At 41.6% G+C, this 72,089-nt stretch overlaps 2 protein-coding genes across 2 annotated transcripts; both read right to left on the minus strand.

The window, feature by feature from the left end:
* Positions 1-10,519: 10,519 nt before the first annotated feature.
* Positions 10,520-30,887, minus strand: tspan17 (tetraspanin 17). Its single transcript, XM_063490832.1, has 8 exons — positions 30,310-30,887; positions 18,466-18,516; positions 15,727-15,873; positions 14,852-15,022; positions 14,243-14,368; positions 13,982-14,029; positions 12,301-12,417; positions 10,520-12,081 (listed from the first exon to the last, which is right to left on the minus strand). The coding sequence occupies exons 1-8, from the start codon at positions 30,394-30,396 to the stop codon at positions 12,016-12,018; spliced, it is 813 nt and encodes a 270-aa protein (XP_063346902.1). The 5' UTR covers positions 30,397-30,887; the 3' UTR covers positions 10,520-12,015.
* Positions 30,888-33,234: 2,347 nt separating this feature from the next.
* On the minus strand, positions 33,235-49,220 carry LOC134639588 (mucin-2). The gene is made up of 4 exons (XM_063490847.1): positions 49,162-49,220; positions 44,347-45,556; positions 38,228-40,293; positions 33,235-36,347 (listed from the first exon to the last, which is right to left on the minus strand). The coding sequence occupies exons 2-4, from the start codon at positions 44,513-44,515 to the stop codon at positions 35,070-35,072; spliced, it is 3,513 nt and encodes a 1,170-aa protein (XP_063346917.1). The 5' UTR covers positions 44,516-45,556; positions 49,162-49,220; the 3' UTR covers positions 33,235-35,069.
* Positions 49,221-72,089: the final 22,869 nt, after the last annotated feature.

The raw sequence follows: 72,089 nt of genomic DNA on the forward strand, positions 1-72,089 counted from the left end.
GAGCACCTTGAAGCACTATCAATATATATAGCTCAGATAAATATTCTAGCTAAAAATGGGTGACATGCAATTAGCTCTTGTGGGATTCTGCCTTTAAAGTAGAGCCACTTGGGTGACTTATGGTTGGCCTGAGAAGCTCTCTCCTTCAACTTAACCCTACGGCACATTCCTCTGACTGAGGAGGCAGCAGCTAAAGAGCAATTCTGCGATTTTGCTGCTTGGGCCATCGTAATCCCTCTTGCCGTTACTTCAACTGGCCCCTGCTTCAATCTCAGTTTGTGTGGTAATAAGAGAAACATACTCATTCAATTACAACCAATCAGATCTGTTAGATCACAACAAAGGGCAGACATCATGACATCATTTGATGTCTGTGTTTTTCTCGACTAAGTGGAGGCCATTGCTGTCTAATAATGCAGAGTTTCCGATTATAGGAAAAAAGATAAAATAATGATGTTCATTTTCCTCACACACACTAGATAAGAAAACAAATCAAAAGCAGCATGTTTCATTTAATCACAAAAGAAAAAAATAAAAGCTTTTACTTTAAAACTTCAAAGATTTTTATTTAACTGCAGTATGTGTCAATGACTCCCTTGTCCCCCCTCCATGAAGATACCACATGAAAAAGCGAGAGTGCTGTCATGTGATGTCTGTTTCTCTAAGTTAGCTTACGCACATGTGACGTCACCGGCTATTTAATGGGCGCCTTTGACAGTTTGGTGGGGAAAGCTTTTTCTATAGAGCACATCAATGAAATCAAGTTCTGTCCATGCCAGAGGCAATAACATCTCTTTCTGCAGGCTGACATGATCCCTCCCCTTGTGGAGAACCGCAAGGAGGTTTCCCACTGCCTCGTAATGATATTGTTGTTCCTCGATGCTTGTTCAGATCGATCAGAGTGGGTGCAGGGGGCTTAAACTTTTACACCTTTCACTGGAAAGTTATGCCTTTCATTCCCGTGTGAACCATAGGAAGGAAATGCTGTGCTAGGCCTAGACTGTGAAACCATGTGCTAGGAGCTTATTTGCTGCTCATGAGTTCTTGACTCATCCAATTTCAGATAGAAGAAATCCAGGCTGGGCTATAGGGTGTCACGCCTTCAGGAACAAGATGCTTTTCTTCTTGAGTGTCACATCGGGGCCATTCGGCTTCTTTAAGATGGTAAACAGAGGCCCCACCGTGCCATTTAATTAGCTAATTACTAACTGTGTGCATCCAATTTAGCTGCTTAACTGCGTATTTAGACAACCTGAACACAAATGTATGTTGTTGTTGATGTTGTTTTTTAGGGGGGCTATGGTGTGAGTCAGGCTGCAGAGCTTTTATAGTGCAATGCAGTGAGGGAAATCTCATTGCACTGCATTTTATGAAATAACTTAGCACAGGGGTAGGCAACCTTTCTGATGGCGAGTGCCATTTAAAATTTCCTCAGAAGTCAGTGTGCCATAGGATTGCATTAGCAATAAATTTAATAATGCTCTATATGAACAGTTACACACTATATAGAACCACTTTATAGAATTATATTTGTTTGCAGATGTTGGCAGCTATCAGTGAATAGTTATCAGCTATTTTGAAACAAAAAAAGACACTTTTTATCCATAACAAGAACTCCATAACAGCAAATGGACTGAACAGAAAATACAAATGCTATTTATGGTCTCCTCACAACAATGATAAGAAAAATAAACTAAGCCAATATGGCATTTTTGTCAATACAGAGACACACATGTTAATGTGATCTCTGGTCTCCCACTCACAGACACAGGTCTCCGAGTGTCCAGCATTCAGACGGCTACCTGAGGACTCATGTGAGAGAAAATCTGCTCACACAGATATGTAGAGCCAAATACTGTCAATAAGGCCTCTGTAATGTTCTGAAGACAGTTAAACTTGTCAGGTAGTGATGTCCAGCAGGTGAAAATGCAAGCTCCATGAACACAAAAGCTGTGGATTCCAGCTGCTTCAATGTTGCATTAACTGGCATTAACTCAGCCAGTTAATGCGAGACAAACCCAGCTGCTCATAAAAGATTTCTGGTTTGATCAGAAAATAAAACATTGGTCCATACACCTGAAATTCCCAAAAATGCATTGTGTCTCGAGTCTACGGATGTATCCTTGTATTTCCGTGGTGCTGATGCTGTGATGAGCGGAAAGCTCCTGAAGCTTTTGAAGTGTCGGAATGTGGAAAGCTAACAACGTCCCTCTCACCAGTAGGCTAAGTTACTTTTAGCCAATTACAAGTTGAATCTGGTAGTTGGGGTTGTTAGCTAAGATACTGTCATTAAGAAGAGGCACAACTAATGTGTCTATGCGAGCTGATTTGCGATGTGCACCGCTGGTGCGGCCATTTATTTTTTTGATGCACCTTCTCAGATTAATTCATTGCGTGTCGTGCCCAGGAATGGACTGGGACAAAAAAACAGCCCGGGAATTTTGACTAAAGACTGGCCCACCAGATATTAAAGCCACAAAGCCTTTGAATGAAAACAAATGCTGTTGTGACAGTGATGTACAATCTTGTTGGTATATGTATGATTTCTATACATTTTACATCAGATAAAAACTTTGGTTGTAAGCTTCAGATAATTATTTAATAACAGCCAGACATTTTAAATGAAAATAAGAGAGTATTTCTTTCTGCCCCCCTTTCCCTGTTAATGCCCCACCTGGCCCCCTTGGCAAAACTTTGCTAGACCCGCCCCTGCACAGTTACCAGCTGTCAGCTACCTAAAAAAAGGATCCTGGTGTTATTTGTCTCTCAGAAACAGTTCATAACTTCCCTTCAACTCATTCATGTCACCTAAAAGGTAAAGCTGGATTCTCCATCACCTGTTCAGCTCTGATGATTCAGTAAGGACATCTCCTGGTTTCATCTTCATGTTTCCCTCTCACCACATATCCAAACCGATATCATGACCAGCAGCTTTTACAGCTGTGTCTCCAGCAAACATCAGCTGATACTAGAAATTAATATTAAATAAATTCTAACAACAGCTGATCAAGCTTAAACGTGCTGCGACATCCGGCGGTTTCCTCTTTGATATACCTTTATTAGTCCCACAAGGGGAAATTTCTGGCGCAAAGTGGGCAGTAAACAAACAAGAGAGAAAAGCCGATCAGCTGATCAACAGGAGAGAGAGGGGAGAGAATGAGAGAAGGCAGCTGTGCAGCATAACGACAGAATAACTCCAGCTTTGTGTCTTTTTTCATTGTAGCTGAAGTACGGGACAAACTGCGTCCCCTCTCAGCTCAACACGAAAAGCGTAATATTTTCTCTGAATGCGGGACGATTCCATCTTTTTACGGGACGGTTGGCAGCTCTACTTATGAATAAAATAAAGTTCACTATCGGTAACATCATAGCACCACCCAGCTGTATAGAAACTCCGTCATGCTAGCTAGTACGCAGTACGAGTTATTGAAACTGACTGTAAAAACTTAGCACAACGAAAATAAACTCCACCTAAACTTGGTTTATATCTGACCCAGATAGACTGCAGGTCATAACTTCTTACCTGAAGTTCAGTTCACCTGACACTCGGACCGGTGGCCGCCTCGAGTCTCTCCTCCTCCTGCCTCCCCTCTCCCTCATCCACCTGCTGGCTTCCACCACTTGCTAATGTTACTGAATCTGTGGAAGCTCCGCAATGCCACCACCAAACAACTGAGTTATTTTTACACACCGGCCAACATCTGGCCAATCCACCACCTTTCATTGTTTACACGTTACAAAAAAAAAAATAAAAATCATCGAGCCACCGAGCAAATGCCCGGTATGCCCGATGGCCAGTCCAGCTATGGTCGTGCCATCAGATAACCCTTCGCGTGCCAACTGTGGCACGCGTGCCTAGGGTTGCCGACCCCTGACTTAGCACAACTTTTTGCAAGCCTAAACACAAACAACAAGAGTGTCTAATCAGATTTAACTGCCCTGTAGTTTTATGTAAATAAGATCCAACTGCAGTATTCAGCAACAGGTTATCATTACATATGTTTATGAATTCAGACAAAAACTTTTTTTTAGATTTCAAGCTTCTCATGGATCCGAGCAGTGACCAGCTACTAAAAGCTACAGTGTGCCACCTACAGGTAAAGCTAATAGTTTTTAAAACTATTGTGCCACCTGAAGGCAATGAGTGGTACTGCTGCTGGTTTTAATAGCTACCGCTTTTATTCTCCTACAGTTCTAAAAAAGAAAGCAACAAAAAAAGTCAAACGTATACTTAGTAATACAGACATTTTTTAACTCAGTAATTTGTCTATGGATCAGGCTTAACAATTTTATTAATAAAAAGCTAGCAGATTTATAGAGAAAACAAAAAGAAGCCAAAAACAGAATAAAGTTTCCATTTTTCCCAGTGCTCAGCAGAATAACTGTACCAGCTACTTAAAAGTTATTTTGATAGTTTAACCCCATAACTTCTGTACTACCCTTTAACCTTCCAGGGCCCACGCGTGGGCTATAATAGCTATAATGACTTTAATGACTAGAGTTATTACCCTTTTAGATGCAATACTGGCTGTGTTGAACTGACAAATCTTATATACGACCAACAAGTGGGTAACAAGTAGTAATGAAAGAAGATTAAATTCCTTGCTAGCAGCAGGGGGAAAAAATGAAGCAAGAAGTAAAGTTATCTCTGCTGAGAATCTATATCTCCCACGGAGTGCCAAAGGGTTTAGAAAGTCTCAGAAACCCAGAGAACCACTTACTCGCCATGCTCCGTGCTGAGGTCTGCGGGATCTTCTACAAATGGCGGTGCTCTTTTCCAAGAGAACTGAGGTGCTGTTAGACATGTTGAACTGCTTCTGAGCATAAGAGCACTGTTACCCATGCTGCAAACCCTAGAGGGGATGCACGCCAGTAAAAAGTGAGCCACCTTTACAATACAGAAAAACCCCAAGGTAAAAGGCAAGGCAAGGCAAGTTTATTTATGTAGCACAATTCAACAGCAAGGTGATTCAAAGTGCTTTACAGAGACATTAAAAAACAAAAACAAATAAAAAGCATGATTTAAAATGAAAAAAAGAGAAAGGAACAGTAGATAAAATCAGTAGTTAAAATGTAAGTTTTGAAACTTAAGCTTAAAAGTAAAAGAGTGTAGATTTGGTGCATTATTCAAATGCAGCTGAGAACAGGTGAGTCTTCAACCTGGATTTAAATAAACTGAGTGTTTCAGCTGATCTGAGGCTTTCTGGGAGTTTGTTCCAGATATATGGAGCATAAAAGCTGAATGCAGCTTCTCCATGTCTGGTTCTGACTCTGGGAACTGATAAAAAACCGGATCCAGATGACCCGAGGGATCTGGAAGGTTCATACTGGGTCAGGAGGTCACTGATGTATTTTGGTCCTAAACCATTCAGAGCTTTCACTCAAAAGCTGCAGTTAACCCACTAACCCAAACCCTGCTTTGTTGTACAGGCCTCTGGAGAAGCTCTGTTCATTTTATGTGGATACAGAGATGTCCTCTCACAGAAAGAGACCTCATAGGTCTGTCAGGCTGTTATTAGTTTAATGTATGTGTCTGAAGAAGTGCATGTACGATGGGTGTTGGTGCTGGCATCTTTAGATTTGGAATTGGCACTGTGCAAGAACATGAAATAGAGCTTTCTAAAAATGCTTTAGATGACCGGAAACTCCTATTATTCCTACAGCGTAACCTTCCATGCTATTCAAGTTGTTGTGGTATGCGTCGACCCGACATGTAGCTAGATTTCTCGGGAGGTGCACGTCAGGTTATGTAGGAGGTTGCGGTCCAGGGTTAAAATTGGGTTGCAGTTATGGCGTGAGTTACAATGTAGATCTGACTCAGCAGTATAATTCACATGTAGCATGAATCTCAGACCAGGATCTTTTCCAGACTCCAAGCAGGCAGCTTTCAGTGAGTTGATGTAAGACCAAAAAAAAGGGGTTCAGATTAATACTACTAGTATCATAAAGCCGGTAGTCCTGGTCACTTTTCCCACTGCATCTTCGCTTTATTTCTATTATTGAAAAATCTGATTGTCATTTATTGTTTAACCTTTATTGTTGTGTTATTTTGCCAGAGACTAAATGCTCAATATCTGTTCATTTTATCACTGGGAATTGAAGGAAAGCTTTGTTGTAGTGAGCGCTGTTATTGGACAAGGTGGATATAACAAGAGGCTTTACTTATGTAAGTTATTAAATCTATCCCTATTGTTCTGTTATCATGCCCATCCCGTACTTTTTCCATTGAACTTGGGGGGAAATAATACCAAAACAAATTTAAAAGATTACAAGCATAACACTTGTGATTAATATTATTTAAGGTGAGAAGGTCAGGCGCTCTGCTTTCCTCTCAAAGATGAAAGGCAGTAACAATAGGGGCTGCAGAAGCAGCAGAGTCTGATGTAGCCTTCCAGATGTGAGATACAATCTGGAGATTAAATCTTTAAACGTCTCTCATAAAGGAAATGGAGCATGTATCGAGCAGTGATCTCTCTGAACTGTGTCTTTTAAATGATATCAATTGGTCTGGTTTTCAGTGATGAACTACCGTATGGTATGAAAGCAAATTGTTGGTGCCTAAGATCCTTCCTGCGCCTATAAAAACACAAGGTCAGTCAAATTTATTGGACAGATGATGGTAGCAGCTGCTCTAAATCAAATCAGAAAAGGGAGAGCTGTACTGGCTGGTCTTCTGCCCATGAAGCTGCATGCTTTATTTTTTTGGTAATAAGTTACGGCTTTCGGTGTATTCGTTTTCCCCCCGTGGCCAGAAACTGTAACAAAGACAGAAAAGACCAGTGACATTTGTCTGTTAAGTCATTTGTTTACTGCCAGGGAAAGAACAGCAGTGCGTGCATAACCATGAAGTGTTTCATCTCTGAGATGCGTAAGAAAATGTCTCTGAAGTTCACGGATTAAACTAGTTGATTAATTTTTCTCTTTGATCTCGATATCGTAAGGCAGAGCTGCAACAGCAGGTCGACGGGATGGGTTTGTATAGATCTGAGCTGTTCTACAAAAGCTAATAACATCAAGAATATAATACACACAAACGCACGGCGTTTTCTCTGACTTTCAGGATTAGCAGAGGAGGTCACAGCAGCACTGTGTCAGCATCTGAGCTCTGAGTCACTATTTGTCTCCCTCTATAGGCTAAATTTATCCAAATATGATGAATTAAAAGGACTTTGTAATCATAGGAAACATTAACAACACCCCCAGAGTAAGTAAATGAGTAGGTTTAGCATTCATTTTTGCCCTTTAGGTAGGTCTGCTTCCCCTTAAATATTCTGTAATTCTGTAGACTTCATGTACAAGTAGAAATAACTTAATCTCAAATACAGGTCAGGATTGCTGAAAGACCTATTGCATAAAAAAAATGTTATTACTGCTACTTAGGCTTTATCATAAGGCCACGTATTCATGTACTGGCCATTCATTCCTTTTTCATGTGTCATTAATGATGAATAAGGATCTCGGACAAAAGAAATAAATACATAAGGCCCAGCGTTCATGATTATTTGCATAAACCACAAAGGAAAAAAGAACACTTTTATCAATAATCCTTTAATATATGAAAGAGGCATGTATTAACAGAATATACAGTGTAACAGACCAAGTCCCACAGTTTTCATTTACAACACTTCTTCACGAGGCTACCCCTCGGAGTAGGCAGATCGGAAAAATACGGCTGATTGTGGTAATATTCTGCTGTTATCCACAAAACTTTAAACACAAAAAAACAAAGAAAACAGAGGATCTTCAGAAATTTTTGTAGTGGTTTATATCCGACTGACAAACAAACAAGTGTCTTCATAAATGTCATCTCTGTAAAACCCGCCAAATCAACACAAATGCGTTTTCATACCAGTTCAAACCACAAATGTGTTCGATTTGGGAACGTCGGTACTAACACGTGTGGTATTGCTGTTCACATGCTAGCAAACGAGCCAGTCAAGCTGCATTCTGTGTGACATGAGCACGTGCACACGATGAGGTAAGACGTACAAATGTCTGATGTGCTGCTCATTTCTGTTAAACATGCTCGCAGGACATGTCATCCGACGCACTTGCCAGCCACTCGGAATTATACCTGTAAAGCAGTTTTTAAAAGGCTCATTCAGATAATTCAATCAGTACAAATGAATAATCAATAATGGTTTATTCCAACCTGAACAGACGAGTTTGTGTATTTAAAGAAAAAGATCCACATATTCAGCTACTGAAAACAGAGTAACCAGGACGATGTTAACTGGTTGTATCTGCTAATTAAAAAGGTTTTGTGATTGCATATAAATGTAGGTCTGCACACACACGCGTGCACACGCGCACAGACACACACACCTGGAGACTGAGGAAAAGGAATGCTCATCCGCTTTCATGCTCGCTACAACATATTTAAAAATGTAAAAATCTTCAAGAAAAGAACATTAAAACATCTCCACATACTCTTGATTCACATTCCTTATCTCGATTCATGTTATGCATTGCACTGCATCAAGATAAAGGGAAGTTCAAACTGAATGTGGAGCAGTAGGTCCATGCTGATAACAGACTTGTACATTCATGGTATGTATAAGGCTCCTCCTTGGGAATGATTTAAGCACCCACAGGGGGGAAGCAGAGAAAATTAAGAAGGTGTTTCTTGATGCAAGGCCATTATGATAAAGGACAAAGCGTAATTAGCATCGTTCTCTCCCTCCTGCTTTACCCTGCATTAAAGGAATACAAAAGCAGAATTAGCCAAAGCCGTTAAAAACAAACATACTCGAGCAAGTTCACCTCTGTGGAGTCTGCATATTTAAATCCTGCCAGGCGGCTACTGCGAATTATTATGGCATCATTATCCTTATTACCAAGGTGACTGTCTTGGCACATCCATTCAAGCATGATGTTGGCTGCAGAGCGGTTTTTATTTAAGAGCTGCAGCCCTGTAGTCCAGGAGAATTGACACTCATGGCCTCCGCCTGCGTTCAGCCAGATCCTCAGCATAACTCAAACGGTTGCAGCTCTGCACTCATCAAACATAACACAGGATCTCATCCTATGCATATGCACTCTTCTGTTATTTCTCTTTGGTCTTTGGAGGGAACGGTGTGTTAAAGACCCTGAGCAAAGACTTTCCAATTAAGATTTTTAGAAGAGAGAAAAAAAAAAAAAACATGAAAATGCTTCACAGATTTGTTAAACTTTCTCATTTGTTAATTAGTGACACACATTCGTTTCAACCCACAGACGTATGGAGGGAAGAGAAAAAAGAAAACAACAAAACACACACACACACAGGTTTCATCCAGATTCATCTAACAGACTGAACAGTAAGTCAAATCAAAGAAGCCCACACACAAAGCATGACAAACAACTTTCGCGGCACGTCACGAAAATATAACTCCAGGTGAGAATTAACTGCAAGTTCATCCTGTAAAACGACTCCATATTTATTCTAAATGAAATCTGTTTTTGGAGATTACTGGAAGCTGTTACTCACTGATTAGACCTAAAGTGCTGATATAAATGAGCCTCTCCTATACACACGCATCTACCTGAACCGGGGAGAAGTCATTAAGGCTCTGCCGCTCATGTGCAGATGCATTGTTCTCCGCTGGCGATATTTCTACTTGTGCATTCGCGGCGCTTAAACTCAAATGACTCCCACTGTGTCGTGTGTTCCTCTTTCGTCAAAAGAGCCCGATGTTTAAAAATACATCAGAATGGTAGAGGCTCTGAAACAGGTGCTCTATGATCAGGTAGATTTTTGATTTTTCTTTTTTTTTCTGAAGGGGGGGTGTGGGTGAAAAGCAACATGTGACATGTGCACACGACAGACGATCTTAAGGCGGCGTCGCTGAAAGAACTCTTATGTATATGTATTCTGCAGACCGACTCTGAGAGAGAAGCAGGGAAAGTTTTCCTGCACTGTTCACAGAATATTAATGCTACTCATCTTTCAGCTAGTCTGCATTGCAATTCCAAACATGTTTTCTCATTTTTGAGAGTGTGTGTGTATATCTAAAGTGTGCATATATGGACCTGTGTGTGCAGTCAAGTAAATCCGTTCCTAATCTAGCTTGTGCAATGTATCCGAATGACATTGTGACAGCCAGAAACAGCTGTTGTGGTTAAATGCTTTGAATAATATACAGAATTACTGAGTGAAGCCAGTTATAGCAGAACTGAACTCACTCCAAGAGAGTGTTTTATGAATGACTGAATAAATGGGGGGGAAAAACCCCATAATAATTAAAAAGGGGGTGACGTATAATGTGTAAACTTTAACATGAAAAACAACGTGACTATTTCCTCAGATGGAAACCGTAGCGGCCAGACCGATTTCTACAAATGCCGCCACGTGAGATAGATTGTTAGCTCGACTATTGTAATACACCATCAATAATCTAGTCAAAGTTAAAAGCAGCATTCATGTTATATTGAGACTGTCGCTAATATTAAAAAGGTACGGCGTGTATTTGCTATTCTATTTTTTAGAAAACAATCCAAAGGAAAAAAATAAAAAAGACAACACTGAATTAAAAGATAAAAGCGTCACTGTAACATTGTTTAATTGTCATTTGATTTCTAGGTTCAACTGGCACTTCCCACATGGAGGGACAATGAATTCACATTTTGGCCGTGGAAATGCCATTTGTTATCGTTTGGCATTCCTAATAACAACAGAACTGTGGCCAGACAAAACCTTGGCAGTTAGCTAATGATATTATTTGGTCTCCATTAGGACCGCTAACATTCACAATACGAAGCTAATTTGCAGCTGACTGATGAGCTGGAAGTAAAACAGGTGCCTGTAAAGCTTAACAATGAACCCGAGAACAGATTTATCTATAAATGACAGGAAATGAATGAAGAATTAAAATAACATCTTTAACAACAGACATATGTTCTTTTGCAAAGAGAAAAATATAAGACAAATATGGTATACAGAAGTCAAGTAAAAAGAAAATAAGAAGATAAAAAGGCCCCAAACTAGCAATCCCATGTGCCTGAGGGATGCTCAGAGATAAACAACAACCTCTATCATTAAACCCCCTTTCTCTGTATAGCACACACTTACAATCCTTACTATTTCATGTCATACAATACACTCAATCAACAGATGATGCAATCACCATAGGGCAAAAGGGGTAACTTTTGGTGTTTATCTAAATTCAACAGACATGGATGGAAAAATAAGATATGCTTTTAACTGGCGGCAGGAAACACATTTTTTAGCCAGGCCCTGAGGTATAAGGGAAGGGGGCGGTCAAGGTGCACAAGTTCCATGTAAAGAACAGGAAGGACACAAAACTATCACTGGAAATTAATGGCACTTTTTACATTTGAACTTGAACAGAAAACTCTTGAAGTGACTTAAATTTGCAGATATGACCGACCAGTGTTCAGTTTTTTGTCTCTCTTTTGTTTTTTTTTTAGTGGTCATAAAAAAGGTAACAAAGGAGAAAAATGACACGCAGACGAATCCATGCGGCCAGCCAGTCATCGTCCTCTGGAGGAGAAGGAAGTGTGGGGGTGGGTGCGAGCTGACTTTAAGGGAAGATCTTCAGCCCCCTTGCTGAGCAGGACAAAGGCTCTGTGACAACATCTTGCTTGAGTTTTTTTTCTTTTTTTTTTTTAGAAAAAAGGAGACGTTTTTCCTTGTTTTTTCTCGTTTTTTTGTTGTTGTCTTTTATCCAAGGCTTCTAATCTCCGAGTTTTCTGGAGTCCTTGTGCAACTGCGTCCCTTAAATAAGTTTGTCGAAAGAAAAAAAAAAAAAATAATAGAGGGAAAAAAAAGTAGGCAGGACTCTCTTCTGTATATTTGGGTTAAAATCCCAGCTGAGTGGTAAACAAAGTTCTGACTGTTTGGCTTGTGTGTGAAATATATTTACTTTTTCAAGTGTCACTCACACACATATTGGTGTGTGAGAGCGTGTGTGTGTTGCTTAGCTCAGTGGCAAAAGTTGTCGGCTGTCCACCTCAGCCGGACGGTAGTGTGCTATGCGAGTTCGGTGCTGGGGCCGCCCCACTTCAATTCTCCTGTCACCAGTTGGCTTTGACAGCTCTGATGTCACTCACGAGGTTTTGAGCAAGGCAGATACCAAAAATCTAGAAGAAAATAAAAACATTTTTTAAAAAGGCCACACAGGATTTTAAGTCACTGGATTAAGGCAAAAAAACCAAACTACAGTTACATGTTCTCAACACTAGATGGAAGCGAAGACATAAAATCAAAAAACTAGAACTATTGTTAGTTTTAATTAAAGGCCTCATTTGCGATACAGCAGGTTTCTTAGTGTGAGAAATCTCCAAACAACAGCTCATTACCTGTAAAAGTGCAATTCCAACAAAGATGCCGGCTACAATAATCAGGTTGTCTTGAAGCCACTTCTCAAACTGTCCCACGCAGCCCTTCGTATAGATATACTTCTGCCGGTCCAACTCCTTTTTCACAAACATGAGCATAATTCAAGTGCATTAAAGTTTTGAGCGAGAAAACGTGTTTAATTTACGGCATATTGAATGATCTGCTCTCTGAGAGGATGCTGGCATTGCTCATTATTTAAACAAAAACTGGTACTCTGCCCTATGACTAATGCTGGACACAAACAAACACAAGATAGTGTTTTGCCCACTGACTCCATCACAGTTGATGAGGGCGTGAAGACCTCACGATAAGCTGAGTCACAGCCTAAGATTACAACATGTCAGTGTTCTCAATTATGCTGACTATCAATGCAGTGTATTCTTTTCCACCAAGGACACTGGTGGACTGAACAGACAGACAAAAGCTGTTTCCTGTTGCCTGACAGATGGCCATTTCTGCTGTTGGATCCAGCTGATGATGTACGTGCTTTATTCAGACACGAAAATTTTACAAAAAAACCAAAAACAAAACAAAAAAGGGTGTAATTAACGCTGCAACGAAACTAAAAAGGGGCTAAGAATCAGTGCCGCTGTACAATTCATTCTTTGTTATCCTTCAGACAAGTCAACCAGGAAAATCTTTTGTTCTCTTCCAGAACTTGAAATCTAGTTTTAGACCAATGAGGTAGAGAGAGCCACTTTGTAGCCAAAAAAAAATAGCAGGAAACACAATGTTGTTATAGCTGTGGACTTCCTCTAAAGTTATTTCAGCCCTTTGCCTTTGTTGTGCTCCTGTCCTTGCCATACTTCCTGCTCTTCCTCTTTCCCACCCAGCTCCCCGCTCAGGTGCTGCACAGGAACTCTCTGCACATCCCTGATAGTTTCAGCAAAATGTCAATGGCCAGGGCGTTAGCGCACAGAAAATGAATTCATAGCAACTCAATGGCAGGTGGTTCACTGTACTGCAGCTCGCCTAGCAACAGCAATCTTTCTGACTGCAGTGCAGTGAGTTGTAACCACCACACCCACACACACACACACACACACACACACAGAGGAAAAGGGAACGGACTGGCATAACCCACTGAGTCGCCAATTACAGAGTGTAGTAAGGCTGCTCTTGAGGCTATAACTGGAGCCTAATTATCCCTGTTAGAAGAACAATCTGTTATTAAGGCAAGAAGCATACAGACTAGTCTGTGTAAGCTACTTAACCCACTATGTTCTCTATATCTAACACCAGCCATCTGGTTTTAGCTATAGTAGTTTTAAAGAGAGAATGCAGAGAATGCCATAAAATCTCACATTTAATTGGTTTTCCTTTGCATTTCAAACACAAATTCACTTTTTGATCGACTGACAATCAAGTCCAATACAAATGAACCCGACTGTCACTCTGCCTTCGACAACTTAGACCGTTTCAGTCAAACGGGTTTGCAGGCTGTCAGTCAATTCGCCCTCGGGAGTATTTCTCTCCAGCAGCATTGCATCATTTTAACCAAGATTTCTTTCTTCCGGCAGAGCTCCACATTTGCAACTGACTCTGTCGTATGAGAACTGGTTAAGCGTTGCAATTTGTTGGGACTCTAAATTACAGATTTCCTTGTCTAAAGAGATCTACGGAAATAGAAGAGATACCAACCACGTGCTGCCGAACATCATAACCACACTGCGTGTTGATGACATCCTCCTGCAAAAAAACCAAACCAAATGGAGATTAAAATGGGATCCTCTACCACATTCATCCGTTACAATTTTACCTAAGGTCAGAAGGTTTGAAATAATGACTCTTTGCATGAGAGAAACTTCTTATGTTGACACACATGATGCATGGCTACAGAGTATTACACGAAACAAAAAGCTGATTGTGGACAGTAATTTGTGCTGCTGAAACGCGACTCACTGCAGGGTCTTTGATGCAGCACGAAAAGGGAACGCCACAGCGCTCCCTACTGGGATTCCTGTCAGTGCAGTTGAAGTAGATGTTCAGGTTCCAGTCATCAGGCCCGTGTGCTCCACAGCATGACCACTGGGACAAACAACAACAACAAGCAGAGATTAAACAGCTAACTCTAGTAAGCACACAGATGTACCTTCTTTGATCTTGCCATCTGAGCCCTTAACAGGCTGGCTCAGGTCAGCCTAGGTTGTTAGCTTACTATGGCAGGTAATGACTACAAACAGTGAGATTCAAGTATGAACACAAAAGCCAATCTAATCGCCTTTAGGGTGCCTCATGACAGAACCTAGCGTTTACACACAGGGGCAAATTATCTCAACTGCTTCCTCCACATAATTGGATAGCCATTTGACCGAAATACAATCACATTAATCAGAAAAACTACTCCACATTTGCAGCAGCTGAGTCTCTTCATTCTTACCATAACAAGGCTGACTCATCATTTTCTGAGCTCACATGTACAGCCGCATTTCTAAAGAAGGGAGTAACTTCTTCCAGCGAAGACATGAACGATTTAAAGATAAGAGATACCATCGGTGGGGGTGAACTCACATATTCCTGGGCAAAGTCGATGAGATTCTGCAAGTCGATGTCATCGCGGTATGCCTTGACATTATTGTTGATGAAAAAGTTAAGCTGGTCTTTGATCCAGTCCTTAAAGACGAAGGCAAGGATCCCTGCAGTCAGCTCCAGGAAGAAGATCAAACCCAGGAACACAGAAAACTGAAAAGTACAAGTAAACACATGCAAACAGAAAACAATACACCTGTCACTTCAAGCAGGGAACAAGGAGCACCAAAGAAAATCCTGTGCCTTTCCCCGCTTCTGCTTAAAAATGAGTGTAAGAACAACTTTAATGTAATGTTCCTGTGCAGGTCGGGTTCTAGGGCCTGTCCTGATTTGCTAAGTGAGAGTGTGGCAATAAAAACTGCACTCCCACAGGTCCTATTGAATAATCCCTTTACAGTAAATGTAGGAGAAGATGCTGATGATAAATGCACAAAAGCCGCATTAGCTCCTCACACTGATGCCTGATTTACTGCTGCTAATGGACATCTGCTGGAGTTAATAGCTACTCAGAATCACAGGCAGCAACAAGGCAAGTTTGTCTCTGTCAGTCACAGGTTTTTATCAATAAAGCTGAACCCAAATAAATCCTGGTAGTGTTGTGGCTGAAGAAAGAACTGCCTAACACGCATACAAAAAAATAGGCTTCAGTGGATCAGTATACCTTTCTGATCATTAAACAGGATTTGGTTTACTGATGAGGTATGATATGCCACACCGTCATTCACAGCATTTGGCTCAGGCGAGTCAAAGTGACACCTGCTACACAGATGCCTTCAGCCCTGGTGTGAAGTGCAGATCTAAGGGGTGTGAAATAGTTAAAACAGTGTCTGTGCACATAAAGCCTAGAGGTGGCTTACAAATTTAAGCAGTAAGGTGTTCTCTCTGAGCGCTCCGATACATCCAGCAAAGCCCAGAATGAACATGACCCCTCCGACGACGATGAAGAGCCATACAGGGTCAAAGCCCCCTAAATCTGTGATGGATGACAGATTGGACAGCACGCCCTGAGGGGGAAGGAGGAAGACAAAAGAGTGGTTAAAATTCAGACCATAATACTTCCAAAATCAATCCTTACCATCCCTATGACAAGGTCTCAGTAAAAATTCTCCTTTTACAAAAACACAGTTAACCTTGAGAAGAGCCTGTGATGTCAAAGAGAAAAAGTGAGATTTAACTAATGTCACAGCCTGCTGGGCCCTGTTCACAGATGCAGACTTGTAGCAGGGAAATTTAATAAACTGAAATACTGTTATTCCATTACATTCTTATATATCAATGTGATGTTTTCAAAATAAAATAAAGAACCTCGCTGAGGTTTTGTTATCAATTTAAATGCAACATACACTCACTCTATGGCATTTTTGTGGCAAAATTATAAAACAAGTAACTTCTCACAAGAGGCAAACTTCAAAGCCTCCTGAAAACACAGAGACATTTGTCCTTCCACTCTCCTCTCTGAAAGCCACAGTGTGGCCACCATCTTATTTTGTCAGCCTCTGCGTTTTTAGAATTATTTACAACAAGATAGACTTCACGTGAAATCATTCCCATTTCTTAACTATACTGTATATTGCAACTTTGATGCAATAAATCTGATCTTGGGCTGAATTTTCCAAAATTTCAAAATAAATGATTTGTCTCCAATCTTTATGATAGTTTCATTTTAATGGAGGTAGATAGAATATTATCCAAAAATCGAGAAAAAACATATTACATAAAGTTCGCATTACATACGCATCACATGTCATTGAGTGAAACAAGTATTTCATCCCCTGCAAACCAGCCAGAATTCTGGCTCCCATGAGTGTGTGTGGGCACAGAGCCAATCAATCAATCAAGGGTAGTCCTGTTACGCTTATAAAGCACACCTGTCCACAGAAGCCATTTCTTCCATTCCAGCCTCTCCACCACCAAGGGCGAGACCAAAGAGCTGTCAAAGTCTGTCAGGGACAAAGTGTAGACCTGCACAGGGCTGGAATGGGCTACAAGACCATCACCAAGAAACTTGGTGAGAATGTAACAACTGTTGGTGCGATTATTCCGAAATGAAAGAAATAGAAAATGAACATCAATCGCCCTCAGTCTGGGGCTCAGTGCAATGAGAAAAATCTTACCGCTGTGCTTGCCAACAGAGGTTTCTCCACCAAGTACTATGTCATGTTTTGCTTGGAGATCAAATACCTATTTCACTCAAAGCCTTGCAAATCAATTTATAACTGTAAATGTGGGTTTTTTCCCCTGCATTTTTAGTTTATATTCTGGCTGTCTTTATTAAAATGAAAATTAGAGACGGTTTATTTCTTTGGAAGTGAGCAAACTTCACACAAATCCAGCAGGAAATAAAATTATTATTTCTTCCGCAGTAACAGTGGGCGTCGTTATTGTTTCTGGATAGCACACTAAAGAAGGTACTTTGCGAAAGCTCCATAAAAACGAGTTCAAGCTTGTTTTATTAACATGTTTTTGTACAACCCTGATCCCTGCTATATTTTTCAGTTATTTTGAAAGGAAACCAATATGTGTATCCACTCTCAGTCTGACATCCTGTTTGCTTGTCATATATTATAGTGAACATGCCCAACACTTGCAGCTAAAGCCGAGACAGCTCTTGTACTGAGTTAATCTCCCTCTGCATTGAGCAAGGACAAAACTATAGGATGAAGGCAATGTTGGATGCTCATGTTTTTATGGCACTGCTGCAGAATAAACTGCACGCATTTAAATTTTAGCAGGAGGCCCTGAAACAATAATGTAGTCTGGCTGTGCACAGCAGGCTTGAAACTAATCATCTTAGTCACTGAGACCCAAACTCACCATTACGACTTTCCAGCAACCACTATTCATCATTCACCCTAATCCCTTTAAATTATTCACGCTGCTCCACAAAGGTACTCCAGCGCAGGCCGATTTGCACAGAGTTCATGACCAGACGTTACTAATCAGTACATGGTTCCACGCTTGTGCAGCGATTTCTTGCTAATTAATGAACAAATTGACTGGTAAGTCCTCTGAAAGAAGTTTTGAACGTAGCCATGACTCACTGCACACGAGAGGTTAATGGCAACACCTGATCTTTGTAGCCTGTCCAGCGTGGACAATAAACAGCGAACCAGTTTCTGCGCAAATATACGATCCAATTTATCGTGCAACAGGCTTTCATACGAGACGAAGCACAAGGCATTCAAATCCTGGGAGCTGTAAGTCAAATGAGTGTGTCATTTGGACCCTATGGCTCCTTATTTGCAGCCACAGCCATTTCAAGCTCCAATCACCGGAAAAACAATTTAACCATTAGCTCGATATTGGCTCAACAAAACTTAGTTACACATCACACTGGAGCTGCAGCAGTGAGCATAATTCATATCCTGAGACGTGTTTACCAGGAACATTATGAGGTTATATGCCTTTAAGTGCTACAAAGTGTTACAGGAATGGAGCTTCTATTTTCCACACCACTCCTCTCAAAAGCTCTATTTACATCCAAACTCCATCCGATGAATTATACTTCCAGCTTATTACAGCTAGGATATCTGGAAGAATTTTAGCTATGTGGTAACCCGTAGCCAGTGTGTTTGTGTGCATGTGTTTATACATACCTTCTCCGCCCATGCCCACAAGCCTATACCCAAGAATGCAGCTCCTAGTAACTGTAAAACAAAGCACAGAGAGGCGGCTGTGAGATGGGAGGCAACTGATACAAACTGAAGCAGTTTATTACAGATGATACAGTTGTTATTGTAGCAAGATCGGGAATGGTTTGGGAGTGGTGCGGATTTCACTGGTGTCCCCCTGGCAACCTATGTAAACAGCAGAACTGCTTTAGATTCAGAGTTTTACTGTGGTAAATAAAAATCTAATTCATCTTTTGTCATCCACTGCATCCTTTCTAACAATATTCACATAAGAACAAAGGGATCTCTCATTTTTAATTATCAGTGCACTTAAAAAAAAAACTGACAGAGAATCACATAGGAAAGAGACCAATAAAAGAAAAACTGATTTTAGGAGCTTTAAAAAAAAGTGAATTCTTCGAAGATTAAGTCACAGAGGTATTACACTGAGCTGCTGTAAGGGTTAAAGAAAATCTGTCCAATATTAGTCTTTCATCCCGGTGTAGGACGAGTTTAAGGCTCACTGCTTCAACTTGACTGAAAGCCAAGTGGCTGTGTTACTAGCCCACGGTGTCAAAAGATGTAAAAATGACACAAAAACAACAGAATAGCTACAGGATGAGAAAAATCACCGGTTTCTGGTGTTTACACGTAGAAATGTTACTGTCTAATCAGCTGCTTAGCTGCTACAAAATGGCATTCATAAGAGTTTTAGGATGTCGATGGAGAGAGCTGGGGGCAAACTCTAATGGTAATGCCTGAAATATAATAGCTCCATTGAAATTGTGTTAAATCATTTGTTGGGAAGCTGATTAAATCGCGAGAAGCAGGTAAACTAATGGCAGCCCATTAGCACACACCTAACAAGATCAACGTGACAGTCTTGCAAACAACAACAGCAGTCAGCAGTTGGGGTGGGGGGGACTGCCTTGGCCTGGTAGTTATATAAGCGTCTGTAGCGAAGGGTGTGGTAGATTCAACTGGAAAGTGACAAGCAGGAAGAGTCAGTGTGAGCAGGCAGACATCAGAAGAGATTAGACTGACAGAGTGGGAGTATTACAGCACTTAGCCTTTGACTTCAAGTTTTTCATGCAGATTAAAGAAGCTGAAAACCGTGACAAAGGAAACCACTTGCGTCTTGCGGCATGAAATGCACAGCAACACAATGGATCAGAGTTGCCAGACAACATGGATAACTACTAGTTTACTTATTCAAAATAAGGACATTTGTACAATGCTGCCTTCATTTTTCTATATTTGAATGTTAATAACCAATTTGGGGCACTGAACTACTTAAGCAGCTTTGTCAAGCTTGGCTTCAACCCTAAAATGGAATCTATGGAAGCTTTCATTCATTTTGCTTCTCTACTTCAATACTGATCAATATTTTTAGGCAAAAAAGAAGGCATTTTAGCATTAATACAACAGTTTTATTATCCGAGTCTAAACAGCATATAGCACCAGAGCAGAAAAAGGCAAGCATATGACTCAGATGTGCAAAAATTCCAATCAGTTTCACATCATTGTTTTGCAAAGTGCAACCTTAGCACGCTTTGACGCACTGATGAAAGAAACTGAAAAGCTTGGAGGCAAAGCAATTCAATAGACTGGACATTTTGGAGCCTGCTCTCAGTTTCCACCTCTAGTGACTACACCCAGAAGAAGCCTTGCTCATAAGTGCTCTGTTTTCCAGTTCTTTTTCATGGTTCAGGAGTTTATTTAAAAAAACAAACAAAAAAAAAACAACAAAAAAAAAAACATTATTTGTTGTTCCTGTGTTCATTTTTGGATAGGATAATGGTTCCTGTAGGTCCCTACACTACACTGCTTTACCACAGTTGTGCACCAACACAAAAAGAGCAGTACTCAATCTATCCAGGAATCTCATCATTAGTAGCTTGTTTGCCTGTCCTCCCAACAGAATAGTGAATTTGTAGTCAGCCTCAAAAGCCAGGGCGGGAAGGGAAAGGGGGGGGGAAAAAAACAAAAAAAACAAAAACATACTGTTTTTGCCAATTTTCAATGAACCCGTTGCCATGTTTTTAGAAATCTAAATAAAGTTAGGAGTCAGAAAATTTACCTAATCTTTGGCACGCAGCTTTAAACCACACCAAAATCACTGTAATTCAATTATGCAGCAAGAAACAAGCTTAATGGTAAGCTGTGGCATTTTTCCAGTTCTGCTAATGGAAACATTTTTATCTGACAGGGTCAAGCGGGACATGCTCAGTCCAGCTACTGCTTTCGCAATATTCCGCTTAATCAGGAAGAGTTCATGCCAGTAAACATACAATACCAGATATTTTCACGGAAATGCATTTAGTTGGCTCATCAGACCTTGAAAACCACAACGCATTCTGAGTAACAGTGAAAAACATTACTTTGATTTGTTTACAAGAGAACTCCATATCACTTTTAGGCTGCATTTGGTAACAGTACCAGTACCCAGAGTTACACACCACAAACATTTGTCTAAACAGAGAGAGGTACACCACACAGGCTTTTAAAATAACTAAATGTCCAAAACCCGATACAGACACCAACATTTTTCGCCCCTTTCATTCGAAGTGTTTGTTGTTATTTCACTAGGGATGTCACTCTGCCTCCTCACTGGGTAATATCAAATAACTTGCCAAGCATCCTGGTATTATTTTGGTGAGCAGAGTATTAAAATTTTCAATCTTGCATCTTTAAGCTCATCCAGTCTTTTTGATTTCACCTAAGAAATCTAACAAACCAACCCCATCAGTTGATACCAAGGAAGCCTTTAGTACATAATCAAAACGTCTCCCATCTAGATTCTGCAAGTCATTTTTAACCTCCTAGGACCTGGCGTTCACTTATGTGGACATCACATTTTGGGTTGTCTAGACCTAAAAACACTAATTTTTCTCTACAAGGGCCTGATATCCACTTACGAGGACATTCTACTGCCACTGTTCTATCAAAGTTTAAAACGAATGTCCTCATATGTGGATCTTATTTTTGTCAGAAACAAAAATCAGCTAAAACAAAAATAAAAATCTGGCAGTTCTTTGTTTTTACATTAATGAGGTCCCAATATGCCCAAATATCAAAGAGATATTAAAAATGAATGCCATGGAATAGTTCGGGTCTTAGGAGGTTAAACGCACCCCACTCGTTCTTGCAGTCCTCTGCAACCAGCCTAGCTTCTGCTGGTCTAGGCAGCAGAAGCTAGGCATCTAAGAAAAACTAACAGGTGATCACATTCATCCTTATTCTTGCTTCACTGCATTGTCTTCAACTGGATTTTAAAATTCTGTTGAAGACTATTTTAAATGTTTAGTGACATACAAAGCCTTGCTGAGACCTTATTCCATCAGTCACCTTCTCCGACCAAATTTTGATTTATTTATTTGACAAGTTTTTTTAATTCATTACATCACTGAAATGTGAAAGAAAAAAAAACTGATGTGGCAAAATACATGATGCAAAATCTGTGCCACTACCAAAACTTCTGGCTACGACAGAACAAAAGAAGCGTCAGGCCTTAATATCTACCTATAACAGATGATCATGTCCTTCAAAACGGAAATTGTGTGGAATTACAAATTCCGATTTTGATACACCATTATATACCATCTGGATAGCATCTGATTGGAAACCACCACTCAGCATGACAACTAGTGGTGCAACGGATCACGGTTGATCCGTAATCCGAACCGATCCCACTCCACGGTTCGGTACGCACGTGATCCGAAGATTCGAAAAAGAAGAAAAAAAAAGTATGTGTGTGGTGCGCGTGGTGGGTCTGTCAAGCGATAGTTATGGCCAGCGCTAGCGGTCCAAGTGGAGGAGCAGAGGAGTTTGCGGTATTTAAGCAGCCCTTTGCTGCCCTATCTGACCGGGCTAAAGCTATTACAAAAGCTATTGGGGTGTTTAGCTGCAGACGGGACTCCGTATTCCGTTGTGCAAAACAAGGGGTTTAAACTATGATGAACGTGCTTGAGCCACGCTGTGATATCCCGTTTGTGTCCACTTTAGTGGCAAGATCGTTCCAAGCATGTATGAGCAGGAAAAGATTTAAGTTATGGCTGAACTGTCCCAGGCATCTTCTGTTGCCCTAACTACTACAAATGGGTGGACCTCCAGGGCAACGGAAAGCTATGTGACCGTGACAGCTCATTATATCACAGCAGAGTGCGATATAATGAGCGGTATGTATTATTGTAGGGTCTACCTTACAATATAAAGCGCTTTGAGGCGACTGTTGTTGTGATTTGGCGCTTTATAAATAAAATTGAATTGAATTGAGTGGTAGATACAAAGACTGTACTGCCCTATATTGTACCATCATTTTTTTTTTTAATAATTGCATGGAATGAGTCTTGAGTTGAATGTTTTTAAAAGGCAAAAAAGTAAATGTTAAATTTTTGTCTTTTTTTGCTGATCTGAAAATTGATCCGATCCGTGACTTAAAACCGTGATCCGATCCGAACCGAACCGTGAGATTTTTGATCCGTTGCACCACTAATGACAACCCAAACACAATGCCAATGCACTAAAATTCTACCTGGATAGAAAAACCCAGAGTGGAACACTATCAGACATGGACTGGCCTCCCCTCATCACTATTGAAGCAGTGTGTTCTCATCTTGACAGAACAAAACAAACATCCAAAGAAGAACTTTGAATGTCCTTCAAAAAGCCTGGAGAACTATTCCTGAAACCTACTTAAAGAAAATACAAGAAAGCTGCCTGAGAGCTTAGGCTGTACTGAATAAGGATGAGGAGTGGCTCAAGACTTTGGCACATCAATGCCAAAATTAATGTCCTGCTAAGTACATTGCGCCAACCTTTCTGCAAGTGAAAATTTACTATTCTGTATATGTATTTGTATACTTTTATGTATTGCTAAATCTATTTCTACAGCCAACAGACAACCCATGCACCAACATTTTACTAATATAAGTACTGATTTTACTCATTTTTGCTGATCTTCTTCCTGTCATGCGTAAAATCATTAAGAGTTCATTAACCTTTGAATAGCCATAAGGGGCATATATATTATAGCTATTACTTCCTATACAAAACTTAATGTCTACATCAGAAGTTCTCATATTGAAACAATGACTATTTCAAGAGGAACCCTCATAGAATTTGTCAGTGCTGCCTTCAAGTGCTTGAAAAGGTGTCAATAGTGTTGAGTTGCAAACTACAGAAATATGACAGTTAGGGGATCAATACTGCAGAACTCGAGTTAACATCTCTTATAATTTAATACAAAAATGTTAAATAGACACTTAAACAACTTCTTGCATGTAAATTCTCAATTTATTAATAGAAAGATTTCCTGGTAGTCAAGTATGAATGCACACCCCTTTCTTTTCCCATTTCTTCTCTAACATGAACAATCCAGTGAAGCAGAAAGAAACAAACCTATTCAGTGTGGTGCTTCTGACATGAAACACCATCCAGACACCACAAAAGTATTTTGTGGTGTCTGGATGGTGCTGGGTTATAGAACCAATTTTATTATTATTTTTATTTCCATTCAAGAGTACTTCAGAACACATCAGGTTGTATTTCCTCCTGCCACAGCTTGATGTGACACTGAAGGCAGTGGGGAGGGGGGGTCTGTGATCCGTTATTTTATACTTTATAAAGTTAATGTAAGTTTCAGACGGGATGGATTCCTGAAAAAGTTCAAAATCAATGTTTAGTTTAAATCAATGTTTACCTGAGATAGACTCTCTAAATACCACTCTCTGTGGCAAAATGTCCTCCAGACAATCTTTTCACCTGTTTAGTTTAAGCAATAATTTAATTTCTACTGAATGTGTTGTTTGTTTTTTAATCTATTGCAGAGATTTGACAGGACAGATCAACTAAGCAGTATTGTGAAATATATACCGTGATAACTGGCAGTATGTGTTTGTGCTCTGTGCCTTTTGGAACCTTATCTGTAAATCAAACTTTCCTTTACAGACCAGTACATTTTAGACTGAACTTACTGAAAGAATACACAACACAAAAAGAACAAACTGTCTTTGTATAGTGCTTGCGTAACATCCTTATTTTGACTAACTTTTCTCACAACCTGAATCAAATTCAGGTGATCTTGTGGCAATGGAATTAGCTACCTGAGATAGACTCTCTAAATACCACTCTCTGTGGCAAAACGTCCTCCAGACAATCTTTTCACCTTATTAAGAAACTCCTTAAGCAAGACAGCTGGCTTTGGGACTTTGTTGATCAGGTGCTTTGATGAAGGAAACCTGCTACCTTTTTCCCAGTAAAGGTTTTAACAGAGAGGACAGGAACAGTACTGCAGTTCTGGATGGTAGAAACATGTTTTCTTTCACTCAACCTAAGCTCACCATCTGGGTAACGACTCCGACCCTTTGCTCTTGTGTGTGAACAGACTCCAGCTCCACGTTAAACTGTGCCAGCATCATCATGACTTGCTGTTGTTGTGTTATCAGTGTTTTTGTTTAAAGTCTGTTTTTAGTCGCAAATGTGGGTTAAACCCTTGCGTTTGTTTGTCCATGGTGACAGTAGTGTGCTACAGAGCCGTGTGTTAAATGAAACGTCGACGCAAATAATTTCTGTCGAAAACTTTTTTTTACAATCGAATTATTTGAAATACTCAATAAATCGCTACAGCACTAATCTCTTTGTACAACACAACAATGTACGAGTCACCACCTTTGGTTTTTTAACAATATGTTATTAAAACACTCAGGTTCTGTTCATTTAAATCTCACCCGCATGGATAATGATTTCTTTTGCTTTTGATTAATTTGATAATTCTGTCAAACGTATGTATTTTACCAGAAACTAATTAAATAAAGTCTGAATCTAGATGTCTCTTTATTTGCGTTATTATTCAAATCAAGGTTCCTTCGCTGTCAAGTGCTGCTTGTAAAATATGTCCATCCCAGAGCGAGGGTTTTCTCTCCATGTGGACTAAGAGATTATCAACACTTGAAAAGATGCCTCCCTAAGCCAGCTGATCCCATTAACCTCTACTAACTGGCAGACAAATCAAGCTCCCCACTCCTGCACACGCATGCACACATACACACACAGGATATAGTGTAAATCCCCTTTCCATGACTCCCTAAAAAAATGAATATTTAATGAGGGGGATAGTGTGACACCGTGATTCTCAATCTCAGCAGCAATGTCAACAGGGTGAGCAAATTGTTAAGCTCATCACATTCCACAACATATATCTTTACTACTAATACTAATACTTTCATCTTTGCATCACATGGCTACAAAATATATATACTAATTTTGCAGATTAATTCTTTACATCAAAACTTAATTCGAACGTCCAAAGAAAATAAACTTTAAAGATTCAACACCAGATTCTGAGACAGAATGAATGAATAGGAAAAAAAGGAAGAAATATCACTAAGCGCACTCTGAAACCATGTGTTGGTCTTAGTTGTGAAAAGACGCAGAACACAAGTAGAAAATAAGAAATGTAGCACAAACGACAAAACAGGAGGACGGCAGAAAATGGAAACAGACATTTAAAAAAACATGATAGCATTTCACAGAAAACAAACTTAAATGTAGACTATGCAAAGCGGCGCTTTCCTTTCACGAATGTACCCCGAGCTGTGATGTCAACTCCGAACGGGTCAATTTTAGAGAGTTAAGTTTATGTTATAATGTTTATGTTAGATTACCTCTCAGAAACTTCTCAGGATGATGCTTGCTAAAGAAACACCATTTCAGTTTTGTTAGCTAATGAGTGAAATGTGATAGTAAACCATTAAACAGGAGTAGCTACACTGTCTTTTATTTTTTCTCACTCTAATATTAGCATTTATTCTATTAAACCTCTTCCACCTTACATTAGGTAGTTATTCTTTGGGTTATATACCGTAATTCCCGGACTACAGAGCGCACCTGATTAAAAGCCGCATGCTCTAATTTTAGAAAGAAAATCAATTTTGTACTTGTACAGGCCGCACCGGATTTTAAGCCGTATGCGTTTCACTCGTAATATGAGATATTTACACAGAAATATTACACGTGAGGATTTTTAACGTTTAATCTAATCCGTAAGGTAACATAAACATGGTAACATAAACGTTATGGTAACATACAAAAATACATACTGCAAATGCTTTTTTTCCTCGAACAGCGCCTGTAACACGGCTACCTTTAAGTATACGTACGTATCGGTAACACACAAATTACGTTGCTTATGTTTTTTGTACGGAACAGTGCACAAACAACATTACAACGTCTCTTAACAACTGGTAAAAAATATATACCGTATATATACTACTTATCAATTTTATTGGTCTACTGTTACCAGGAAAAATGTTTTTGGCCGCATGAAAAAAAAATGCATTAGCCGCACGTCAGTATAAGCCGCAGTGTTCACAGTGTGGGAAAAAAGTAGCGGCTTATGACCCGAAAACTACGGTAGTTTAATTTGCATTGAACACTACACTATCTGAGAAACTTTGATATACAACCACAGTGATTAGTAACTGTCTTTTCTAACTGTGTTTTGTTCTGTTTTACTAGTATTAAGCACAGGCGTATAGATGAGTTGGTTTTAAAAGGGGGCTCATGCACCTCTCAAATGGCTGAAGTCATGACAGAGAAGATCTTTAGTTATCAGCAGCTGGGAACATCATCTCAAAGACAAGAGCAAGCCTCATTCCAGAGCACATCCACTGCAATCATGAAGTCATAAACTGAATCATCTGTAAACGTTGCAAACTTATTAGTTTGGACTGGAAAAGAAAATCTTTTTGATTTCATTTAAATCTTTATTTGAGCTTGTGGGCAGAAGCCATTTTTAGTTTTCTATTAGCACGTCTTTTGTTTAAATACTACTGGCACTTTTATTTCGTATTACATAACATTTTTATTTTTTTCATTTTTATTCTGACGGTCCTGTTGAGTAGTGTTAAGAGTACATTAGATTATTTTCAATTACAATTTTCTCCAGTTATTTTATAAACCACTGCTTTTGAAAATTCATGGACAACAACAATTATTATATTTTAACATTAAAAATATTTTTGCATTTACACATACTGCTGAGTGAACTTTTACAGAAACATAAACAATTTTGGTAATTACTAAAAACATCAATTTTGCACATTTACTTGTGGTATAAACCTTACATTGAATGATGGTCTAATAAATTTGCTGAGCACTTTAAGTTCTGATGACAACGTCCCCACATCAGTGTGGTATTCCTCAGTGTTATGGCTAATATAAATAACATTATCAATAGCTTTCATCATTGGCCCAGTGGAAAAACTTTTGAGACTGATCTAAAACCACTAACCAAAGACTGGTCCTGGGTTCTGTTAAATGAGAGAACAGAACAAGAAATGAATTATTGACTCCAACACAGCCCGTTAACTACATTATAACCTTTCTCAGGCTTTATAATTGCAAAGCTGTCTGACAAATTTACTTACATATTGTGTTCAGTGATTAAGGCTATATTTCAATTCAAGATGATCAATAAGAGATAAAGGCAGAAGTGGCATAATATATCATATAACTGATCAGCTGCCATGTCTCCATTTTAAGGTAGAGTCACTGAAACAGCCTGATATGAGAAATGCTTAAAACCAAAGAAAGGAAGATAGGTTCTAGGAACACACACACAATGGGATCTTTAAAATAAGGTAGCTTATCAACATTTATTCCTTCATTTCATCAATACTGAGAAAATCTAACTGTCCTCTGTGCCAAAGGTAAGGCAAAAAAAGTCTTGCTCTCCTTAAATGCTATCAGTAATGCATCAACATTGCAATAACTAGACACGTGAATCCATGACTAAGTCACAGAGAATGTCTCCGAATAACGTCACACCTGGTTGTTTACAGGTGTGCTCCAGAGCTGTAATCATGCAGCTTGCCTTTTGGTGCCAAATGTGAAAAGACAGAGCTGTAGCTGGCTAATAACACTCTCGCTTGCATTCAACCAACTCAGCAACTTGGTTATAGCTTAACAAGCTCTTAATTACAGCGTGCAGAGCTCCCAAACATTTCAGCAGCTCAGGCAGAAAATGTGATTAATTAATTGGATGTGGGGAATGTGTCTATTCTAAGGATGAGAGAAGGTGTGTTGTTCGTGGGTGAGAATGCCTGGCTGTCAACAGCAAGCCTGGGTACTGCGAAACCTCACACTAAAAGCAAGTATTGCTCCATTTTGTTCACAATATTTATGGCCTTACAAGCATTTTGTCTCAATTTAGGCAGCCCTTTCAAGCCTGACAAGATCACTAGAGGAAAGACAAATGGGTTGATTTGTGGAGTATAAACCCCATCTCTTTCTATTTCAGCAATGCACTGGCTTGTCTGTCAAATCCAGTTCTGCAGCACACAGACAAGAGTAGAACATCTTCTAGTGATTATTAACGGAAACAGCCAGCGAGCTGGAACTTGTTCCACTGTTTTACAGAGTGTTCAGACACATGACTGTTAGCTTGGCCTAAGTGTCAAACACTGTAAAAGAACACAATGAGTCAGATACAATGTTGAAAGCCCATGACTCAATATTTCCTTGTTGATTGCTCATTCAGATGAAATTACAATAAACTCTTTATTTCTGTCGATAATAGTAGCCTCTGTATCTACAAATACCATGTTCATGGAAATATGTGGCAGGTATGGTGCACTCATATTTGTTTTTGAAGGAAAAGTGTTGCGGAATGAGGAAGCGATAAGGAAAGTTTGAGCAATGCCAGAAAAGGCAGATATACGTGAAGTCCGTGTTCCTTGTGAGTCTGATAGAGCAACCGTATGACGGGAGAAAACACAGACTTACAAGCCCCCCTCCCAGCCTTTGTTCTCACCATTACTCTTTGTGCATTTGTGGGTGTGTGAGCGAAGACAAACAATGCTGTCCCGCACAGTCTGGGTACTATAGTATAGGGAGTGAAAGAAAGCATGGAAAGGGGAGGGTTGGGTGGTATTCAGACCGTATGGCCTTTTCCTTTAAACTGTGTGTGGGAAGACCTCCTGGGGCAGACAGACACGCCATTCCTTCACCCACAGACATTATATTATACCAGCCCACAGAGGCGATGCAGATGAGTGAGGAGGGAGGTGTGGGCAAGACTGAACAGAGAAACTTTTCAGAGACGGGATAAAGATGGAGGGAGGGGTATTGTAAAGTAGACGTGCAACCACTTGCCACTGCCCCATCAGTTCTGATGAGAATCATGCTATTGCTCAGCTGAACTAGGAGCAGAAACCATTATAAAAGAAAATTGCTCCTTTATTTTTCTTTACTAAACTTTACATTTAAATTGAGAAGTTACATTTAAATTGAGAAGTTACATTTAAATTGAGAAGTTACATTTAAATTGAGAAGTTACATTTATAAGTAATCTGTCTCTGATGGCCAAAAGTTTCTAAATGGAAAACTGTAAAGTTTACAAGTAATAAGCAGAGGCACGCAAAAAAGGAAAATAAAAAAATCTAAATCCTAAATAAATAGAGTGTGTAGCTGACATTTTAGGGCATGAACACTGTCCTACATTAAACAAATAATTTCCTCCTCATTTACAACAATTTACTTCTGTTAGAACAAGCTAATCTGCTGTGCATGACAACACACATAAACATCAACAACACCGCATAGCTGGATGAAAAAAAACGTGACTTTCATTAAAATCAAGTGACTCAGGAAAAAACAAACAAACAAAAAAATATACTAGATGGAGCTCAGCGATCAACTTCCATTGGCCAACAGCAATGGTGCTAACGTTCCCGACGTTTACACGAATGTATACTTCAAGTTATCACTATTTACGTGAAATTTCTAATAAAACCAAAAGGAACGAGTAACAACACTGTGTTTACTTACCCAGAATACAATGTTGAATCCAAATAAAAAGTATTTCACACAGCAGCTGACTTCGGCTCCTTTAAATTGACGGTGTTTTCTACTCATTATTCCACGGAAAGTGGTGGCTAACTGACGAGCTAGGCAACTACTATGACTGATACTCAACCAAAGCTACAGTTCTTAAACAACTGAATACAAGGTTAGCTGGCTCCATCAGCTAAGCAAACCCCGCGTTAAGTCTTCCGGGTAGGTTAAAACTCAGACATATGTGGCTAAATTGTCTTTAACTTGCTTTGACTATTAGCTTGCTAGGCCAGCTAGCTCGCAACTTCTATAGTTAGCATTAGCTGCTAACAACAACAAATCCAGGAGCACTTCAACTAAGGCACACAGATGCGGCTATGCAGCTCCGTCGACATTCAAGTTGCCTGGTGTTTACGTCGCTTCGCTTGCTGGAGGATCGAAATAAAGCTGGCGGTACTTCAGCTACACCTCCCTAATATTATCTGTGTTGCTGCATCGCCGCTTGTGAGTCTTCATCCTTGTTGTTTTGTGCTGTAAAACAAGCCCCTGCTGTCAAACGGGAAAACCACTGCGCTGGCTTTCGCCCTTTTCACCTCAAGAGCGGCCTCTTGTGTCTCAGCCTAGCTTGACCACACAGAGAATAAGCACTGTACGTACGAGGTTGCTTCATTAAAAACTGCAGTAGGAAGTGGCCAGGTTTATAATGTGAGTTCAAATTGAAGGAGTGCACAGTAATTAAAAAAAAACAAAACAAAACAAAAAAAACGGGACAGGACAGTATGAGTAATGATATTAACAATCATGTATAATGATTAATAATTAGCGAGATTCTAGCTCATTATTTACACCTTTGCCTACACCTGCCACGACGCATTAAAATATCTGCAGTGAGAAAGGTCGATTAGGAATGACACTCTAATAAACGGGGGTACTCAAGCGCAATTATATATTCATAATTTCAGCCATAATGTTCTGGCATGACAGGCTGAGTAATTTCACTCCTTTAAGTAAGTCAGTGAAGGAGAAATATAGATAACTGCAGAATATGTGAAATGTTGTGAAACGTGATCAAATGAAAAAGGAAGTGAACAATCTGTTCTGAACAACTTTGCCTCATTTGAACTTCTGTCTGGAGTCCTACAGATGGCAGTCTATGATCCTGCGATAAATGCATTTCCTTTTCACCTCTGGGTGCTCCAGTCTGGGGCATGCCAGCCTTCTAACTATCGTCAGAAATGAGTATTATGTTGTACTGACAGTAAACACAGCACAAGACTGTAAAACCAAACAGTATTAGCCTGCATTAGCTTTTAGCTACATGTAATATTTTCATCCGGTACTCTACTTTTTCTCAATATGGCATAAACCCGCACCTAATAACAAGACAAAGACATATTATGAAATTACAAATACACTGTCCACATTGTCATATAATTTTAAAGGAGCAGATGTTAAAGGGCCTTAATGTTGCAGTGATACATTTAATAGTATATTTAGTGGCCGATAAAGTTTTATTGATTATAGAATAAAAACACTAATTTAACATTGTAAATGCGGATATGTTACTACTTATCTTCCGTGACCAGCTTCACATTTTATTTAGATACATCATACTAGGGAAATGTTACTCCAGCCTACATTATTTTCAGTTCCCAAAAAGTTGATTCAGTTCATGAGGATGTAGTGTTTTCAGTGGGAGAAACGTTTCGCCACTAATCCAAGGGACTTCTTCGGTCTCAGCTGACTGCAGGTTTCCACCACCTTATAAACACTACAGTTGTATAATGACTGAAACTAGCACCACTGATGAACAATGGCTGTAAGGTCAGTTTCTTGATCATTAATATGTAAATTGTCATGACCATTGATCAATGACCATTGATCTTTGCCATGAGTACCATTCACGGAGAGTTGGGAAATGGCTGCAATCATAGCATTGAAAGATGTATCCTTCTTGATCTAGGTCTTTCCCTTTTCACATAAATGGCCTCCTTGACTACCCGTTCAAACCAGCGTTCCTCCCTGTCCAGGATGTGAACATTCTCTTCATTGAAAAAGTTGGCACTGGCACGTAGGTGTGAATAGACTGCAGAGTCCTGGCCTGACGAGGTAGCTCTTCTGTGTTGTGCCATCCGCTTAGCCAGAGGTTTTTTGATTTCCCCGATGTAAAAATCGTGGCAATCCTCCTGGATCTTAACAGCGTACCCTATGTTACTCTGTGCCGGGGGACCGGATTCTTGGGGTGGACCAATTTTGGGGCAGTGTGTTTCGGGATTTAAAAGCGACTGAGGGGTGGTGTTCAGAAAAAATGCGTCTCAACTGTTCTGACACATAAGGGATCACTAAGGGTTTTGGCTTAGGCAGCAGTTATCCTTCCTTTCTCCTGGACTGCCGAGAGCATTCTTTAAATTTGCTCAAGGCCTTCTTGATGTGATGTTTTTCTGCTTCCCTGGCTGCTGTACCTGTGGGGATGGTGTTCGCCATGTGTTGTAGCGTCCTGATGACACCCAGTTTGTGTTCCAGTGGTTGATGAGAGTCAAAACTTAAATATCGATCCGTATGCGTAGGTTTACAGTACACATCAGCTTTTAAATATCCCCATTACTCATGGAAATCTCACAGTCTTTAGACTCAAGTTCACATCAAGTTCACCAGTTCTGTAAACTTGATGTGTTGGTCCACCGAGTTTATGTGATCAGTGAATTGTGTTATGTCTTGAGATTTGATTTTCATCCAGGTGTCATCCACATACCTGAACCAATGACTTGGTGGTGTTCCAGGGTAGAATAACGGGCCCTCTTTTCCGCTTCTTTCGTGTACAAGTTGGCCACAGTGGGTTATTTTCAATTATATTCCTCATTAGGGTGATGGTTTTATAAAAGACAATAGCAAAGACAAACTGAAAATATTTAATCTAGTGTGGCATTTTTTTATTCTGCATAAAATCATTCAAAGATCATACAGTTATGCAACATGGGTTATAAAATGCAGGCATGCAATCAACCACCCCCCTCCCAAAGCACTCCAAAAAAAACCCTGCTTTCAAATTCAAAACTATAACAATTCTTGTTAAAGTCTGAGAACTTCTGCAGTCCACCTAGTGGTGACCCAGGCTGAACTCAAGCCGTGACAGTGATAGGCCTAATCCTGCTGAAGGAGCCGGGTCACTGTGTAGCAGGAGTCCCCGTCACTCAAAAGACACACAGGGTAAATATTTAGAAATGTGCTGATGCTTTTGGCCTGCGTGTCAGGGAATGAAGGAATGATCTGTTGTGCTAGCGAACAACTTGAGAAGGTGGTGTAATATGGCTCCACGCTTGAAACATAAAGCTCGTTCTGGCAGCAGTTATGTTTGCGGCTAAGTGCCACCATCATCATGTCAGCATATTGCATTCTCCAGCTGTGGGCTATTTTATTTTTTTACAGTATACAAGTGTTTGAAGGTAACATTTTGAGTGACACTTCTCAAAGCAATCAAGTTTTTGAACAACCCCTTCTTAGCCGCTGAAATGGAATGAAAAGAAGTGCAAATCAAGTACAAAGAGAAACAATAAAAGTGAACGAGAACATACATTTGATTTTTTTTATATGCATTTCAAATACATACTGGTCCTCCAATCATCTTCTGACAATCACTTTACAACGTACAACATTCTTCAAAATCTTTTTTCCCTCCTCTCCATAAAAGCTTAACGCACACACTTGTGTGACATCCACTTTTACTTCTGAACCCCTCCCGAACAGGCTCTCAGTGAAATATATAAATTTTAATCCATTCCTTGTCTCAAACCTTAATCAACCGTTTTTCTGTCGACAATAGCAAAAGAAACAAAAAATACAACAATTTTGACATCTTTCTTGGAACTCGGAAACAGTGTTTGATTGAACAGTTGTATCAATGCCCTGTCTTACCTCCACATAAGTCTCTGTATTTAACATTCCCTTTTTTTCTGTCATTCTTCGTCAGTCTGTCTATAAAGCTTACATTCATTTCAGCAAATCAGAGCAACGTCTATACGCTTTGCTAAACTCATTATTGCACCGTGATATTTATGCATTTTACTTACTTTGCAGTGGTTACAGCTGGTAATAAATGAGTGTGTGCTACCTATCTACTGCTGTGTTTTTGTTGTGGAAAAGGGAAGGGAACCCATCATAATCAGTACTGTCTAAATCAGTTGTAATTTTATCAATTCACCGCTTGGTCATTTCCTAACGCAGTACTATGAGAATGCCTCATCCAAAGCAGTATAAACTCACTTGAGGGGTATATTTACATGTTACTCGTTTCCTTACGCTTCAACATTTTTAAGTCTCAACCCCAATTTTCTACTTGCATAAAACAATAGTTCATTAATGATGTTTAAAACTGATACTTTTTCTTCAAACACTTTTCAAACACAGTATCGACAGTGAAGATTCTGTATGTTTGTTGTGAAAGTATATGTATTGAAAAATCTTTGGTTATTTTGAGTCTTTTGCACTTTTTTTGAAGCATACAAGCCACAGCAACTGTGTTGTGTAAAAAGCTTGTTCTTGTCAGGCCATACTATGAATGTGAGCCATATGAAATACTATAAACTACCTCGATACAACATATACCATTATAGGATCTGCAATCAAAGTTGCTTATGTAGTACTTATCTAACATTAGTCTGATGAAATGTCTCTAGAAACTCGGTTACTTGATGATCTACTTCCACAAAACTCTATGAAATCAGAAATTGTGCTTTTGTCGACACTCAATAACGCCCTCACAGGTCAGTGGAGACGGTGCTTCGTTTCACCCTCAGGCTGCCGCCCCAGCCGCGGGGACAAGTGTTGTAGGAGTGGAGGCCGGGCGAGCGGAGGCCTGAGTCTTCGGATTCAACAGAGGCGTCGGAGTCGGTCAGGGAGCGAGTGTTGTAGAGACGCACAGGAGAACAGATTCTCTGAGTTGGAGTTGGGGGAGGACTGGTGAAAGTAGGGGACTGTGCCCCCAGTGACCGTGACTGGAAGAGGTTGACCGGTGGTTTCTGACCGTCGTAACTCAGTGATGAGATGGGAAGACTGTGACCGCTTAGTGCACCAGGAGAAGGGCTGTTTTTACGTTTGGCTGCGTTGATGATATTTTTGGCCAGCAGGCGATGGTTGGCTTTAGAGTCCAAGTTGTTAACTGTGGGAGACATGCAGCGACTGTCTTTGGGCAAGGAAACAGGAGAGGTGACGGAGGATGTGTATAGAGGTTTAGTGGTAGAGAGAGAGAAACTGGTTTGAAAGTGTGAAGGAGACTGAGAACGTGAGCCCCATGGAGGAGAGACAGGAGATGTGACTGTAGATGGCTGGGATGGTCTAGATGTGGAAACTAAGACGCTAGAGGACTGGACCTTCTGGCTTACTAATGGTGATTGGCATCTTGATCCCCAAGGAGGAGGGGTGGATACATTTGTTTTGGAAGGTCTGGACGTAGGAACTGAGGAGCTAGTGGAAGGCTGGGTATTCACCACTGGGGATTGGCATCTAGATCCCCAGGGAGGTGTGTGTGGTGAAGTCGCTGTAGATGATTGGGGAGGTTTAGATGAAGAAAATGAGAAACCAGTGGAGGGCTTGTTGTTCTGGGTCCCCATTGGGGATTGGCACCTTACACCCCAAGGAGGAGAAAGGAGAGAAGGAGATGTAGAAGTTTGGGAAGCAGGAATTGGGGAAATGATAGCGGACTGGCTGACCACTGGGGACTGACATCTTGAACCCCAAGGAGGAGAGCGTGGAAAGGTGGCTGTAGATGTTTGTGAGGGTCTGGATGTGGAAGTGGAGGTAACTGTTGAAAACGGGATATTCTGAGTGCTCATAGGCGATTGGCATCTTGAATTATTACGAAACGATACAGGGGACGTGACTGAACGGATGGAGCTAGTGAGGGGTGGTGGGCTTGTTTGGAGGCTAGAAGTCCAGCTTCCAGTAGCTGGGCCGCCCGGGTTGCCTGTGAGGTTAGGTGTCCTGGTTGGTGTAGGTGTCTCCCTGGGAACTTCAGCAGGACTGGACTCCTTTGGTGTCTGTTGGATCAGGACAAGCGTTTCTTTAATCTCTTAGAAATATGTATTCAAAAACACAGCATATTAATACACAAAAAGTTAGGCTATAGTATTGTTAAGCATGGGGATAAGTAAATGAATCTAAAAGGTTTTTAGTTGAACTGTGTCAGGATGTGTTGTTCGGAGAGTCTGTTCAGGTGAAACTTTACACAATACACCCAGAAGATCAACCAAGTAATCTTAATAAGTGAATCTGTGATGATAAAACTGTGCCCAGCCTGTGCCTCAGCAGCATTCAGGTTATGTTTGTGCACTCCCTCCATCTGTATGTGTTTATCCAGCCTCCCCTGGCTACCAGCACACACAGGCCCTGTCTTAAGTGTCTCTCTCAGGTTACTGTCATCTGGCTTTCCCGTAGAGGATAACCTTTGCAGAGATATGAAGTTACCTGACAGAAGCAAGGCTTGCATCCATCTTATGTCTATTCTAATTAGGGAATACTCCCACTCAGTATGATATTATGATGAAACTGACCTGCTAGGATCACCTTCCCGAGAAGTTATGGTCTCATAAGACGAATGTTAATGGTCATATTTCAAATGTTCGAGGCTACTTTGAAAGAAAATAAGGCCCAGGTCAGGAGTCATAGCATTTGTCTAAATTTCTGACCCCCTCAAGGCCAGCCAGGGCAGAGTTCAGGCCTTAACATGAACACGCATAACTCAAATTGTTATGGGGGAAAAAAAACATCTTGTAATGGAAAGCTTCAATTTTTTTCCCCAGAACTTTAAATGTCACACGCTGTGTAACAAAATAGATCTGCCCCCCCTGCCGCAAGCTATCTGTGTACTTCAAGGAGGTATAAATTTTATTAGTGTTTCCAGTGATTGCTTAAAAGGCAAAAGAGTGAAAGTGACAAACAATTAACATTGGAAAAAGCCAGTGAAGTCAGGAAATGAGGGAAAAAAAAGTCAGAAAGGAATCCGTGTAGAGGGTTAGCATAAAGCTTTAATCAGAGGAAGAAAAGGTTCAGTCGTACATAAAACAATCGGATAGAACAGACGGAAAAGAGCAGCGAATCAAGGTTTGTGAAATGAAACACACACAGTCCCTGTGCTCTGAAACACAACAGCGTTTGATGACGGAATTACTGCTTCAAGTCATGAAAAACAAAAATATGTATATTGCAGGCAGATTTGAAACACCAAAGAATTCAGGCACACACCATATAGTTAAGTAGAGCATGCTGAAAAGCAGAGTAAATTAACATGAAGGCATAAAGACATAAAAGTAGTTCTCTTGCTGCAACTTTCATGTCAGTGAACAGCATTAAATTGCAAATCGTAGATCATAAAGCAGATGCTAGACCATCTGTTAAAGTGCTTTGTGAAGCAGCATCACCCGAGTGCCCAGTGGAAAAAGTGTGAGGCTGTTTCTCATCATATTTTAAAATGTGCTGAAAATGGACGTTCTTGAGTGCTGATGTGCTTCGCGGCTTTGGGAATGGCAGTCGATTTTCATTACGCTGAGGCACATTTTACATTTTCGGAGGATAATTACTAGTCTTTGGGTTTTTTTACTGACAAAAAAGACAAATAATATGCACTGAACAGAAGATAAGATACAGATAGCCATGGCTAAAACTGTTAATCTGTCAGTAGTTTGATGAAGATGTTACATAGTGTCTAAGAGACACATGAATTCTCTATGATGTGTGGGATTATAGTAATAAGAGGCACAAGAAAAAGAAGAAGGCACACGTTAAACAGGCAGTGTAATGAATCGTAAGTTTTAGCCCTATTAAAATCACTTCTGCAATCATGTGTTTAGTATCTAAAAAAAACCCCAAACATTTTCTTTCAACACATTTTCTAAAAACGGTACAAAGAGGGTCTCCACACCTGCGGTGCAATCCCTGCCTTTTTGGCAGAAAATGTGGGCCTTGGTGCCTGTACTGATGACCGGGGAGAGGACACCCTGTCTGGAGAAAAAGCAGACATCGGAGAGCTGATCCTCGGATGACCAGATCTCGGATTTGAAGGATAATCTGGTCCTCCTGTAGGGCTGAGAGGTATTTGAGGAGACATGCACTGGGCACTGAAGTTAAAGGGAGGATTGTTAGGGAGTGAAGTCTGTCTGGAGAAAGTTGGAGTGGCGAGCTGGTTCCTGGCCTGTGGTGCTCCTTTGGGTAGGGTACTGATGGGGTCCTTGACTGGGTTAATGATGAAGAGAGAAGAGTTAAGCTGGTATGGCCGGTGCCTCGACAGATCCATCTCTATCTTGGAGCAACCATTTTCCAAAGGCGGCGGCTCTGGAACTGGCTCTGGTGGCGGAGGTTTTTTCATTGGTTTCTGTTTGACTGCTTGTTGCGCCTTGAGATTTTGTGAAAGTTGAGCGCACATGTCAGAGTTTTTAGCGATAGCTTTGACCCTACCAGGCATGTTTGATGGGTAAACCCAAGATGGTGGCAGAGACATTGTAGGAGAAGGAGATCTAATTTGGCCTGCGTTCTGATTCTCAACCACATATTTTTCCATCCTGGACTGACGCTTAGCAAACAGTTCAGCACCTTTTCCAGACACATTTGTAAGCGACTGCTCCGGTTGGTGCTCTGCCCTCGGTCGGGTCCTTGAGCTCTTGAGACAGGAGGCCCATTCTGGAGCTCTTGCTCCCTCTGTCCTGTCCTCTTCCTTGGCGAGGAAGTTGGAGGCTTCTGCACCCAGAGCCAGTAACTCTTCCTCAGATCCTGGCTCAGGGACAGATTTGTGTCCATGCTTCTTTCTTTCATCCGCCCCTTGCACTAGAGAAAGTAGCTCGGGGTTTGGAGCAACCACCGGTTTCTCTTTGAATGTGAACATTGACTTTTTATTTGCCCTCCTGGCAGCACCCTCCTCAAGTATTCCTGTTTTGATTGGTGTTGTCATCTTCCTCTCCCCGGATGGCTTAGGAACAAAAGTGGAGGGTTTCGGGGCTGTGGGAGGGCCATAATGGGGCATTTGTGAATACTGGGAAGCAGAGAAATGGGATGGCGGAGGAGAAGAAGGAGACATGAGAGGAGACAGTGGAGGTGGACTGGAGTAGTAAGTCTGTGGGGGCTGGTTTGTAAAAGCTGGTAGAGGTGGTGTGGGATATGACGGAGGCGGAGGAGGAGGTGAGGCCACCACAGGCTGGGGGACAGTAAAAGCAGGGAGAGGAGGTGTGGAGTAGGAAGGAGGAGGGGGGATGTCCATGACAGGCCTGACGGCCTCCGAAGACTGCACTGTGGGCGGAGAGAAGAAAGGTCTGGCAGTTCTATTGATGAAGGCGCTTGCCTGCTTAGATGTGGGCACAGACACCTTCTCAGGACCAGAGGCACCGTGACAGCCATTAGAAAGCTTTCCAGCAGGATCTGGCCCTGTTTGCCTCCCATTTATCTCTTCTCCTTCAGCATGTACTGACACTATCACATCAGTGGTTTTACTCCCTGGCGGAGTCTCATGCTTGGCCTCATCCTCTAGATCCTCATGAAATTGATGTCGTGCCTCTTCCTCTTGCTCCTCCTTGACAGGGAGGAAGTGTCTCTCTTGTACAACACTGTCATCAGTGTCTTCTTCTTTGTGGAAATCCTTAGCTGGCTCATCCATGATATCCCCCACTGAGCGTACTCTTGCAGGTGTCGAGAAGACCGACTTGTCAGCGGTCGTGTTCTTTAAGTTTAGGTCTCTGTCCTTTTCCTCACTGCTCCTCTCTGCCCATGTCAGTTTGTTGGATGGGGGGTTCGTTTTGACATTCTCAGCTCTGTCCTCGTCTGACCTTTCTCCACAGCTCTCAAGTGTGAAGGCGTTGACTCTCTGCTTACGCCGATTAAAGAGCTGAACACCCCTGGACTTGGAGTTGGAAGGGACGGTGAGCTGAGCAGCAATGATCTGACTCTTGACGCGAGCCTCCTTTAGCTCCTTCTCTGACAAACTGGCACTCCTGGTCAGATCTAAAGGGAAACACACAGGAGAAAACACAAGAAAGGAAGTTCAACTAATAGAAAAAGACAAGGCAATATAGACAAGTTTTGCCTTCTTGTCTATATTAAATAATAAAAGGAGTAAGACCTCTGTAGACTTGGCAACGTGCTGCTATGCAGAGACAACTCCCTAGCATGTAATTAAAGTTTACCAAACTGTTTTCATGTACAAATAGACAGAACCAGAAAGGGCGATTTTTAACAAGTGTGGGATAGAAATATTCTCTTTAAAACCCACATAACTGTTTTGGCACCATGTGGTTTTGATTACTTTTTTTCCTTTTTTAAAAAATTTCAGAGTACTTTTGATTTCAACCAATCTAGCAAGGGAAAAAAAGACCTTGTGGACATTTGACTCAGCAGACCAGAGCTGTAGGCAATGAGCCAGGAGACGTAGGCGGATAAGCATTTGAAATAAACATGTCAACAGCTGCTTTACTAAAGTTAATAAAAATTAAAACAAACAAACAACAAAAAAAGATCAAGGTCAATGTCGAAAGCTGCAAAATAGGGAAATTACAGCGAGTCGGTGTCTTACCTTGATTTCATAGGTTTGCTGATTACTGGAATTATAAAATAAATGATAGTTTGTTTTCTGAGCTTGAGAGCTCCCTTTTAGGCGGCAGAGCTATTTCCTCTGCCTTCTGCAGTAGTCCCTCCCTGAGCATTCCTCCACCGCTGAGAAAACTCCCTGCCTGTGCTTCCAGCATGCCTTTGGTTTCTCTCTGTACTTAATTTGTGCAGAACTGCAGCTCAAACCCTTAATAGACAATTTTTACAATCTAAAACTAACCCAGAAAAATCACATTTTTCACTGCCCTCTATAAACATACTATACAATTAAGTGTTCCCATTTAAAGTATAGTGAACACATCACTCTTCAAAGTCCACGAGAGGAAAATCAAAGCTGCATCTTTTGCCTTTTTTTAGCTCTATAAAAACCTGTAGTCAGAGTCTCTTCGTCGTTATGGTGACACATCTGGTAGATTATTCACCGAAAGCAAGTTACTCTGATGGAAGATATTTAAAATCCCTGCAGGACGTTTCTCAGACAGCTAGCTCAGCCATGACTGTTTTTTTCATTTATTAAGGTGATGAATCCAGACAGCTACATTATTTGATGTAATCATGTGCCAATCATAATAATTATGCATAAATCAGTCACTTGTAAAGCTGTCCTATAGAACTGAATCGGCATGCAGTTTTTCCTGGCACAGAGTGTAAAGCCAACACAATCATTCCCCCCAGTAAAAAGGAATAATATGCATCTGTCACTGATTTGACAGACTAAATCTGGCCCTCAGTAATTGAATCAGCTCCTTGTGAGGTATCCTTGAGCTTTTTTTTACATAAACGTAGCTAAAGTTCAAGAGCATACGTGTGCCATCCACTCTTTATTTTCTTTTTTCATGAACCATGCACCCTGGACCTGCTCTAATAACAAGCAGCGTGTTAACAAAATTATCCTCTGTGATGATAACGATGATGACGGCGGTTATGTCTGCAAAAAAATGGATAAGTATAGACTATGTTAAATCATGCACCTGACACCAACATGATCTATCCCCCATATTAGATATTTGTTCCAGTATAACAAGGATAAACACATTACCACACCTTAGACAAGCAGTCCTCTCATAACTACTGGCATGAGCATAAATCACCTTCTTTTATAGACTGCTACACAGAAATGAGCCCACCTATCTCACAGGTACTTTATGTAGACTCGCTGCCTTTTATCATTGTCGTCACTGTAAGCAGTAGCACCACCAGGGGTCCCAATGACCATTTTTATGAGCTATTTGCTGTTTATAATTCACGCTACCTGAATATACCAGAGCAGAGAGGCTTGAAATGAAGTGTCCTCGCTATAAACATCTACCTTGAGTGGGAGCCAGCTCTGTTATCAAGTAACATTTCAGGAGCAAATCCCAAGCGGTACCTTTTATTTAATTCGAATTTTGATTTTAATTAGCGTTAAATTCTCAAGTTTTTAAGTTAATCTTATGGAAAATTCCAACAACAAAAAAAGCTGCAGTTATTTTGCATAAAATGTATATTTTAATCAAGAACAAATACATAAAAAATGCTCAGGTTAGGCTCAAAAGTACAGATTGCATGATTACACACAAATCTCAGTGATCTTTACCTTTTTAGTTATAAGGAGAAATAACTTTAAGCTTATGAGCCAGCGTCTTCTACAAAAACACTGCCAATAGTAAGTCATATTTCTTCATAAAACAGACAAGCACAAGCTGCTTCAACATGTTAACATATTCTCACATTTCTTGAGTTTTCTGAAAGCCTGCTTCTCTTGCTGGATCCACTCTAGTGTCTAATCCCTTACCTTTTTCAAGTGAAAACTCAGGGCTCCGCTGTTTTGTAGTACTTCCACAAGAGTTTTCAATTTAACTGCGCCTGATAGCTTCACACCCCCTTTCTGGAGCGAGGTGGGATCGGATTTCTTTTTCCCTGCAGTCCAGCACACAGACAGACAGGCAGGCAGGCAGGGAAAGGAAAGGAAGGCAAGGAGGGGGGAAAGGCAGGGAGGGCGTGTAGCTGGAGGCTGTGCTGTCTGTCACTCAGCCTCCAGCGTTGTTTTACTTTTTCAGATCTGTGCCATCGCACTTCCACTTCCACATCCACTTCCCTAATTATATATATATGTGTGTATAAAAAAACTGGGACGTGACTGCTTGACAAATCTGAGTCTTTCATTTTAGAAAGCTTTACAGAGGCTGCACTTTATTTTGAAAGTTCAGGAGATGGGTGCAATCAGCGGTAAGTAGTCAGCAGCTTATCTCTGTCTGATGTCCTCTGCCCTTGCTGCCCTCAGTGCATGTCTCGCACTCGCTCCAACTAAGTGTCTGCCCTCTTTGAACCCTAAGGCCTCCAACCTGCAGGAGTGGGACAGGAATTTCCTGTCCAACATTAGAGTCAAAACTCAGCGCTCAACAGCGATGCAAGAGCCCCTACATCATATTGCCTACCCCTGCTTACTCCTCCACCTCCAACTTTCTCTACCTCTGCCCTCTGCCCCATCACCTCATCCCAGCACGGGTGAGATCAGACAGGAAAGCTCCCCCCGCCCTCACGGCAGCGGGATTTAAGTCAGGGAGGCCAACCCTGCTTTTGTGTATCAAAGGTCAGATTACCCTGTCGGATGTTATCTTTCTCCGGGTGATGGCTGTGGGGTGAGCATGGATGACAGCACCGGCCCCTGCGGGTGATGCGTGAAGCGGTATGGAAAGACGAGGATTAACAGAGGTCCTGAGATCCTACCAGACTGAATGTGACCTAAACTCTCAGCAGATTCCCCTGGGAGGAATAAAGAAATCCAGTTCAGAGGTGGAAACCAAGCTCTCCTGCTCATAGCGTTACTGTTTCACGTGTTAGGATAGATCCCACCGGAGCAGTTGTCCACTTTCTTCGCCGCCTTTTTGTTGTTCTGGTGATCTCTGTGTCATTTGAGGAAACTAATTAGTGAGTAATGAGTGATAGGAAGGGTATTGGAAGCCCACAGGCTATAGATCCATATCAGGAACAATTATTTGAAGGCTGGGAACCTTTTTAATGCATAATGCCTTTTTACTCACTTTGAAGAGTGCATCTGAAAAACTTGTCACCACCCAGCAGTAGTCATGTTTTCTGTGTCTTTTCATGGATTCAACATTTCTATTTTAAAACAGGTTTTTTGAAGTTAAGTTGGCAGCTGTAGAGGCAAAAAGAAAAGGGGCATTTCCAAACAACGTCTCCCACAAGTTAGCCTGTTATTGCCTGTGGCCGGGTTGTATATTAAGACAGCCCTTTAGCAGTGAGGCATGATTGCATTGGCACAGCTGCTACGAGAACCTGTATTTTTATGACACAGAAACAGATGTCTCAGAGACCAGTTCATTGTGTCAAGTTGCTCTGATGAGTCCAGACTCATCAGAAACAAACCACTGAACGTGCATTTAGAGTTACATTTTCTTGTAAGAAGTCCAAATAAGGAGAGAAAATAGCAAATAAACAAGCACTTACTTGTTTTCCGGCTCATGTGTTCTTTGTTGAATCCTGTCTTCTCCCATGATGCATTGTTGTCTGTCCCACGGGTCTGCACGTCTTGAGTTAACTGGAAAGGTTTTCTCAAGCCCCCTGGGCTCCAGCTCACCCCTCTCCTGATAGACGTATGTCCCTTCTCCATCTCCATCGCCGTCTGTCGCAGCAGGAACAAGCCCTCAACACGGGAGGGAGAAACGCTAGTGCTTTGTCCCGCTCGGCTCAGTCTCCTCTCCCGATAGGATGAAGCAACTGGTGAAAGATGGAAGTTTTACTCCTTACTGGCAAACAGTGAATTAGCTGAAAGAAAACACCCACGCAGAAGATGAGGGAAAGGTAGTAGCTCAGTTTTCCCAGTTTCTGTTTCCGGTCACGGCTCCCCTTTCAGCAATAATTCTTCCAAATGTTGTCCTGCAGACAGCCGAAATTTGACGGTAGAAGCGTGTTCTTGCTTTGGTCTTCATGAAGTATTATCCTGCATCTAATGGGACCTCCCAGGAGGGTCAGCTTCGATGAGCATTGGATGAGCTCCCATGGACAAATGCCACAAAAATTGCACAAGATTGTTGTGCTGTGTTAAAAATCTGGCACGAAGGGCTGAGAAAGAGTCCAAGCTTCTCTACTCGCATCTCTCTAATACTCCTTTTTTTTTCTTTCCCAGATGTTGCTCTTCCTTCTCTTCTATTTTAGTCACAAAAACAAGTTTTTCGCCTGCACCCCAATCTTCAACTCGCAGATGACTTTTCTTTTGGAGAAAAGGGATCTGCCCTTTATCTCACAGATCATAACTCTTGAGTGGGTCGCAGGGAAGCTGTGCATATGAGGGGCTTCCTGCTTTTGGGTGCGTGTGAGGAATAGCATTTCATACTGGAAAGGTCACTGCAGAGGCTGGTTTGTATTCAGTGTTCAAAAGCATTCAATTAGGGCTGCTTTCGTCTGGTGTCCCGTGTTATTTCTCAGGCATTAAAGCCAGACACGGTCTCTGAAAGTAAAATGATCGATTTCATTCTTCTGCTTTTGAGGAAAGCCATATGTGAGAATGAAGGTTCCTATTTCATGCGGCGGATGTTCTGACTTCCACTGAAACACATCAGTGGGCTGCAGCTAAGACTTCAACAGTTCCACCAGTTTGGCTGATTGTTGGATTACAGATCGCTGCTCTGCTCTGTGTTCACTGTATGCCCAGAAGCGCCTGCAAGAAAAAGGAGAATATGCAGTTATGTCAAAAGTCAAATCTATTTTAGGTCAAATAAAAACTGGATGATACATCTAACCAATGTTGTCTTTTTTAAATAATTCCACTGCTTCGTATACGATTTGAATTAATCTCGTTGGTTTCAGGAAGGCCATCTGATATTTAAAGACTTTTTAATGACGCGGTCTGAAGAACATCATTTACCTAACTCTTCTGATGAAAGTTTAGTTAGTTTACTTGCAAAAATAAAAGCATCAAACTCAACTTATCTCAGTTTGTGAGACGGCAGGAGTCTGACTCTCTGTCTTCAGAGATAAAGATCAGGCTTCCCACTTTGAAGTGCAGTCACACTAATGGTGCAAAGCCGGAAACGAGAGGCGCCTTTTAGAAAAAAAGAGTCTGATAAACTGTTGTCTCCCATGTAGGGAGGAAGGCTGCAGTCCATTCAGGTTTGAGTGTTGGGGATCTACTGTGTATTAAACCTGTCAGACACAACTTATCCCTGCCTCAGGGTCTGCGATGCGATAGAGCACACTGAGAAAGTGAATGTGGACTTAAGCTTTCCATTCAGCGTGAAGTAAAGAGGGAAACAAAGACATGAATATCTTGCAGTGACATCAAGTGGGCACACATCCTCCTTCACTTTTACCCTGTAGAGTATTTCTTTAGATCAGCAGTGTCATGTTCCTCCTTCAAAGCCAATAGGAGCCACTGGCAGCATTTGTAACGGTAACCCACTGTTTGCACATCTCCTTGTCCTTGATCAGACTTGCCTCACCTCGAAGCTGATTGGGGTTTCATTTTTGCTTGTGAGTCACTGCTCATGAGTGGGAGGCTTGTTCAAAAACTACACACACACACATTTCACACTTATTATTTTTAAATGCCTTTTCTGAGATTCCTGAGAAGCAAAGCAATGCTGTTTTCTCGAGGTGTCTAAGCACCGTAAACTTGTTTGGATCATTTGAAGGCGGTGTTTTTGTTTCGCAAAATAACAACTGAGTCATGAAAATTCATAGCAGGGCTGCACATTAGTCCCTGGACACAATCAGCCCAAACAAAACCCTGCCCCACCTCCCTGCTGTAAAAAACACCAACAACAATCCTAGCTTACTGGCATGATCGTGTCAAGTGACATGAAGGCTGGTATTGTTTAGACACTCTGACAATCGCTCTTTGATTCCTCCAGATGTGCGATCTGTGCTTGGATCACTCAGAAAGCGACACTGTCTCTTCAGATTAGCTTTCACCGTGTCACTTTCCTGCAGTGGTTTTATGATATTTTTCTTCACTCGCAGTTGTCTTTGTTTCCTGTCTCCACAGAGAACATAGGTGAACACGTGTGGAGGACATGTCCCAACACCCCTGGTTTAAACATGGGTTGATTGCCAACTTTGATCCAGTCTGCAAACATTTATTAAGTGACAGACAAGGAACAGATGTAAGAACTCTACATGAGCAGAGGCTCTGGCTCAGGAAACAAAACACCAGCATATGGACTTTTGAAATCTGCATCTGTCCCAATCCTTTCTTTATCTCTTTTTCTTTCTCCTTTTTATTCATCGCGGCTTGTTAATACGCAGCTTGACGTTGTATTTCTCCCAAACAAACCTGTGATATCTATCCCACTCTGGCGATTATGTGCTTGCCATACGTAATAGTCTGATATCTCTTCCACCACCACCACCACCTGGTCTCCAATTACTTTAAAGTTCAAAAAGTATTTCGCAGTGCCCACCTGTCCCGTTTGGCTTCCACCCCTGCACAATATTCCTATGCCACCCATCTGCCTCCGTGATCAGGAATCAAGGATCTAATTTACAGTTTGGCCCCGCAGGCTGCTTTAATGTGTAATCACAGAGTTCCTGTCCATCGTCAGCTCATGATGGATTCATACCAGACAGCAAATCTATCCCTCTGCCCTCTGCGGCGTGTCTCACATAGTGACGGCGCACAAAAGAAATTGCTTTTGGCACCCTTACAAAACCTTAATCACTCATTTGTCCCTCATGGCTGTTGTCTTGTGTGTTTATTACACATCTGCATCAGTAGTCAGCTTGTAGAATGCGTGTCATCCACCTAATAGCTCACAAAGCGCATGTAGTTTCACCCCAGTAACGGCATCTGCACATCATCAGTTGCTCGGGGCGCACATGAGCGGATGTCAGGTGAGCGCGCATTCCACCTACTCTGTGACTTGAAGTGTATCATTTACCCAGCTTATAATGAGGCATCGGGTCAGAGCATTGACTTGAACTGCAAGCCTTTATGACTGAATCCCTGAGGGGAAGATCTGTTGTGTGTCTGCTATCGCCTGTCTTTTGCTGGGATGTTTTACAGTCAGCAAAAAAAAAAAAATCTTTTAGCGGTAAAGGCTAAAGGCTTTAGCGGGACCTCTCTCTCTCGCTCTCTCTCTCTTGCTTAAACAAAGAGCTATTCAAGGGCCCTCGCAGCACTACAAAATAATTTCGGCTAGTGCTCCAAAATGGGCATTCCTGCTTCATAATTCCTCAAGAGGCTGTGATAGTTAACATGCCGCAGCTTGTGCAAGCTGATGACAGACATCTAAAACATTGCAAAGAGTCGTCCCCAATGAAACGAACAAATGTCTCTCTCTGTTTGCCTTTGCCTTTTTTTAAAGGACCCCCGAGAGTGCGATCATAAATCATGCAGTGGGAAGACCTTGTAATAAAGCGTCTGCTTCGCGCACAGCTCATCCTGCTCTCGTTGTCACAGGTGGGGAACTTCAAGAGGTGAAAATAAATACTTGAAGTAGGTGTGTGTCATCCAGTGCCAAGAGGGAGGCACCTCCTTGAAACAATCAGTCATAATCTGAAAAACTGTTAGACATCAAAGGCAGCGGGCACAAACACTTTTTAAAAATGTAAAGTTGCAAGCAGGAAACTACTGGCTTTCTGTTCGCACTGAGACATTTGACAAAGTAGGTTTCTGCTGTTTCAAAGCATCTCCCATTACAGCAAAAATAAAGGAGGTGTAGTTTGCTAATCTGTGTAACACACTGTAACATATAGCAGAACAAAGCCTCCTGTTGCTCCCCCGTAAAGCAGTTAATGGGCCTCACCTGTTGTGTTAACAGGAAGCAATTACTTATATATGCGTAAGTCAATACAGTCTCCAGTCAGGACTTTAATTGGATACACCCTCTAATGTTACACAGTGAAGTTCAAGTCTATAACATGGCCACAGAGCGGGCTCCACACAGTCAGGACAATAGGCTTGGATATCAGTGACCACAGTGCTAATGTAGCCAGCCAACACCCCCACCCCAACAACCCCTGCAAGCCTACAGCCTTCGCCAAGGGAAAAAACAGCAGCCACAGATGTTTGTCATCTACTCAAACAAAGACTTTCAGAGTTTCCCTCCTCTTCTGCCCCAGTTCATCGCATTCCCCGGACTCTCTCTCCTCTTTCTCCAAGCAAAGATAGTGTCTTCTTACCCCATAAAGATAAACTTAATAGGTTGCAAGTGACAAAGTCTGGTGCAAGCAAAGATAAAATTCCATGATTCATTAAAGCAACCCCCCCCACACCCCCTCACTTTTCTTTTCTTCTTTTTTTTGTTGGTTAGGTTTGCTGCTCACCTGTACTCCGGTGCGTCTGGCTGTTTGAGGCGGCGAGGGTGTGTACTGCCCCTTTTCAGTTCCTACGAGTGTGCGAGCACACCTCCCCTTTTTACCTCTTCTCTCCCTCTCCCTCTCCCTCTCTCTCTCGCTCAGTCGAAGCAGACGAAGGATGGGGGTGGGGGGGTCAGTTGGAACACAGAAGGCTCTTTGTCTGGGATTTTTTCATATGGTTTCCTTCAAGCTTGCATACTGAACACATTATGCCATAATATATTTTCATATTCAACGCAGGGATGTTGAGGGACCAGTAGGCCCCCGCTCTGTTCTCTCCCCACTTCTTTGTTTCATTCTTGACCCATTTCCCCACCGTGCACACCCGGGCAGAAAAAAAAATCCAAAGAAAGAGTGAAAAGTATGCAGGAAAAATGCCAGGCTGGGTTTTCCTCTAAACTCCAAGAATTTGTCGATGCACTTCTTACATGTCTCCAAATATTAAAAGTCAAGGGAACAGATTTCTGTTTGAGATATGCAAACATAAAGACTCCACAGAGCTTCTTACCTCAGACGTCCAGATTCCTCACGATAGTAACTTTACATTCATATTTGATGTACAGTACACGACATTTGGCCTTTTCCTCTGGGATGTTAATCTTAAGATTATGGACGTGCACTCCATATCGCCAAAGATTTACATACTCGAAGGATCCCTCAAGTACCATAAAATGTCAGTAACATCTGGTAAGTGTCTGAGCCTTAAAATGATTAGATCTGTAGATTTATAGAGGAACGCTATAAAGCTGCGTGAACGCGTTTCACCTTCTTCTTCAAAATCCTTTGTGCAGAGACCTGAAAGCCTTCAGCGAGATGAGGACTGACTGCGGGCACTGGATTTTTGGATACACAATGGAGCCTGCTTGGCTAGGTCATATGCTTGAAAAATGTATCTTGAACAGCTGCCAGGCTTTAGGAATAACATCTTAATCACCCTTCAGCCACAGGACAAGCTAACTTTATTTAATGGTGCACTTATTCTGATTGTGGTTCACCACTCTTTCAAAGAGCAGGTCACCCAAAGTTTACCAAAAGGCACGTCTCTACATCTCAAATCGGGCTTGTGATCATGGGCGTGTTTTTCAAATGCACAGATTCAGCATCTTTTGTAATCCCGAAGGTGTGGTTTGCTGGTGATTTTGGTGCGACATGTCTGGACTTTCACCACCTCTCGTCACCTGCTGGATTGTCCTGTCAGTCCATCTCCTCGAGGCTGGGAAACGCCTTTCCTTCTGCTCCCAAGCTCTATTTTTTTATATCTTTTTCCTCTCTTTCCCTCACATATCTATCAGCCCTGGATTTTCCAACTTCATGCAACTTATTCCTATTTTTACCCTTCGGTCTCCCTTTCTGAATCGCCATGCTCTCTCCCTTTTGACCCTCTCCTGACATGTTTATATGTCTCAGACCCCATGCAACTGGGAGAAGAGCCATTAGCCGTCATGTCTATCTGTCTTTCCTCTCCCTTTCTGCCTCTCCAGCGGCCTGCTCGGCTCTGCTCTTGTGGCATGACTCTCTGAAGGGCAGCTGTCTATGTGGGAGACCAGGGAGCTGAGGGGGAAATCTTAGCTCGCATTCCTTCAGAAGAGGGGCACTTGCTGCAAACGAACCGTTGTGGAATTTCCAAAGTGATCTGGTTTATATTCCCTCTCAAGCTGGATTCATCTCCAGAAGTTATTAGAGAGGGGCACGCTCTGGCCTTAACTGATTAAAATCATACATCTTTGCTTTCTTCCCCACCGTACCAGCTCTCAGTACATGTAATGAGATACAGCTACGAGGCCGTGCACAGGCACGGCTTTACTATAAACACAGGCAAAAACACTGGGATAATTCGCCGTGCTTTTGAATATTTTGAAGTGCATGCTCCTAACATCTCATTTGAGACGCCATTTCCGGATTAAAATGGGTTGATTGCTGCTCTTAAAGGATACGGTATGTATGTAGAACTAACTCGGTTGAGGCTCACGTATGTTTCAGCTCTGCCTCTGTTTATTTTCAGTGAATGGGACATCTGTATTTCTCATTAACTACCTCACAGGGTAGTTGTGGTCTGAAGCAGAGATGAGTAAGCCCTGGTAGAATCAGGGTGTGTCTGCTTGTGGTCTGATGATGTTTATATGTCTGAGGCGTATAAACGAGACAGTCCAAAAGCCTAATTACTCCGCAGTGTCAGTACATAGTAGTGCCTAATAGGCTACACTCATTTCGCATTTGAAGTGCAAGCAGGTTTTGGATGCCAGCCTGGCGCCTTGTAACACATTTAAACACACACAAAGTTTCCAAATCCAATATATATACTAAATATACTACATGGCACAAGTCCCACTACAGCAGTTAGTGGCCTAAATTGCTTCCACAGACTGGCCAGGGAATCTAAGTTGCCAGTGGACCCCAGAGTACTATTTTGTTGTTGTTGCTTTGTTGCTGTGTATGAGTGCATGCTCATTTATAAACTGTATGTGTGAGCAGACTTGGGCCCAGAGCACCATAAGCATATGGTGGGAGCCCCGGTGCACCAATGCACAGACTGAACCCAAACCACAATCAGCTGGCTCAGTCTGTCTGCCTGTCTGGGCAAAGTCGAACTCGCAAAGAGCCAAGAGCCAAGATTCACACATAACAAAAAGTAAATCAACTATATGCCCACGCTGTTACCTTCTTTTATAAGCTCTTGGGGGGGGGGGGGGGGGGGGGAATGCAGCTCAAGAATGTGGGAATCAGAAATAATAATTGCAGATGAGTCTGCGACACTTGCCCTGGAAACGGAGGTTTCTTCACTGCCAGCACTCGTGCTTTTGATTTGTGATGTTTTAATGCAGTAAGTTTCTGGTGTTAAACAGTTTTGAAATTGCACTCATCAGTGTTCACATGGCTGCAGCAGCCAAAGCAAACAAACAGCGGATGTTGCAAAAAAGAAAAGGAGTTTGGTGGGTTTGATTTAGTCTGAGTTTATTAGTGGAAGAACATACAGACCTTCTGATTCCCTCTCTCCATTTATGGACAATACACCACCCAGCAGGCCATGCATGTCAAATTTTATAAGCTAAATGATTATCATGCTGAGTGAAGTGAGTCTGTATCACAGGTCAATGACTAAGTAGCACTGTGCAGTTAGAAAGCTACAGGATATTTCTTGATTCACAGGAATGTCATGCAGCGCTGTTAATTTTAATTCACTATATCAGGATGTCAGAGGTTAAAGAATGAGAGGAAATGTGTGGGATCTCAAGAGGTTCACACCCCTCATATGCACACTGTGACCCGTCACTTGGCTGCGGTCGCACTTTCTTTCTTTCACATGCTGCATCTTGCAGTCAATCAGGGTTTAAACACACTAAATAAACATGCATCAACATTGTGCAGCGCTTCATCCATTAAACAAGCATACACGAAAGCTTACAGATCGATTGATGTGACATCCTGTCATGTCTGATTTTGTTTGGTTCAGCCTGTTTCCATCTAAATGCCTTTCTGCTTAGTTGCCGGGCCTCTCTGCAGACAGGGTAGGAACAAGGCAGGAATTATTCTCTCAACAGAGAGGCTCGCTCTTTGTTTGGATCAACGCTCCAGAGAACGTAATCAAAATTTACGAGAGGACAAAAACAAAATGCCTAATGCTGATCTGCTTCACTGACGTGCAACTTAAGGGCTTAATCTGTGTCACACAGTGCAAGGTCCTAATAAAATATTTATTCGTCCTCCCCAGTGCAAATGATATTAGCGTGTAAGCCGAAAATATGAGCCAAGGTTGTTGTGAAAGAATAAAGTAGTAAAAAAAAGTTGTATGTGTTTGTATGTGTGTGTGTCCAACAGCTGTGCAATGGCTTGTTAAATATTTAAGCAGCCAATCACATCGAAGCATCTCAGTGGATTTATGCATGTATCATGGTCAAGACGGGCGGCTAAAGTTCAAAACTGAGCAACACAACAAGGGAAAGAAAGGTGATTTAAGTGACTTTGCTTGTTGGTGCTAGACAGGTCAGACACATACTTCACAAACTGCAGATCTACTGGGATTTTCCCACACGACCATTTTTAGGATTTACAGAGAATCGTCTGAAAAAAGAGAAACTATTCAGTGAGCAGCAGTTAAGTGCTTTGTTGATGCTAGAGGTCAGAGTCGGGTGGTCAGACTGCTGAGTTGATAGAAAGCAATCAGTAACTCAAATAGCCACTCATTACAACCAAAGTATGCAGAAGAGCACACAACATATTGAACCTTGCAGCAGATGGACCACAGCAGCAGAAGACCACATTGGGTGCCACTCTTGCCACCTAAAGACAGGAAACTGAGGAACACCATTGGCTGGTCTGATGAGTCTCAATTTTCTGTTGCTGCATTTGGATTTGGACCATCTTACCTTGTAGCAACAGTTCAATCTGGTGGTGTTTTATTGTTGGGGATAATGCTGCAGAGCATCTTTGGGATGTGGTGGAAGAGGAGATTCGCGTTATGTGGAACCCTTAGCAACTGTGATAATATCATGCCAGGTTTAAGGCAGTTTTGAAGACAAGAGGGGGTCCAACCCAGTAGTAGTGAGGTGTAACTAATGAAGTGGCCAGTTACTGTGTGACTAATAACTGTTATAGGGTGTACTTAGCAACAGGATTAAAAAAACAGAGACTCCTGCAAAGATGAATTTAGTTTACCCAGCAGTATTTTCTTTACTGAGCAGTAATAGCAAAGGAAATGCTCTGACTAAAGCGCACATCTTCCTGTAGTGAAAGAAAAGCTCTTTAATTCAGGGCACATGGGTAAATACATGCAGGTTGGCTTCAAATTCATTTAGTTATAATTACACTGTTTACTAAATTATGATTCACTCATCTTTAAATGAAAGCAGCTCAGACCACACAGGCTGTATACATTTACAGTGTAAATATATAGTTTGTGATGCTACAGAGGCTTCCTCCGTTCATTACTGATTACTTCTGACTGAACAGCATTTCAGATGTTTCCTAGCTGCTGCTTTGCACATTACGACAGCTTGAGAAAACTAAAACAGTTCTTTAGCTTAAACGGTGCACGTCAGACCAGTAAATCACAAGATGGAACTACTTACTGCAAACTTGGGAAGGACTTTTCATATAAACGTAGTGATGGATTTATGAAGAGTAGAAGAGAGCCATTCCTGGATTTGTCATTTATGGTGACACCAGCAGCAAGCTGTCATCGCACTGCCTCAGTGTTTCACACTGATGTCGATTTAAACTAAAAAACCGTCACAGAGCAACTTCCAGTCTTCTTTTCTGCCTCGATTTGACCTCATTTTGAACAATTAACACTTTGAGATTATGAGTAAGTGCTCAGATCGATGACACTGCTCATGCCTTTGCCACATTTCATTTCAGACCAAACTTACTGAGGTGACTTGTAATAATATTCATCTCCATCAGACGTCTCTCCCGGGGTGTATTTGCGCAGCTACAGCACCTTGTACCTCCCTCTGCTTGCATCGTGTCTGGAAGTAATTAAGCTCATACCTTCATTCCTCCTGCCATCTGTGCTCTACATGTCTTTCTCACTTTTTTTACTCTGTGAATCGAGAGACTATGTCGAATCATTTTCCATTCTGTGGGTTCATATTTATTCCCAGCACACTATAGGCTTTGTTGGTTCAGACTTTTCTTTGCCCCTTTTTTACCTTTCTCAGTGGAAAATAACCCACTAGAGAAGGTTCAGTTCTCTCACCTGGGAATAGCTTACTGAAACAAGATTTTCAGAGTTAACATACAAGTATAGGCAGCTGCAAAAACACTCATGTGAAATGGCTGTAATAATATGATCCAAATGAGAGGCATAACCTAGAATGACTTCATTCATAATGCAAAATCAGTTTACAGGACTCATTCACGGAGAAGTGTGATCAAAGGGCAAAAGCTGAAGCTCTGTGTCATTTAAGCTGCCAGGCTTTGCCTGAAGGTTTGCCAGACCGGTAAGTCAGGCTGTAATAGGTGTTCCTGCTGTTCACATTTATGCAGAGTCTCCACAGTGTGCTTTCTTCATCACTGTCACTCCGCAGGTTTAATGGTCTCTCACCGGCCTGTGGTAGATCCCATTTCTCTGAATCGAGCGAAGACACTGGCAAGGACATTTTTTTTTCCATTAAAGAGAAAGTGCTAAAAGGGTCCGAGGAGGCGGCTGATAGACGGGTCATGGTGAAACTGCTTCACAGGAGGGTGGAGGTGGTTATTTATCTTCTTCAGCCAGGCTCGGGTGACCACAGGAGATAGCCATGGCTGACAAGAACCCCTCGGAGCTCTGACAGTCGGGACAAACAGAAGCACCGACAGCTGCCCCAACAGCCTGAAAAAATAACCCAGGGACTGATAATGGGCAGCATTTCCCATTTCGCCAGCTTCTCCCTTCCTTTCTGAACAATGATGAATAAAAATTTTCTTCTTACTCAAGTATTAACAAGAGAAGGAAAGGTGCAGGGCTCTAGTATGTGATAGCCAGCATAATTAAACATGGTGCACGTCATCCATGAATAGTGGGGCATTTTGACAGGTATTTACGATGAAGACTCTTGTGTCATGGAACTTACCCACAAGCTGTGGGAACCCCCTCAGTGACTGGTCCATTTCACCACAATGACTTATTCAATCATGGTTTGCACCAGTAAAAGAGATTCTGAAAAATCCCCCAGGTCAAAATCCAGAAAGTCTTAGGAAAGAATTTCCTCTGTAAAAGCTGCAGGCAACTTGATCACACTTGTATGTAAGGGAAAGCTCTGACACACTCACCACACTCACACACAAAGTAAAGCAGGGTGAACATCAATCTGAAACCAGGGATGAGATTCCCAGTTTTTATGGGACTGCTAGAAACTTACTGAATCCTGAAGGTGCTGCTGAAGCCAGATGACAGACCAAAGCACTGGCCGTCACTTTTAGGGTTTGGATTGTGTGTGTGGACATGGACTCCTTTATAATGTTGATTTTTATGGGTCAGCATGAGGCTAATGTTTCTCACGGTGCTTTCCACGGAAACATAGAAACAGGTCTAACTGTACAGACTGTAGCAATCACTAAGCAAGTGGGAGCCAGTTATAACAAAGTGATTTATTAATTATGTATCAAGAGAAAATTTGTATGGATTTGCATCATGAATGAAAGTAAACTGGTTCCACTGAGCTTGGTTTAACCTAAAGGCAGACTTTCCTGTCTGTGGGGCAGGGGCATGCATTGCAATTACAGCGATTATAGCTGTTTGTAACTGTTGGCTCATGGTCTATTATTTCATTTCAGATCATCTGTTTGGTAAATATGATTTATTAGATGGCTAATCAGCTTTATGTGCCTTAGTATTTTGGGAGGGGATATTACTGTCGACTCACATCGAAGGGGATCAGCTTCTGTGGTGCTCAGTATCCTCTGGACTTCTGTCAATGCCAGTCACAGCTCACTGGTTGTGTAAGCATTGCAAAGTATCATTGGCTCTTAAAGATACAGTTCTTTTATTAGACTGAGTTTTTTTTAGAGATAATAAATTGTATATATTAGCAGCCCGACGTTACATAAGCATCTATACGCAGGGAGATTATAGCACAGAGAGAGAGTAAGGTAGAGTTGGTATTTCAGTGCTAACTCTATAAATTAATAGAGACAACATTGCCATGTTTGCTCTTTTTTTAAAAAGGAAGCATAAATGTCACTTAGAAAAACTTACAGGAAAATTTAGACTGAAAAGAGCAAAATTATTGTCGATCATTCGTCATGTATTTCCTTCGCACATATACCCACGACATTTTGTTTCACGTGTGTCTATTTTACTGTTGGACACAAATTTAATCTTGATGTATCCACAGTTTCATTGATTCGATAAACCCAGCCGTTTATCAGATTACCTGACAATGACATCGTGGAGCCTCATACAGGTCTTAGAAGAAAAGAGTATCCAGCTGAATGGCACGTCTTTTTTTACAGCTGATATTTGTTATATAGTGGGTAATCTTTCACAAACATTCGGGTTAAGGACTCAAAGGCAGATGTAACAACAACAACAAAAGACAAAAACCTAAACTTTATTAGGTCAGTTGCTTAAGCCCAATAATACAAAAACCCACTCAGAGAAAACAAACCAAAAATCCCACGGATTAACACAGAGCTCACAGGGGAGAAGCACAGAGAGGAATAACGAAGACATTTTAACAAAGAACAAGGGAGAGGACTATATATACTCTAAGGGTAATTAGAGGAAATAGCAAGGGAACAAGACGGAGGTGAACAGATTTAGACACAGACATGATGTTGGATAAAACTCACACTAAGGCACAAGAGACAGAAGTTAACAAAGTAAAAGAGGAAAGAAGAAATTTTATGAAAACACGGGAGAAATGCAGGGACATGAATAATTTGACAGAGGGGAAGACAGAAGGAAGAGATAGAGGGAATACTGAAGAAATAAATAAACTCAGAAAGTCAGAAAGTATTATCATAAACTTTAATAAAAACAGGAACAGGAACTAAGAGCTAATAGCTCGAGGTAATAAAGAAAAGCATGAAAATCCACATGTAAACGTAAACAAACTAAGCACTAAATAGAGAACGCTAAAGCAGAATCTAAAAAGTCCAAAAAACCCTGGGGCCACGGCATAAACACCGCTGATGACAACAGCGAAGCTTCTTTTCTATTTAGGAGCGAGCCTTAATTAATATAATTACTAACACCTGTGTTTACCTGTTGTTTCATAGCTAAACTAAAGGTGTGTTAAAAAGCCGTCCATCCATCTTCAACTTATTCAACTGACGGTCACGAGGGGCTGGAACCTATCATTTGTTTTTCCATCTAGTCTCTCAGCATCCCGGATGGTAAGTGTTGTGGTCCCATTCACCCAGACTGTAATCAAGTGTATAATGCAACTTCTAATGGTATGGCAATGGGATTAGAAGTGTGGCCCCACATCAGCACCTTGACAAATTAATGTTTTTTTTTATGTGCCACTGGTGGAAACAGTGTAAGCACAGCATCTTTCAAACTGTTCTGGTTTGTAATGAGAATCCCATCCTCACAGGGCCTCGTTCATGATGACAGATTTTTAGTCTTGTTTGTTTTTCTTCTTCTTCTTCTTCTCAAAGGCCGCTTTTTTTCTTTTTTTTTTGGGTTCTTCACCATCGACTGTGACTCCATTAATGATGCATAGCTCTTAAAATCGCTTTCGTGGGAAACTAAATACCAGACAGGACCAAATAACATTCTTTAATACCACAGGTGGGTGATTCAGTCTGAGAAAGCATGATGCAGATGAACATTACCACTTTGTGAGCTGTCTCTGATGCTGGCCGCCAGGATTTAGATGACTGGAGCTTCACTCTGCGCCCTGTAGGTGTGTGCGAACATATGAACTTGCTAGCACACGCACGCCATTACCAAAGCTGTTAAATGATTCTCAGGTGTATGGGTGCTGCCCCGTGCTGAAAGCAGCCGTGGCCCTAAATGTCTGCAGAGGACCCTGGAGCTCTGACATCATCCTCACTTCCCATAAATACCAGATCCTCCACTACGCACGCCTTTCCACTCGACCCCACGATGGGCACTTAGCGAGGCAGGGCAATGTGGAATCAATACCCAAATAATTCACACAGCGTGCAGAGGAAGTGTTCTTTCCTATTTTTAAGTAAACTCGTTTGTTATTGCTAATAAGAGGCTGCACCTTAAGACATCCAAGTTGTTTAGAACTGCTTGTGGACACCAGATAGTGAGTTTTATCCCATCTGTGCAGCACATGGCTTTGAGAACAAAAAAAAGACCAATTTACAAAACGTGTTTTTCCACCTGATACTGTTTGTAATGGAAAACACATCTATGCCTCGGGTAAACCTCTCATCCACTGCTGTTAGCAGCCACCCACCTGGATGATTCCACCGTGGCCCTTCCGTGCTTAGGCATGCAGCGTGGGCTAAATAAAAACAGACTCCAGAGGCTCTTTTATTTAATTTTTTTGAACCATCCTGCACAACGCTGGTTTAAGCTTTTGCCCCATTCACAAGGAGAAATACAGTTTATGCATGCTCTTGTGTGAAACCCACAGCCTGCAGCCTTCTTGATTATTACTCTAGTCACAACCAGGCATTCCAGACGGCAGCAATGACTGTGTTGTAAATAGACAAAACAAGCTTTGACAGGCTTCCTACATCGTCTCCATTTTTGTAATGGTTTCTTTCACTTTTTGTCTTTATTTTGACTTCTTTCTTGTGTTTTTTTCTCGATTCCTGCTGTACTAGTAATCACAAAACCACAGATATTCTCTGTGGGCTGAGCCAGCTTGGTTAGGAAAACGGAGTGCAGTGGAAATGTCCGTTTATAATGGAGGCTCGAGCGGTTGGAGGGACCCAAGAACTTAGCGCTACTTTCCCATGAGCCGTTTGCGCATGACCTAGGGTTATTTTATGCTAATGTAAGTTTAAGTCACAGCTGCCAGAACTCTGCGGTTTGTCTGCCTGTGAGAGTTATCTGTGAGAGTTCGAGCTGCAGAAACAGTAAAAGTCGCCACAGAAAAGAGGGACCCCACATACTGGCAGATGAATGACAAAGTAGATATACTTTACGGTCGAGAGGATGTTTCACATGCCGCATAGTTTGTGTGTTTCTGTCACTCTGTCTGCCTGATTTACATATGCGTTAGTCTCAAAAGGGGCTTGTTTTTTTATCTGTGTGTGTGTGGCTGACTTTGATTGTGCACACTCACAAGTGTGCATGAATGCTGCACAATGCGTGCCTCTCTATGAGTGAGCATGTTTAGTCTACATGCAGAGGAAAAGGGGCTCGTGGTTTGACAAAGACGAATAGCTGGGTTTGTTCCTCCGCTGTGAACTGAACCTGTATCAGCACATGACATCACCTCTTCGGTTTTCACTGGCTGGCGGTCAGCGGGCTCCATGCATGCTCGTGCACCCGCACAGCCCTGGTATACCGCCCGCAACGAGCAGGATGCACAACTGAAAAAGGAGAGAGGAGCGGACAGAGCGAGGCCCGGCGCAGTGCCCGATTAGATAGACGGTATGCCATTGTCACAGCATACAGCGAGCTACTCTGGGGTATTATCAGAGTGTCGGCGACATGTGCAACATCAGCGCGAAATTATGCTGAGCAGCAGTGACGGTTTCTTTTGTGGAGAGAAAATCATTACATTGAAAATACACACAAGTTAATGGCAAACACATGCTGTGAATGTAAAATGCAGTCCGTGCCAATACTAGTTCTTACTCCCGCTTATTGCTTCTTAGGTGCAGCGACTCAATTCGAAAGTTCAAAATCTGCAGTGGCTGAAAACAACGTCACAGAGAGCCAAAGCAATAAAGTTGTGGGTATTTCTGGCCAAAAATGAACCTCCTAATCATTATTGCTGGTATTTTTGAAAGTTCAATAAATATAATAGCGTTTGCACCAGTATGTGCTGTGCAGAAAATAGCTACATGTGCACAGTCACAAAAAAGCTACCTCTTCAGTTATTATTATATTTCCAAACTAACTTTATGTACCCTAAATAGGGAACATGGAAACAACTAAATGGACTGGTTCTTGTGCTTTTCTGCTCCACTTTCTACTGCTTTCTATCAAACATACATACAGTGAATGCACTGGAAGCAACTCAGGGATCAGTGTCTTGACCTGTGCCACAGTCACCCTCCGCTTAAACTAGAGTTCTTCAAAAGGCTGATGAAGCTGGACACTCTGGTGACAGTGGCGGAGAAAAGGACATTAAAGAAACTGATGGACATTATGAACAATGCTGGGCATCCTCTGCACATGGTTCTAAACAATCAGAGGAGCCTATTCAGCGACAGGTTGCTTCTCGAAAAAGTCAAAAACCAACAGACTTAAAAACTCCTTTGTCCCACACGCCATCAGACTGTTTAACTCCTCACTGGAGGGGAGGGGGAGGAGAAACAGGGGGGCAAGGAAGGGCGGGAACAACTGAGCTGTAGTGCTTTTTTACACTGTGCAATATTTGTAATATTTGTTTTGGGGGGGTTTTTTTGTTGTTTTTTTCTTATATTCGACTGTGCAATAATCACTGTGCAATACACTCACTCAAATGTGCAATCCTATTTATCCATATTGTATATTCTGTATTTATATATGTGTAAATGTGTATGTATGGTGTATTTATGCTTATATCCCTACTCTCATTCCCCTTATTGTATCTGTAACATGCAACTTCTTTTGGTGCTGTGCTACTGGAAACTGAATTCCCCGGAGGAACCCACCCAAGGGATTAATAAAGTTTCATCTAATCTCTAATCTAATCTAAGGCTTCAAAAGTGAGATGATTCAATGTTAAAATCTCCCATTTTAGAGTTGGTGGCAGGTAAGTACATCATCGCTTGTACCATCCAGCTGTCGCACAGGCTTTACAGTTAGCCGGAGTCACTAAAGTTGACCTTCCAACCATGATTGCTCTGTTGGAGCCTTTTTGAGAACTTTCAAAAGAAGAAAAAGTCTGTGCTAAATTCAAGGATATTACTTTAACAGTACTTAACACTGATTAGTTGGTATCTGTGTTGGCATAATCCAACCATACAGTCTATGGATGTAGCTTGCTATCCAAGCTTTCTAAAAGGTTACCTGAGAACTTAGTACTCCACCCTCTCATCCAAATATGATAACTTCTGGTCACAAAATTTCAAAGAGACAAAATGCCGATGGCCAAAATCCTCAATTGGAGATTAAGTATTGAAATTTCAGGAGCGAGACCACGCCTCCAAACAGGCTCATTCCGGTTCTCATCTATATAGGTTCCCCCAGTTCTGTAAGCTGTTCATTCTCGTTGACGTGCCCCACCCTCCCTCTCCTTTTCAATTCTTTAACTTCTTCACTTCTGTGTAGTACATGGGGATCTGCCAGGCCCAGGAGCTGCCGCCAGTCCCCCTTGAGGCCTTCCCCCCAAAAAAATTCATGTCCAAGCCATTCACCTTTACCACTAAAACACTGTCAAACCTAAAATGAGGACATGGACCCCGCTAGTGAATTAAGATTATGAACACAAACTGGTGTATAATGCCATGGGAGCTTCATCTGTGTTTTAAAAACAGTCTTTGATTCAACTACTGTGGCAAAGTGGAAGTGGCTAGTGTGAAGGATTTAGAGGCTCTATTAGCAGTCTAATTATTTAGATGGTATTGGGCCAGATTTAGTGACGCAGTGCGCCGGCATAAATTGGATCCTGGCCGAACAAAAGTAGCGTTGATATTTACCGAGAGCACATTGACAAGTTTGGTGTGAACGCAGAGACTTTTGACCTTGTTGTGTTTATGGAAAATCCTTTCTCAAAGTGAGAGAATATTCAAATCAAGCGTCACATCTGTGAGTACTATTTGGGGATTACGCTCACACGTTACTTTGCCAGGTTTAGTTAATCTGGCCCTTTGTGTCTTATTAGTGAAGAATCACTGATATCCTGTATCCTGTTTTTGTTTTTCTAAGCTTAGATTGAGCTTGTCCTATCTCAACAGGATCCAGGTCCTTATGCATGGAGCCGAGCTGAGTAATAATCTTATTACACTAGGCCAAGAAAAGAGTTTTTCTAATTAACAACTGTACTGCTACCAGAGACTGCATATAATAAATGGGTGTAGCACCATCACCCATTGGTTAGTGAAGTCCTACGATGAAGCCTCGTACTAAGCATTTTGGACCTCGTCATGTTATTGTTTTGAAACCAGACATGAGAGGCGAGTGCTGTGAAACTGAGCAATGCTGCATGATGATTTGTCAGCCACAAAGTTGGCCTGCCTTTAAAGAACGATTACAGAAATCTGCCATAAAATCTATTTTTTTTTACTCTAACGGGATCATATTTAAAAATAAATAAACATTAAGTCATATTCAGTAAGCCGTGAAACAATCAACTGGGACCATAAACTCACCAGCTGTTTATTTTCAGTCATAGATCAAGTGAGCTATGTTGTTTGGCAACTAAAGGGACCGCCCTCTGGCCGCTGGCCATTTGAAAGAATTCAGTTTTAGGCTTCACTTTTCAGACCCCAAAGCTGCCTCCACCTTTTAAATACAGTCCATGTAAAAAAAAGTCACTTAGTACTCTTAGTGCGAAGATCGTGCATTTCGTTGAATTTTGAGTGTTTTAATCAACTTTGGTTACATCTGTGGTGTTCCCGATCAAAAGTGACTGCCATAGGAAATGAATGGGAAGCCGACCCCCCATCCCCCCCTTTGGCCTCTGACCCCCTGAATGGCCCACTAAATGACCAAATGAAAGACCCACTTTTACGACCCACTGAACTGAATTTGGTGGTGAAAAATGTTTCTTATGTTAATTTAAGAGCTGTTAAAATTGACTGGTCTATTGTGACCGGGAATACTAAAGTAAGGGGGGTGGGGGTGCACACAACCAGTGCACTTGACTATGTCTCTGTATGCTGGAATAAGTGTACTTATCTTTAATATGTGGCTTTTCTTCAGCCGTGATGCAATTATTAACTTTTAAAAAAGAAGTTTTTTTTCAAAGCTCAATGACCGATGACAGCGTTGCATTTTGCATACAACATTTTATATATAACATAGCAATTTATCCTATTTCTTTTAACTATTCATAAAAGCTGCTTTAAACACTTAAGTGCATGAAAACAAAATTAATGTGCAATGCTAATATGCGTGACCACAAACACTGCAACCACTACAAAAAGATCCCAAATCTGTCCCTGCTTTATGAGCGGTTTTGTCTTTACACGTACAATACCTCATAAATGGTTCCTAACACCAGCCTACGACCATGATCACAGCAGAGGTAAAATCAGCTTTAACGCTGCAGTGGATTTGTTAGCTGGCTTTTACATCAAGAAATCGGTGTATGTTATTGTCATATGAGTCTTATCACAGTTCCTGTAGTCGCATTTCTTCTTGCTTGAGCTCAGTAACATTTCCCGCCATGTTCCTTTGATTAAAAGCACATCTGACTCCCATTAAAACTTCCACATTCAGATCCAGAGACTGCCTTTGGAGCTGGATGGAAAACTGTTTTGTTTTTTTTCTTCTTCCCCGATTTTTTTCTTTTTTTCATTAAACCAGAGGCCAACTTGAGCCTGAGGTAAAGAGACTCCCTTGCAGAAAAGATTCAGTGGGCTATAAGAAAGTGTCGAGGAAACTGTTTTCTCATTAACACATTCCGGTTTTAGCTACACACGGCAGTGAGCTGAAAATGCTTTAATGACTTGGCCATACAGGGGTTTGAAAGATTGTTGGATAAGAAAAGTAGGCGTTTGGCCACACAACAAAGCCCTCGGCCAAATGCCATTCAGAGCCTGGGAATTTTGAAATGAATGACAGTTCCAGTACGCTCACATTTCACAATTTAATTTTCCAACAGTTATATGGGAAAAGAAACAGAAAAGCAAAAAGTGTCCCTGACAGTTGTGGGCATGTTTGGACTGTGGCAATGCTGGCCCATAAAAAGCAGGACAAAGATGAGCTGCTGCCAAGTAGTTCACTGCCTGGCAAGGACAAAAGGATGTGATATGACTAATCCACGGATTCCAGGGAGGAAACGACACGCTGTGGAAAGCCTCTGAGGCCGTGAATCCCACAGAAGATCAGCGATGTGGAGTCCACCCCTGAAGGAGAGACGGTCGTTTTACAAGCTGGGCACATATTCTAATGCCTGTGTGACTGTCCCTTGGGACAGATTGTCACTCTGACGGGAGCTCAGTGCACATTTGAGACGAGATGAATGCTGACGGACTGGAAGAGATGAGGACAACACATCATGTTCACTCAGTTGACACAGCTCCTTAAGCTGCTACAGCATAAATATGTGTGTAAGTTTGTTTGTCTCTTACTCTGAGGGATGACTATCAGTCAGTCCACCACTCAGATTTTTTTTCCTCCTGGTACAGAATAGCTTTTGAAGTCTTTCAGAAAAGCAGTTTCAAATTTTAAAACTGTTGGATAATAACTCTGCTGCGGCCTGAGCTGGCAAGACCAGCTAGGATTGCGGTTCGGTATCTGTGCTGGAATTCATCCTCAGTCGCAGAGCATAATAGTAAACAACTCCGCGCTCCATTTGGCTTTCACCTGGTTGCTGCTTACTTTGCAGAGGACAGTGGAACTTTTCTCAATTTTCTCCTGGAATATCACTGCGTGCCCTTTTGACTCTTTATCTCAGAAAGCACTGCTAAGCTGCGTTGCCAGCTCCCGTTCACGGTTAATTACAGGAGATCCCTCCGCCTCGCTTGAAGCCCGTATTTGTGAACCAGCAGTTGTTAGGCTCAAAAGAGGTAAACATGAGAGCAACAAAAAGGAAAGGGTTCAGTATTTCCACCACATAAACTTGATTTATACAAGGTTTTGAAACCCAGTGAAAAAAATGTAATTAAAGACTATACACCCAGTGGCACTTGGTATGGTCTTCTGCTGCTGCAATCCATCTGCTTCAAGGTTAAGGCTGTGTGTTCAGAAATGCTCTTCTGCAAACCAGACCTGCTAGACTTTTTACTTTAATATCACTAGATGAAAAAATGACCCAGACAACTTTATTTCAATGAAGCACAAAATCCAAAGCAAATAAAAAGCCACAAACCAGGAGTCCCAGAGTCCACACGAACAGGGAAATTACCAGTAGGATCTGACAAAGAAAAAGGAGGAGACATAGCTGTGGTCTGTCCACTCGTACAAGGATATTTTTTTGGGGGGAAAAAGCTTTTTCTGGGCTTTTGATTGGCCCACCTTTCTATATGGTCAGGGCTATATTGCCACCTGTTGCTTTTGTATGTTTTTAATAGCTCTTGATATAGTTTTGTTTTTTTCAAGTAGGCAAGCAGTATTTTTCAGACAGTGGTTGTGTGGTCAGAAAATGCCAGCTCTAATAAATATCCTTGTATATATATCATGTATATTCACTGGGGAGGAATTGGGGATTAGCAACATATAGACCTGTGTGCATGTAGACACAGGTGAAGCTAATTAGATAAACAGAAAGTAAAAACTGAAGCAAGGCACACAAGAAAATCAGCTATTGTAGTAAAGCAGGGAATAACCGAAGACAAAAAAGAAACAGATATAGGCTCAGACTAAACATGATAAGAGAAACACGGGAACAGCAAATAACAGACAAAACAGAGGGAGGAACATACAGAGATGCTCTAGGGGACTAAACATTTCAGTTCAGTTTCGTTTATATAGCACAACAACAGTCACCTCAAAGAACTTTAAATGTAAGGTACACACCCTACAGTAATCAAGAGCAACCACTTGGCAACAGTGGGAAGGAAAAACTCCCTTTTAACAGAAAGAAACCTCCTGCAGAACCAGGCTAATGGAGGGGCGGTCATCTACTACGACCAGTATGGGAGTAAGGGAGGAAGACAGGACAAAAGACACACTAATGATTAAATGCAGATTGGTGTGTGAAGAAGAAACACTAAGTGCATCATTGGAAGCTCCTAGTAGCCTAGGCCTTTTGAAACTATATGTTTCATCAATCTTAAAAGTAGAGAGAGTATCTGTGTCCCAAATCTAAACTGGGAGCTGGTCTCACAGAAGGCTTCGTCTCCCATTCTCCTTTTAGAAACTCTAGGAACCACAAGTAAGCCTGCAGTCCAAAAGCAAAGTGCTCTAATTGGTTTGATGTGGTGCTATGAGATCTTTAAGATGGGGCCTGATTATTCAAGACCTTATATGTGAGGAGAAGGACTTTGAATTTGATTCTGAACCCAGAACTCGGTAGAAAGACAATAAAATCAAATCAAGAACCAGAATTCACAAGTAATATAAGACTAGAGCTTAATACTGCTCGAATAATGATGAAAAGAAAACATTAAAATCCTGGGAGCATGACACTAAAACTTATTTCGATCTTCAGCACGTGTATTAAGCATGCATCACAGATTCCTGAGATGAATCTGTGTTTCTTCTTAAGACAAACTCAAACAGAAGCCCTTGAAGTGTCAGACTTCTCTCCAGACTGTATGGGAGGTATTACCATTCGTGTTCTGCATTGTTCTGGCTCCCGGCCTCTCTTATATTATAGCAGATTCATGGCACTGACAGAGCAGCTATTTCAGGTCGTGCACCCTGCCACAGCAACCCAAGCATGTTGTAATTTGTGCTTGTCGCCAGGAATTAATTGTCTGCGTTTTTTTTTTTTTTTTGCCAGAAAACATAAATCAGTTGTCCACATCCTTTCAGTGTCAGCCGCCTTTAGTACAACTAGAGGCGGCCGGTCTTGTGAATTCCTGACAATTATAGCACCGGGGTGGGCCGCAACCCACCATGAAATCAGCCGTTCAGGATGCCTGGACAAAAGATGCTGGGGAGGTAAAGGTGAAGTTCAAAACCTCCAAACATCTGATGTCATTTCTTCCACCAACATTTGATTTAATTTCTTAACAAAGTGAACACAAGATGTCTGATAATATCTCTGCCAATAATCAGTAGTATTTGTAATGAACGAACAAGTTCGGCATGATAATACCGCTGGACTTGTTTTCATAAGTTCCTATTTCCTGCAAGTCTGCCTATTTTCTAGGATTAGCTAAGTGTTTGCAAGGTCCAACTAAAACAAAGATGACGGTAGTTTGAGTACCTCCCTAAACCACCAGTCGATCTATCTACTGATCTCAGCCTAGATCCTGTCCAGACAATGCCCCGCTTCCCCCTGCTGCACCAATCAAAACACATGCCATTATAAGGCAGCCGGGCGAGAGGCCTGCAGGCAAAGACGAGGAGAAAGGAGAGGGAAGGTGACAAAAACAAGAGAGAAAAGGAGGAGGAGGAAGAGGAGGAGGCATGAAGACAACATGGCATCTAATAAAGAGATGTCTGTTTTCACCGCCTTCGCCACCTTTGTTTGGTCTTTTGTCCTGTTCTCGTACCCGTGGCTCTGCTGACTGCATTGACTCTACTCTCCACTGCTCTTAATAAAAGCCTTTAAGTGGAATGGAGAGCCGTCCTGAGTGGCTGATACTGCGCTCTGATGAACTAAAGGGACTGGAGCTTGCTGGTTGGGAGCAGTGAACTCAGTCTTCCACTGGTGCTCTCTAACAGTGTCTCTAATCCATTTAGGTTGAGGGCTGGCAGAGGCTGAGGTCTGACAAAGCACAGCTCTGTCTCTGTGATCCGGCCCACTGAGTTCTAAGTTTTTACAGATGTGTAGAACAAATGGGCATGCAGTTAGCCCAGACTGGGAAGGCTGACTAACTGGACACAGGGTGCTAAATCTGCTTCTCAACAACTTCCTGATTAATCTTTCATGTCTGCTTTCCAAACTGACCGACCCAAAGCACGGTGAACTCAGACAGCCGCGGCCTGGTGGGTATTTCAAAAATTGATATGTCAAAATTTGCATGTGAGCATTTCGATTTCTGAAACCTTACATTTTGTGTGTGTGTGTGTGTGTGTATACAGGGCAGGCAGCCAAGCATCTTATCAGCCCTGATGTTGTCTTTCTTGGTTTCAATCCCAGTGCTTTCCAAAAGAAGAGGAGGGCCCGACGAAAAATGTAATGTCTTTTGACTCGCATTTCCACTCGAGCAGTTGTCATGCTCGTGCCTTCAAACAAACCACTGCAAAATGTGGAAAAATGTCTCCGATCAGACGAGTCGCAGCAGCGGCGGCGGCTACGGCAGAAATTATGCGAGATACATCAAAGCAGACGGGCTGAAGTTGTCTTTGATGATAGGCGGTTTATCTAGATTATGTTATGGCAGACGAATACAAAAAAGATTTACACAACATTACGCTGAAACAGATGTTAGCAGTATGAGTTACCATGGGAGTGCCCCTTTCTTTCCTTTTCCAGTCAAGAAAATAAGTTACAGGGCTGTCATGGTGAATGACCCCACCCCCACAGTTTAGGGCTTGACTGAGCTCGATTTTGCTCGATCAAGGCCAAATTCAAACTTGGAATGAGAACAGCATCCTCTACTGTACTCCTGGTAAATCACACAGACACCGAGCTGCAGCAGCATTTTTTTTTTTAACTTTAAGCTGTACCCATGAACTAAGAAACACACCCACTACAATTGGGTGTAGGTCAAAACCAGGATGACTGACTGTGACTGGGAAACACACACAAACACACAAAGTGGACAAGGACGTGCTAACTAGCTGAATAAAATGGGTGTATGTTCGGCAAAACTTTCCCTGTGCTATTTCCTGGCCACCTGTGTGCCAGCTAGCATGAATAGGAAAGTATTGTGCTTCTCTATTTTTTACCATCTCCCACAGCACTCTTTCCTCCCACTCCTCCTCCTTCTCCTCTCCGCTCAGAGCACTCCAGCACAGACTAGGTCAGACTCCATTTGAGAAAAACTGTGACCCACGCTAGTCATTTGGCCAAACATTTCCAATAAAATGGTTGAATCATGTGTGGGCTGTCTTTTTTTAAACTTTCAGCTCAGTCCAGTGTGCCTCATAGCCCCAGTATTTCATGTGAACCATAAATAGTTGAAATGTTAAGGAAGTCATTTAAAGGGGATGAAAGTTTATCACAAGATCGGGAGCTAGGAAAAAACTAAAGAAAGATGGAGAAGAGAAAATTCAACTTTACCTGCTGCTTCTCAGAAGTGCTTGGACATTGTAGAGTTATGCTAATTCATTTCTTGCTACGAGTCACATGAGACGAGCAATAGTGCTGTCTTATCTACCACCAGCAGCCTCTTTCTTTAATTTAGCATAGACGGGGGAAAAAAAGGAAAAGTAAAGTGATTAGCTCTGATCCTTAAAAGCTGGTCTTACAGCTAGGATACTTGTTTCTGTTAAGCTAAGGTAATCAGTGTAAGCTGTAGCTTTATTTTCACCATACAGATGAGAGCTGGACACTTTTCAAAGTAACGTGCATTATGGTTGAGTCAAGCACAGTTAAAAGTGATTTGCTGTTGGCGACTAATAGCAAGTAGTTGCACCAACCAGCTGGTCATCATCATGAGTGTGCAGCATCCTCATCCTCAATGAGCAACCACTTTAAAATGCAAGGTGATTGCAGAGATCGCTTGGCGGGAGGCAATTTGTCTCCATGGCAGACTGACTCCAATCACTCTCAGACAGATTAGGGAGGGTGTGCAAATAATCACAGTATAATTTATAAACACAGACAGACTGTCAACACGTTGGAATCAATCCGAGTCAGTCTGCGCTGGTGAGCACAACTCATGTGCAATACATCTCTTTCCTGGTTGCCAACTGGTTGTATTCTGCTTATATTCTGATATAAAAGCAAGGTTGCTAATTTTGCAGTTAAATCACCATCCTGCAGGATAGTGATCCCAGACACTACGGATCTATGATGTTTTGGCTGGATTCTGAAGGAAACAGATTTTTGCCAGTTTATTGTAGTTATTATTGCAAACAATTTGCATGTAACTGCCAACTTGTCCCCATTCAATTGTAAACTGAATGCCAGCTGACAGCAGATTGAGTCCATCTTATTGGTGTTTTATGACCATTTCGACACAATGAAGTCACTTTGAAGAAGCAGTTGGTCCCCGTCTTTGAAGCAACCATTTCAAAAGCAACAATATCGTAATTCAAAGCAAACAGTTGCAATTATTTAGGTTGTGCTGCGGTCTCCAACCACTGTGACTGTAATTTCAAGCTATTGTTTAGAAGGTTTGAGGTATTTCTTTGTTCGAGGGGGTTGGTTTGACAGAAGAACAACAGTGCCTAAAAGAGGAGATATGAGCAGTGATGTGATGAACAGAGACTAAGAAATTTTAATGGAATCTGCAACAATAACATGAAACATAAATGGTGGCAAGTAAAACTCCTCTGCATCCATTTGGACAAGCACTTTTCTCTACATCTAAGTGCCTTTCTATGTAACATTCATACTGGGTGCAGTTCAGGGTTAGGTATCTTTCCCGGGGATACCTTGGAAAAGGCCACAGAAGCCAGGGATCAAACCATAAACCATCTAGTTAGTAGATGACCTGCTCCCAGTCAATACTAACCAGGCCTGACCCTGCTTAGCTTCAGAGATCAGATGAGATCTGGTGTGTTCATGGCAGTAGGGCTATCAGCCAGTGAATGGAAGTAAATACATAGGTGAGGGTAAGCTAATTTTGATAAATCTGACAATTTTTGCAAGTTTTTAATTTGCATGTGGCATTACATTTTATGCATTCATTGCTGTTTGAGCAAAATGACCAAGATTTGCTTCCAAATTCCAGCTTAAAAGCACATGAAGGTCAAATTCAGAGGGATTCATTTTGAATCTTGGACAAAGGGGCCTTCCGAGGAGCACGAATGAACACAAATCAACATGATTCAATGGGAACACATACGACAGGGCTGAAAAATACACAAGAGAGTTATCTGCTCAGCCAGACCCTGTAGCAACCAACTGTCAGCTACAAAGTAATGGAGCAACATCAAAACCGCTTTACTTTGTCTTTTCATTGTTACACGTCCCTGAGCAATTATTCTCTGGTCTATGATGACCACATCACTGCTCGCCTCTTCCTGTGCGTAAACCTCTGAACACAGAGGTTGAACCCAAACCAGTGCAACACAGAAATGTTATTATATTCTGCAGAACCAAAGAAAGCGTGGACCATTCTCTCTGGGATTTCATCCAGACCAGCATTCTGCCTTGACTCAGTAACCAGTGTGCGATTTCCACTGGCAAGTCTAATTACCGGCTGTAGCCAGGGTTAACTGGCAGCTTGGGTTGTAATGTATTTCCTTTCATAAACCCTTAGAGCTGAAATGCAACACCACAGAAACAATTAAAACAAGAGCGGAAAACTGATGTGAACGATACCTTATTTAGAAGAAAATGCATAAAACCCACACCACAGGTTGCAAAGCTGCAAAGAGTAAACAATCGAGAAATGACTTGAAGCAAGCGTGCGCTGATGAACGTGTAAACTCATCAGGTGTTTGTGTAACAGCCGTGAAAGTTTGAAAAGTATCCCTGGAGACAAGACCAAATATA

This window comes from Pelmatolapia mariae, linkage group LG2, assembly GCF_036321145.2.
Source record: "Pelmatolapia mariae isolate MD_Pm_ZW linkage group LG2, Pm_UMD_F_2, whole genome shotgun sequence".
NCBI lineage: Eukaryota > Metazoa > Chordata > Actinopteri > Cichliformes > Cichlidae > Pelmatolapia > Pelmatolapia mariae.

Bases quoted from the DNA above. Each gene is read 5' to 3' on its own strand.
- tspan17 (XM_063490832.1), bottom strand. From the start codon at position 30,396: ATGAGTAGAAAACACCGTCAATTTAAAGGAGCCGAAGTCAGCTGCTGT. The intron at 14,369-14,851 runs GTGAGTTCACCC...TGTTTGTCCCAG, and splicing joins TCGACTTTGCCCAGGAATAT to TGGTCATGCTGTGGAGCACA. The intron at 12,082-12,300 runs GTAATGAGCTGT...ATTTTCTTCTAG, and splicing joins TTGGAATTGCACTTTTACAG to ATTTTTGGTATCTGCCTTGC.
- LOC134639588 (XM_063490847.1), bottom strand. From the start codon at position 44,515: ATGGAGATGGAGAAGGGACATACGTCTATCAGGAGAGGGGTGAGCTGG. The intron at 40,294-44,346 runs GTAAGTGCTTGT...GTTTCCCTTTAG, and splicing joins ACACATGAGCCGGAAAACAA to ATCTGACCAGGAGTGCCAGT. The intron at 36,348-38,227 runs GTGTGGAGACCC...CTGATCCAACAG, and splicing joins AGGCAGGGATTGCACCGCAG to ACACCAAAGGAGTCCAGTCC.